General features: G+C 42.5%; 1 pseudogene; it reads right to left on the reverse strand.

Moving 5' to 3' along the window:
* Positions 1-3,403: 3,403 nt before the first annotated feature.
* On the reverse strand, positions 3,404-48,866 carry LOC135557260 (nuclear receptor-binding protein-like; annotated as a pseudogene).
* Positions 48,867-72,089: the final 23,223 nt, after the last annotated feature.

Consider the following 72,089-nt stretch of genomic DNA (forward strand, 5'->3'; position numbering starts at 1 on the left):
GACTAAGATATTTTTGATGGCATACCGACTGACTTTACGTTAACTTTCAAAATAAAGCTCGTAATACTGACTTAAGTGACAACCAAGTAGTTTTTTCTTCTTTTAAAAACAGAAGCAGATGTCTACACATAGCAACATTTAACAGATGTACAAAAAGACAAATCCACCTAGTGGCAGCTATTTCCACCATAAGGTGGTAATACCTGGGTCTACTTAATGTTAGATCCCTCACTTCAAAGGCAGTTATAGTCAATGAACTAATCATTGATCATAACCTTGATGTGATTGGCCTGAAACATGGCTTAAGCCTGATGAATTTACTGTGTTGAATGAGGCCTCACCTCCTGGTTACACTAGTGACCATATCCCCCGTGCATCCCGCAAAGGCGGAGGTGTTGCTACCATTTACGATAGCAATTTTCAATTTACAAAACAACGTTTTTGTCTTTTGAGCTTCTAGTCATGAAATCTATGCAGCCTACTCAATCACTTTTTATAGCTACTGTTTACAGGCCTCCTGGGCCATATACAGCGTTCCTCAGAGTTCCCTGAATTCCTATCGGACCTTGTAGTCATTGCAGATAATATTTTAATTTTTGGTGATTTTAATATTCACATGGAAAAGTCCACAGACCCACTCCAAAGGGCTTTCGGAGCCATCATTGACTCAGTGGATTTTGTCCAACATGTCTCCGGACCTACTTACTGCCACAGTCATTCTCTAGAGGGACCTCGTTTTGTCCCATGGAATAAATGTTGTGGATCTTAATGTTTTTCCTCATAATCCTGGACTATCGGACCACCATTTTATTACGTTTGCAATCGCAACAAATAATCTGCTCAGACCCCAACCAAGGAGCATCAAAAGTCATGCTATAAATTCTCAGACAACCCAAAGGTTCCTTGATGCCCTTCCAGACTCTCTCTGCCTACCAAATGATGTCAGAGGACAAAAATCAGTTAACCACCTAACTGAGGAACTCAATTTTATCTTGCGCAATACCCTAGAGGCAGTTGCACCCTTAAAAAGTAAAAACATTTGTCATGAGAAACTAGCCCCCTGGTATACAGAAAATACCCGAGCTCTGAAGCAAGCTTCCAGAAGATTGGAACGGAAACGGCGCCACACCAAACTGGAAGTCTTCCGACTAGCTTGGAAAGACAGTACCGTGCAGTATCGAAGAGCCCTCACTGCTGCTCGATCATCCTATTTTTCCAACTTAATTGAGGAAAATAAGAACAATCCGAAATTTATATTTGATACTGTCGCAAAGCTAACTTTTTAAAAAGCAGCATTCCCCAAGAGAGGATGGCTTTTGCTTCAGCAGTAATAAATTCATGAACTTCTTTGAGGAAAAGATCATGATCATTAGAAAGCAAATTACGGACTCCTCTTTAAATCTGCGTATTTCTCCAAAGCTCAGTTGTCCTGAGTCTGCACAACTCTGCCAGGACCTAGGATCAAGAGAGTCAAGTGTTTTAGTACTATATCTCTTGACACCAATGAAAATGAAAAAAATCATGGTCTCTAAACCTTTAAGCTGCATACTGGACCCTATTCCAACTAAACTACTGAAGGGGCTGCTTCCTCTGCTTGGCCCTCCTATGTTGAACATAATAAACGGCTCTCTATCCACCGGATGTGTACCAAACTCATTAAAAGTGGTAGTAATAAAGCCTCTCTTGAAAAAGCCAAACCTTGACCCAGAAAATATTTTATATCGAATCTTCCATTCCTCTTAGAACATTTTGAGAAAGCTATTGCACAGAAACTCACTGCCTTCCTGAAGACAAACAATGTATACGAAATGCTTCAGTCTGGTTTTAGACCCTATCATAGTACTGAGACTGCACTTGTGAAGGTGGTAAATGACATTTTAATGGCGTCAGACTGAGGCTCTGCATCTGTCCTCGTGCTCCTAGACCTTAGTGCTGCTTTTGATACCATCGATCACCACATTCTTTTGGAGAGATTGGAAACGCAAATTGGTCTACACGGACAAGTTGGCTTGGTTTAGATCTTATCTGTCAAAAAGATATCAGTTTGTCTCTGTGAAAGGCTTGTCCTCTGACAAATCAACTGTAAATTTTGGTGTTCCTCAAGGTTCCGTTTTAGGACCGCTATTGTTTTCACTATATATTTTACCTCTTGGGGATGTCATTCGAAAACATAATGTTAACTTTCACTGCTATGCGGATGACACACAGCTGTATATTTCAATGAAACATTGTGAAGCCCCAAAATTGCCTTCGCTAGAAGCCTGTGTTTCAGACATAAGGAAGTGGATGGCTGCAAATTTTCTACTTTTAAACTCGGAAAAAACAGAGATGCTTGTTCTAGGTCCCAAGAAACAAAGAGATCTTCTGTTGAATCTGACAATTAATCTTGATGGTTGTACAGTCGTCTCAAATAAAACTGAAGTACCTCGGCGTTACTGTGGACCCTGATCTCTTCTGACGAACATATCAAGACTGTTTCAAGGACAGCTTACCTAGAAAGCATTACATGGGCTTGCTCCTACCTATCTTTCCGATTTGGTTATGCCGTACATACCTACACGTACGCTACGGTCACAAGACGCAGGCCTCCTAATTGTCCCTAGAATTTCTAAGCAAACAGCTGGAGGCAGGATTTTCTCCTATAGAGCTCCATTTTTATGGAATGGTCTGCCTACCCATGTGAGAGACGCATACTCTGTCTCAACCTTTAAGTCTTACTGAAGACTCATCTCTTCAGTAGGTCATATGATTGAGTGTAGTCTGGCCCAGGAGTGTGAAGGTGAACGGAAAGGCTCTGGAGCAACGAACCGCCCTTGCTGTCTCTGCCTGGCCGGTTCTCCTCTCTCCACTGGGATTCTCTGCCTCTAACCCTATTACAGGGGCTGAGTCACTGGCTTACTGGTGCTCTACCATGCCGTCCCGAGGAGGGGTGCGTGGGTTGAGTCACTGACGTGATCTTCAATTGGATTGTGCCGTGGCGGAGATCTTTGTGGGTCTGTCCCAGACCTGCTGTTTTCAACATTCTAGAGACCGCAGGAGCGGTAGAGATGATCGGCTATGAAAAGCCAATTGACATTTACTCCTGAGGTGCTGACTTGCTGCACCCTCGACAACTACTGTGATTATTATTATATGACCACGCTGGTCATTTATAAACATATTGGCCATGTTCTGTTATGGGGTTTTAGGTTGGGTTCTGTACAGCTGATGTAAGAAGGGCTATATAAATACATTTCATATGAAGAGAGGCTGTGGGAAGATTTTTATTTGGGGGGGCAGGCAAAGGCTTCCCCTATCTGTCCCTGCAAAGCTTTCCCACAAAACTTTGGGGTGAGCGACAGTGAAGTCCTGTTGGAGAGGATGAGGGCGGGTGAGGGAGGGGAGGGTTAATGAGGCTCCTCTGTTATGAAGAGACAGTGACCGGATTCAGGAAGCCATTCCGGTTGTAAAACTTGGAGAAGGCCTCCTCCAGAACCGAAGCTAGTCGTGGCTGGTCACCCTGGACGAGAAAAAAAGAATTCAGGAGCCCATTTGAAAGGCAAGCAATCAGCAAATCGTCAGAATGCTTCATGTACTGCTATCCACTACATAGAACATCCCAACTAGTCATTGTGCATGTGAACTGGTCAAACGTATAGTAGCTTTGCCCTCTTCAGCCTGCTGGAGTGTTTCGAGCTTGGGGCTGCAGGTGTGCTATGAGGTCACAGGGGTCGTGACCCCTTGTCTTACCTCGCTGATGAATCCCAGCTGAACAAGCTCCACGGCCAGCTCCTGCACATTCTCATCTGTACACAAAACACACAGGTCAGTCAAAAAGCATACAGAAAGTAGAACATCCCTGTGACCTGACTGGTCTAGTGGTAATGAAGCAGCCTCCGGCACACATCTAGTGTCGGCATAAGTTTGAATCCAGCTTACTTTCTCTTTCCACAGAACCTCTATCGTTCCCCACTGTCAGTCTTCTTCTACCCATTCAATAAAATCAGAAAATACCTTAAAAGTACAACAGCCCTTTCTACATTTATATAAACACAGCATGCAAAATATAGCTCTGTATACCACTAAAATCAACTTTAGTGTGTGGATACTTACTTGCTAACAAATCACAACTTAAGTGCCTATTAAACTTGTCCTCAAGTTTCAGCAATAGTGTAAGCTGGAAAAGTCAGAATGCATTTAAAAAAAAACAGGTTTGGGATGTTTGTCAGAAATCAGTGCTCTTAACCAAACACAGACAGGCCTCATCATCTCTTACCCCTGGTCATATTCACAAAGCATCTCAAGAGGGCTGATCTAGGATCAGTTTAGCCTAATAATGAATTACATTACCCTCCTACTCTGAGACTCTTTGTGAATAAGGGCCATTGAGAGCAGAGCCACGTTTTCCAAACAATCAGTGCAAAACAATCAGATTTTATGGTGGGCTATAATATAAAAGGTCCTTGCCCAGACTGCAAAAAGTTGACATGAGACTTACGTGATGTTTGGCCCCCTTGTCAACAGGCTCAATGTTGCACTGTATCTGTAGGACCTGATCAGAAATTAGAGATTTGTTGTCCAAAGCTAGCAAACTAAAAACAGTAAGTAAACAACATACATGGAGTACACAAAACATTTCCATGCTCTCCATGGCATAGACTGACCAGGTGTATCCAGTTGAAAGCTGTCCCTTTAAGGTATCCCTTTAAGCCTTGAGACAACTAAGACATAGATTGTGTATGTGTGCCATTACGAGGTTGAATGGGCAAGGAAATATTTAGGTGCCTTTTAACACAGTATAGTAGCAGCAGTTTGTGTCAAGGACTGCAACGCCGATAGGTTTCTCACACTCAACAGTTTCCTGTGTGTATCAAGAATGGTCCACCACCCAAAGGACATCCAGCATTAGAGTCAACATAGGCCAGCATCCCTGTGGAACGCTTGACACCTTGTAGGGATCCTGCCCCGACGACAAATTGAGGCTGTTTTGAGAACCATGTTCCTAATGTTTGGTATACTCAGTATTTGGACACAAATATTTATTTAGCCTCACCCATTGATCCATGTCTTTAAAATGTACCAAGTTGTATTTACTGTACCTCGACAATAGACCATTTTTTATTGTAAATCTCTCGCTCTCGCATTAAATACAATGCAATGACTATGCAATGACATGCAATGACTATGGCGTTCAGCCTGTATTGACTGCTAAGTGGATATCAATAATACTTTAAACTCATCCATTAATCCTTGTCCGCTTGTCCAGTAAAAAAAAATAAAAAGTACACTTTTTAGGATAAGTAGAATATCGATAAAAAAACCTATTTCAAACAATTACTCCGACCAAAGTTGAATCAAAGCATCAGTGTCTCCTACATGCGATGTGTTGTGCACAATCGCTGCACAGCGCATCGGAGTACAATTGTGTATTGTATTGACAGGCACTGCTTTGATCAGTGAAAAGAATATTAGGTTATTCTGTAGTCTATATAATTGTTTAAAAAACAGATGCATTGCCAAAGCTGTTAATGAGCTATGTATGCTACTTTATTCATAACACACACATTGCCTACTTTGCGCATAATATCAACTGTCGGGTGGCAAGAGGTTGCAACTCCTCATACAGCTGATTTGTGTGGAAAGAACAGTGCCTTCGTAAAGTATTCAGACTCCTTGACATTGTCCACATTTTCTTGCGTTCCAGTCTTATTCTCAAATGTATTACATTGTTTTTTTCCCTTCAATCTACACACATTACCCCATAATGATGAAGCAAAAACAGGTTTAACATTTTTGCAAATTTATAAAAACTGAAATATCACATTTACATACAGTACCAGTCAAATGTTGACACACCTACTCATTCCAGGGTTCTTTATTTTTTACTATTTTCTACATTGTAGAATAATAGTGAAGAAATAAAACCATTAAATAACATATGGGACCATGTAGTAACCAAAAGTGTTAAACAAATCAAATTAGATTTTATGTTTGAGATTCTTCAAAGCTGCTACCCTTTGTCTTGATGACAGATTTGCACACTCCTGGCATTCTCTCAACCAGCTTCATGAGATAGTCACCTGGAATGCATTTCAATTAACAGGTGTGCCTTGTTAAAAGTTCATTTGTGGAACTTCTTTCCTTCTTAATGAATTTGAGCCAATCAGTTGTGTTGTGACATGGTTGGGGTGGTATACTGAAGATAACCCTATTTGGTAAATTACCAAGTCCATATTATGGCAAGAACAGCTCAAATAAGCAAAGAGAAACAATAGTCCATCATTACTTTCAGACATGAAGGCCAGGCAATATGGAAAATGTCAAGAACTTTGAAAGTTTCTTCAAGTGCAGTCGCAAAAACAATCAAGTGCTATGATGAAACTGGCTCTCATGAGGACCGCCACAGGAAAGGAAGACTCAGAGTTACCTCTGCTGCAGAAGATACGTTCATTAGAGTTAACTACACCTAGATTGTAGCCTAAATAAATGCTTCACAGAGTTCAAGTAACAGACACATCAACTGTTCAGAGGAGACTGTGAAAATCTGGCATTCATGGTCAATTTGCTGCAAAGAAACCACTACTAAAGGACACCAATAATAATAAGAGACTTGCTTGGGCCAAGAAACACGAGCAATGGATATTAGACTGGTGGAAATCTGTCCTTTGGTCTGATGAGTCCAAATTTGCAATTTTTGGTTCCAACTGCTGTGACTTTGTGAGACTTGTCATTCATTCCAGTGCATAAACAATAGACCTATATTCACTGTAAAAATCACAAAATTAAACTATTTATAAATACACACAACCACATGATTTTATTAGTGCCAGTGGGAGTTTTTAGAACATTAAACAAGCTCATATTTAGAGTCTGATCTAGCTAATGATGAGCCCATTGGGGTAAACAATACAGATGCGCAACCCCATGCTTCAGCCATGTAGCCACTATGCTGCATCAGGCGATAATACTGATTGCTAAAATAGCACACCTGCCTGATAATATGGACCATGTATCAATGTTATTGGGCTAATTTATGGAGGAGTATATTACCTTTTAAACTTTCATATGTTAATTAGGGTACACATCATTGAGATGGGGGACGGATATATTTTTGTTTTCCAAATAAAATCTGGTTATGGTTGGCTATAACATAAAATGGTACTTGCGCAGAGTACAAATGAAATTTGAAATTACCCACGATTGAAATTCTGCGTGCATAACTCACTGTCCTGTAATCTGTCCCGAATACGAAAAGGACTGGCCCCGGCCAAGTAGTTTTGACTTGGTACTATCCTGGTGTGCCACTGGAAAATGTACCTGAATGGTATGCTGTCAATAGATATCCCCTGAAACCTGAATATTTTAGCCATAAAAGGTTAAAAGATGAACATGTCTTAGTTACCGTAGCTGGTTGACAAGTGACATGAGCTTTCGGACATGTATAAAAAACAATAATAAAATCCTACAAGTGGCTAAAAAAAAGTTAATGTCAAGTCCTGTCCTCAATTCCTACATCCATTCCCTATTTTTCCTTGTCCAGTGTTCCTTAAAATCCATCCCTTTACACCTCCCTCCCATCCCCTCCCCTCCTCCTGTAGGTCTTACCGTCCTGGTCTCCAGCTCACCAGGCTCAGGGGTGGGGGTTTTGACTGGGGGAGGTACAATGGGGGACTTCACTGCTTCCTGCTCGGGCTGCTTGGGTCCAGGCACCCCAAATGCTGTCAGAGGGTAGATCCCATTCCTGACACATCAGAGAGGGGGCTGAGCTAGACTTCTCTCTCACACACACACACACACAAACACACCTCTACAGATACACCCACACAAATGAGCACTGACTGCTTACGTGAGCACCAGGGTTTCCTTTAGGAAAATGTCTCACACCGGACATTTGACCGGCAGCATTTTAATTTACAGGACTTTGAAGGCTTATGCACTGGTTGAGTAACCTGATTAGGGGCGGCAGGATAGCCTAGTGGTTAGAGTGTTGGACTAGTAACAGGAAGGTTGCAAGTTCAAATCCCCAAGCTGACAAGGTACAAATCTGTCGTTCTGCCCCTGAACAGGCAGTTAACCCACTGTTCCTAGGCCGTCATTGAAAATAAGAATTTGTTCTTAACTGACTTGCCTAGTAAAATAAAGGTAAAAAAGGGCGTCCACACACGGTTTTCAGATTGACAGAAAGCACATTTAGTTTGTCATTCATCTTAATTGAACATGCAACTCTGATGCAATGGTGTGTGTCATTCTTACCAAATTCCAATGAGCAATTTGAATAGACCACATAGGTGCCTCCTCCATAAGGTTAGGGAAAACTTTCCTTAAATGAAATAGCCTAATTCGCTTAGTACTGTCTATAAAGAAATACAATTCAAATAATAAATAAATAATTGTCTACTATACCAGAAAGCATGATTTGGCCACAGAGGATCATAAGCTTAAAAAAATTATAAAGCTGTAGATCGTTTTAAAAATCGCATAGCCTATAGTCAGAATGGCCCACAATTAAGGCATAGCACATGGCAAATTCCAAATCGATGATTGTTGAGTTGCTACTGCAAGTAAAAAGCAGACCCAGCTATGGATAAGGCAATATTTAAAAATAGAAATTGCACAAAAACAATTTTGAAAAAAAATGGCTATTTCTGTAAAGAGAAGACAATGAAAAGACTCCAATCTGTCTTTTAATTATCCAAATTCTCAATTTAAAAGAGCGAAAAGTAGCCTCTCTTATTGGCACCAGCGGAGAATGTTGGCTTTATCCCAGGTGAGTGTGCATATTCACTGTCTTTATCATTGGGTCAGTGCCATTTTTGTTTGTTTTTGGACAATAAATTCCTCCTCCAGGTTAGATGGACGTCATATTGTATTTATGTCTCCCTTTTTCGTAGGCCTAATATATAGATCAGCTGTTTTTATTGATCTGTATGTCAGTGTCGGCAGAGTAAGCAAACTATCCTGTAATTTTTGTTTTATTAAAAAGATAGAATCTAAAGTATTCAATGAAATTTAAACATACGTTAATCAATTATAGCGTCAACGTTACAAAGGGCTAAAATAGAGGTCAGTTCTATTCGTGACACAGATCGCGCTGCAAGTCCTGCCTCTCCCATCTCCTCATCCACCCTACCTGACACCCTAGACCCACTCCAATTAGCTTATCGCCCCAATAGGTCCACAGATGACGCAATCGCAACCACACTGCCCTAACCATCTGGACAAGAGGAATACCTATGTGAGAATGCTGTTCATCGACTAAAGCTCAGCATTTAACACCATAGTACCCTCCAAACTCATCAAGCTCGAGACCCTCGGTCTCGACCCCGCCCTGTGCAACTGGGTACTGGACTTCCTGTCGGGCCGCACCCAAGTGGTGAAGGTAGGTAACAACATCTCCACCCTACTGATCCTCAACACTGGGGCCCCACAAGGGTGTGTTCTGAGCCCTCTCCTGTACTCCCTGTTCACACCAAACCTGTGTGGCCATGCACACATCCAACTCAATAATCAAGTTTGTAGACAACACTACAGTGGTAGGCTTGATTACCAACAATGACGAGACTGCCTACAGGGAGGAGGTGAGGGCCCTCGGAGTGTGGTGTGAGGAAAATAACCTCACACTCAACAACAACAAAACAAAGGAGATGATTGTGAACTTCAGGAAACAGCAGAGGGAGCACCCCCCTATCCACATCGACGGGACAGTAGTGGAGAAGGTAGTAAGTTAAGTTCATCGGCGTACACATCACAGACAAACTGAATTGGTCCACCCACACAGACAGTGTGGTGAAGAAGGCGCAGCAGCGCCTCTTCAACCTCAGGAGGCTGAAGAAATTCGGCTGGTCATCAAAAGCACTCAAACTTTTACAGCTGCACAATCGAGAGCATCCTGTCGGGCTATATCACCACCTGGTACGGCAACTGCTCCGCTAACAACCGTAAGGCTCTCCAGAGGGTAGTGAGGTCTGCACAATGCATCACCGGGGGCAAACTACCTGCCCTCCAGGACACCTACACTACCCGATGTCACAGGAAGGCCATAAAGATCATCAAGGACAACAACCACCCGAGCCACTGCCTGTTCACACCGCTATCATCTAGAAGTCTATCTCAAGGCCATCAGACTGTTAAACAGCCACCACTAACATTGAGTGTCTGCTGCCAACATACTGACTCAACTCCAGCCACGTTAATATTGGAAAAATGGATGTAAAAATGTATCACTAGCCACTTTAAACAATTCAACTTTATATAATGTTTACATACCCTACATTACTCATCTCATATGTATAAACTGTACTACAGTGGGGCAAAAAAGTATTTAGTCAGCCACCAATAGTGCAAATTCTCCCACTTAAAAAGATGAGAGAGGCCTGCAATTTTCATCATAGGCACACTTCAACTATGACAGACAAAATGAGAAGAAAAAAAATCCAGAAAATCATATTGTAGGATTTTTAATTTATTTATTTGCAAATTATGGTGGAAAATAAGTATTTGGTAACCTACAAACAAGCTAGATTGCTGGCTCTCACAGACCTGTAACTTCTTCTTTAAGAGGCTCCTCTGTCCCCCACTCGTTACCTGTATTAATGGCACCTGTTTGAACTTGTTATCAGTATAAAAGACACCTGTCCACAACCTCAAACAATCACACTCCAAACTCCACTATGGCCAAGACCAAAGAGCTGTCAAAGGACACCAAAAACAAAATTGTAGACCTGCACCAGGCTGGGAAGACTGAATCTGCAATAGGTAAGCAGCTTGGTTTAAAGAAATCAACTGTGGGAGCAATTATTAGGAAATGGAAGACATACAAGACCACTGATAATCTCCCTCAATCTGGGGCTCCACGCAAGATCCCATCCCGTGGGGTCAAAATGATCACTAGAACGGTGAGCAAAAATCCCAGAATCACACGGGGGGACCTAGTGAATGACCTGCAGAGAGCTGGGACCAAAGTAACAAAGCCTACCATCAGTAGCACATTACGCCGCCAGGGACTCAAATCCTGCAGTGCCAGACGTGTCCCCCTGCTTAAGCCAGTACATGTCCAGGCCCGTCTGAAGTTTGCTAGAGAGCATTTGGATGATCCAGAAGAAGATTGTAAGAATGTCATATGGTCAGATGAAACCAAAATATATACTTTTTGGTAAAAACTCAACTCGTCGTGTTTGGAGGACAAAGAAGGCTGTGAAGCATGGGGGGTGGAAACATCATGCTTTTGGGCTGTTTTTCTGCAAAAGGACCAGGACGACTGATCCGTGTAAAGGAAAGAATGAATGGGGCCATGTATCGTGAGATTTTGAGTGAAAACCTACTTCCATCAGCAAGGGCATTGAAGATGAATCATGGCTGGGTCTTTCAGCATGACAATGATCCCAAACACACTGCCTGGGTAACGAAGTAGTGGCTTCGTAAGAAGCATTTCAAGGTCCTGGAGTGGCCAGCCAGTCTCCAGATCTCAACCCCATAGAACATCTTTGGAGGGAGTTGAAAGTCCATGTTGTCCAGCAACAGCCCCAAAACATCACTGCTCTAGAGGAGATCTGCATGGAGGAATGGGCCAAAATACCAGCAACAGTGTGTGAAAACCTTGTGAAGACTTACAGAAAATGTTTGACCTTTGTCATTGCCAACAAAGGGTATATAACAAAGTATTGAGATAAACTTTTGTTATTGACCAAATACTTATTTTCCACCATCATTTGCAAATAAAATCATTAAAAAAATCCTACAATGTGATTTTCTGGATTTGTTTACTCATTTTGTCTGTCATAGTTGAAGTGTACCTATGATGAAAATGACAGGCCTCTCTCATATTTTTAAGTGGGAGAACTTGCACAATTGGTGGCTGACTAAATACTTTTTTGCCCACTGTATATACCATCTACTGCATCTCGTTCTGTACCATCACTCATTCATATATTTTATGTACATATTATTCATCCCTTTACACTTGTGTGTGTATAAGGTAGTTGTTGTGGAATTGTTAGCTTCGATTACTCGTTGGTTATTACTACATTGTCGGAACTAGAAGCACAAGCATTTCACTATACTTGCATTAACATCTGCTAATCATGTGTATGTGACAAATAAAATTTGTCAGCTTGGAAGATTCCAGAAAATTATGTCATGGCTTTAGAAGCTTCTGATTGAATCATATTATGTCAATTAGCCTATTGGAGGTGTACCTGTGGATGTATTTCAAGGCCTACCTTCAAACTCAGTGCCTCTTTGCTTGACATCATGGGAAAATCAAAAGAAAATCAGCCAAGACGTCAGAATTGTTTTTTGTAGACCTCTACAAGTCTGGTTCATCCTTGGGATCAATTTCCAAACGCCTGGTGGTACCACGTTCATCTGTACAAACAATAGTACACAAGTATAAACACCATGTGACCACTCAGCTGTCATACCACTGAGGAGACACGTTCTGTCTTCTAGAGATGAATGTACTTTGGTGCGAAAAGTGCAAATCAATCCCAGAACAACAGCAAAGGACCTTGTGAAGATGTTGGAGGAAACCGGTACAAAAGTATCTATATCCACACTATGACGAGTCCGCACAGCAAGGAAGAAGCCACTGCTCCAAAACCACCATAAAAAAAGCCATACTACAGTTTGCAACTGCACATGGGGACAAATACCATACTTTTTGGAGAAATGTCCTCTGGTCTGATGAAACAAAAATGGAACTCTTTGGCCATAATGACCATCGTTATGTTTGGAGGAACAAGGGGGAGGCTTGCAAGCCGAAGAACACCATCCCAACCGTGAGGCAGTATCATGTTGTGGGATGCTTTGGTGCAGGAGGGACTGGTGCGCTTCACAAAATAGATGGCATTATGAGGAAAGAACATTTTGTGGATATATTGAAGCAACAACTCAAGATGTCAGGAAGTTAAAGCTTGGTAGCAAATGAGTCTTCCAAATGTTCAATGAACCCAAGCATACTTCCAAAGTTGTGGCAAAATGGCTTATGGGCAACAAAGTCAAGGTATTGGCATGGCCATCACAAAGCCCTGACCTCAATCCTATAGAACATTTGTAGGCAGAACTGAAAAAGCAAGTGCGAGCAAGGAGGCCTACAAACCTTGTTAGCTAGATTATTTGTTGGTTATTACTGCATTATCGGAACTAGAAGCACAAGAATTTCGCTACACTCGCATTAACATCTGCTAACCATGTGTATGTGACAAATAAAATTTGATTTGATTTGATTTGACCTGACTCAGTTACACCAGCTCTGTCAGGAGGAATGGGCCAAAACTCACCCAAGTTATTGTGGGAAGCTTGTGGAATGTTACCCGAAACGTTTGATCCAAGTTAAACAAATGAAAGGCAATGCTACCAAATACTAATTGAGTGTATGTACACTTCTGACCCACTGGGAATGTGATGAAGGAAATAAAAGCTGAAATAAATCATTCGCTCTACTATTATTCTGACATTCTGACAATAAATCCTGTGTGGCTCAGTCGGTAGAGCATGGCGCTTGCAACGCCAAGCGTCGTGGGTTCGATTCCCGCTGGGGCCACCCATATGTAAAAAAGTAGTGGCCCCAGCCGACTTGTAAGTCGCTTTGGACAAAAGCGTCTGCTAAATGGGATATATTATTATTATATTATATTACATTTCACATTCTTAATATAAAGTGGTGATCCAAACTGACCTAAGACAGGGGATTTTTACTAGGATTAAATGTCAGGAATTGTGAAAAACTGAGTTTAAATGTGTTTGTTTAAGGTGTATGTAAACTTCCGACTTCAACTGTACATTCACTGCTCGCGTGCGCCAACGAGCATCTGTGTTGCCAAGGGCTAAAATAGAAGTCAGTTCTATTTGTGACGCCGATTGCGGTACAAGTCCTGCCTCTCCCATCTCCTCATTGGTTTATTAGAAGCATATACCCACGTGCCATCTCCTCATTGGTTATACCCACGTGGGTGATTGAAAGACGAAGGTGGTCAGCCGTCGTCATGGTAATACTATTAGATGCAAATCGCCATATAAAGTCCGAAAAAGAAAAGCCTGGAAGGAGGCAAGATGACTAGAAACGAGTCGGTTGACCGTTTTGTATGTGGATTGATTGTTGGAGTAGAAGACCTTGTGCATTTCAGGTAAAATAACTCAATGTTTATATCCCAGGACAAATTAGCTATTAACAGCAAGCTATCTTAATAGGGCAAATTAGCTAGGAACTGTAAACTAGCTTGCTAAATTGCCATAAATGTTTAATGCTTTTCAACTTGTCCCAAAATGAATATAATTGGTTCAGAGTTTGTTTGGATATTTCAACCTGCGTGTCGTGCTCGTGTTTGGTGTGGGGAGACAAAATCAATTTGCACACGATGGCGCGCGTGACCAGTTTGAGTACGGTGTAAGCAACTACGTGCTGCACTGAACAGTATTTTTTGCAAACAGTGATTGAGTTACATTATTAGCCCAAATTATGACTATCCAATCATCATATTAGAAACAGAAGACTCTCTTATGCAAGTTTGCAAATGCGAGGATGCATGGAATGCTTTATTATAAAGGTGCATTTTTAGGGCGAAGATTAGCTTCCCCAAACTGGAAAAACCACTCGGTGCCTATGTTAGAATTACTGCCCACATTTACTTTCTCAGCCAAGAGTAACGAACAGAAAAATCACTAGCCTATGTCAATCTGCAATGAACAAAAATAAACAAAACATGTAAAGTGTTTGTCCCATGTTTCATGAGCAGAAATAAAATATCCCAGAAATGTTCTATATGCACAAAAAGCTCATTTATAAAATGTTGATAAACTATTATTTCTTCATAGAAGCACAGCAATGCAAATAAGACAGTAGGCTACGTGCAAATGTTTGTTCAATAAGGCAAATAGCGGAAAAACACCACTGTGAGCAGTTTCATGTGACAGAAATTTTGAAAGAGGGAAAATCTAAAGACTAGCATTGCATTGCTAATATGACTATTGTGCCTTTGACTACTGGACAATGAAAGTTGATTTGAAAACCAATAGAACACGAGAGAAAAAGGCTACTGGTTTCAATAGCATATGGAAGTCTTTCTAAAATAATTGCCTGCACTTTTGGTTGAATTTTGGCTATACTCCTTTGAAGCAAATAAGACATGCCTCAATATGTAGTCAAATGTTCAGCTTTCAAACAATTATTTATATATATATTTATATTTATCCAAAGCTGGCTGTCAAACTCATTCCATGGAGTGCCTAGTGTCTTGCTGGTTTATAGTTTTTCCTTTCAATTAAGACCGGGTTTTCCAAACTCGGACCTCGGGACCCCAAGGGGCGCACTTTTTGGTTTTTGCCCTTGTAACACACAGCTGATTCAAATAATTAACTAACTAATCACCAAGCTTTGATAATTTGAATCATCTGTGTAGTGTTTGGAGAAAAAACGAAAATGTGCACCCCTTGCGATACCGAGGACTGAATATGGGAAACGCTGAATTAAGACCTAGACAACCAGTTGAAGGGAGTTCCTTACTAATCAGTGGCTTTAATTAATCAATCAAGTCCAAGGGAGGAGCAAAAACCTGCAGGCACTCGGCTCTCCGTGGAATGAGATTGACACATGGGCTAACGGAAACCCTGGTGGGCACCTGCGCTTACACACATCCACATTCCCTTACCTCACATCTTCCAGGAACTTGTCCAGCTCAAGAGCAGGGAACTGGGAAAGCCTGTGGACATCAACAGATAGTTCACACACTGTCAAAACACTTCAACATCAAGTGTCTAAACAAAAGACTAAACAGCAGTTGGGGAGCATGAGTTGCTTCCCTTCTCAGTTATGTGCTAGTGGAGATGGCTGAACATCAGAGGATTTTAACAGGATAATTTCAACCATTTTTTGACTCCAAGAGATCAAATAGAGAGGTGGATCTATGACTCACTTCATCTGAACGCCATCCTTGAACACCACAATCACCAGGTTGGGGTCAATGTTCTTTGTCATCTCCTCAAGAGCATTTTCTGGAATCATGTCTACATGACAGACGGGGATAATCTCAATTCCATACTCCTCACATCCCCTCTCCTTCTCAAAACCGATTGGAGGAGAAGGTCAGACGGGAGGGATTTTGAGAAGACACGAGAGAGAGAGATTAAAGTAGACGGCACGCGTCAAAGTAATTGATTTATGACCCTACGTCATGATGACGTGTGCATGTCCAAATATGGGCCTCCGGCCCCGTCCAGCCTGTTCCTGTGGTCACGTGTTAGAGGGTGTGTGTTATTTTATATCTATATGGCATCCTTTGAAGTAGTCATGGTGATTTATGTCTAGGGGCCTGGTTGAACTGGGGGGGTTGAATGTTTGAACTGATGAAGCAGGAATGTCCTGGGGTATTGGCTGTGGCATATGCATTCTAAATATCCAGAACAAGTCCTGCGATTTTTAAAAATAAAGGCCAGAATATTAAACATAGAAAATATGTCTCCTAGGCCAATTCTCGGGGTACTCTGCAGCTCATGTCATGAATCCAATGACAAAAGCCTGGAGGATGTTTTGCGTGAGGCTCCTGAATGTTTTAAAGGATAATTGTGTACGAGTGAGGGGCATATTTTTTACCTATTCCGACCTGAGGAATCTACGGTTAAGATATTCACAGACAGCTTGTCCAAACCCTTTTATAGGGCAGAACCCAAGAGTTTTTCTCCAGCGCTAAGGATGAGAGAATGGCTTAAAATAAGACTCGCGCTGTGTCAAATTGAACAGGCGCTGAGTGCTTCAAGTCTACCCGGATATGCGTTGGAAGAACAGGTCTGCGGACGAAATGATCTGATGGCCCTAAGAGTCGCTTCAAATGCGTATACCCAGGAACGTGTATGGCTCCACCCAGTTGTATACCCCGGAATGTGTATGGCCCACCCACCCTCCCAGTTTTACTGCCCTTAGGGTTGTTATCTGATGAAGCAGGAATGTCCGGGGGTATTGGCTGTGGCATGCGCACTATAAATGTCCAGAACAAGGCGTGCGAACCCAGAACAGTCAACACGATTTTTAAACATGGATTTTGCGATCAGTGGCAAAGCTGTGATGACTGTAACAATGGAAGCAGGACCGCGGCTACAACATAGAGAAAGGGCAAAGTATACTGCCGCAATATACGATGCTCCAAAAAAGCGGTTTCTAAGTGTGTATAGAATCCAGATACTGCCCGCAACGGCGCTGAAAGATGAAGTGCTGATGTCTAATGGACAGCACTGGGGGTATCTGTTTGATTACTTGGCCTGTAGAGTGAAACTCTATACGGTAGCCGAAGGAGAAGAATATACCGACCAGCATTAGGAGTGGACTATGGGGTTGAAGACTGGACGGTTTTTCGCCAGGTTTTGTGTCCCGAACTGGGACGTATCACCAAGGGGTACAGCTTGTTCACAGGCTACGAGACCCGTTGGGAAGGTACCCCTGACTCCCCAGGAAGAGTATTTCACCGGGTTAAAATACAGAGAAAGAATGGACTTCCCTGTGGCTGCGTGGAGTTCTATATCAGCACCGAGGAAATCCGCAACCAAAACATCCGGAGGGCGTTTTGGTCGGTGATTTTAGGCTGCGCATGCTTATCCCATTTAAAAGTTGGGAATTAATGGAATTGAAAATGTTGGAGTTGTTGGACGCTCTGTTTGTACAGAGCCAACAGCGCCAGAGCATTGTTTGGCTAAAGAAGTGTATAATATATACGAATCCTGAGGATTATGATTCAAAGGAGCCCCAAGAAGGTACATCGTCAGAAGGGCCAACCCATGGAGAAAACTAAGTACGCGGCTGCGTTAACCACGCCCAGATACCCCGAGGGCTGGTTCAACAATAAAAGGAGGGTCCTTAAAACCTACAGTTCTTCACTTACGCATTAAGCATGGATATTCCTACCAAATACCTGAACTCCGAAACGTCATGGGGGCCCGACACTAAGGACTGTATGCCTCGCAGCCCAACATTCTACTCCCCCCTGGCAAGACCCGCGACACCCCCTACAGGTACACAGCCCGAGGACGTGTTTGATGGTGTGGTCAGTACTATTTTTGTGGACACAATCAAGGCCTCTGTAGCCACGCTTTTAGACGTGGTGATTGGAGAATATATACGAAAAAAATGCATCGGTTGTGAGATTAATCATCCCAGCCAGCGCAGGAATCCATGCCTATACGACCCCCCAAGATACTACTTCTTCAACAATTTTGAGGCGCTGATGAAAAGACTTTGGTCCGGCAGGTTTATACCATCGCTGGTCAGAGCCCTGGAGTCTATGGGCCTTGTGCCGTCTATCCCCAGAGTTTACAGGGTAACCGAGGCTTTCCTACATGAACTGAAGGAGGCAATCTACATCCACGAGAAACTCAAAGAAATCCGACACACCCTGGTGGACGATGACAAATAAAGGGAGGCTGTGGTGGCTGATGTGATGACTTTCTGGCTCAATAAACCCCAAGAGACCGAGTGACATTTTTGTTATTTAGATGTAAAGCAATGAGTAACTATGTGTATACGATGTTAGAGAGAATAAATACATTTTGTCTTTTGAGAGAACTTACAAATGTTATGCATCAAATTATTGAAAATAAAGTGAACAATGTATCGTTCTCCACAACCCACAATTCCAGGACTAATGTAGAGCGTGTGTTGAAAATGGATCAAATCATGAATCATGTACGACATGCGGGCGAGTGTCTACAATGGACACAAATGGTAACCCGGCTTGGTGTTGATTCTGAAGAACTAGAAACAACCTTGTCTAAGATTTTACTTCATTTGTTTGAAACACCATTTAATTGTAACATGTATCATATTTGTTGTTTATATACTTTTATAGCGGATGTGTGTGTTGTAAAAATTCAGCGAAACAAACCTGTTAATCTAAACCAAATATACAGGGTTTTGCATGATGCGATCATTGAGAAAACGGGGACATGTATCCTGCAACGAATTCTGAATTGTCTGTATACGTAATACATAATGTTTTCTTGAAAATAAAAATCTCAAAAATGAAAATGAAATGTTGTCGTTATTTGAAAGTGGCTCATTAACATTATTGTACCTCAGAGAGGCAAGAAGGATGGCAGAGCAGATGTTGAAAAGTATTTATTATAATCCCTCTATTCCGGGGTCTTATGGGGGCAAAGGAACGTTTACAAAGAGCTATAGCCGAAGAAACAGGTAGCCGGTTAAGGGATGCTAAAGTGAATGAGTTGCTATTAGAGCAGGATGCGCACACTCTACATAAACCGGTAAGAAGACAATTTCCCCGAAACAGAGTTTTTTTCTACCCAACCAATGTCCCAATTTCAGGCGGATCTATGTGACATGCAGGCCCTTGCAGATAAAAATGATGGAAATCGCTCCATGCTAACGGTTATAGATATTTTCTCTAAAATAGAATTGTCAGGGTCTTCAAAAATAAGAGTGGGGCAGAGGTGACCCGGGCCTTTGACTCTATCTTGAAGGAAGGAGGTGCCCCCAAGAAAGTGCAGACTGATGGCGGAAAATAATTTTTTAATAATACTTTTCAGAAACTCATGAAGAAGCACAATATAGTACATTTTGCTACAGGCTCGGATTTGAAAGCTTCAGTTGTTGAACGCTTTACAGAACTCTGAAAGAGCGGATGTGGCGCTATTTTACAGCTCACAACATGCATAGATATGTCGATATAGTTCAAGATTTAGTAATTGGGTATAACAATAGTTATCATAAGAGTATAAGGATGAAACCCTCAGAGGTCTCTTCTGAAAACTCTTTTCAAGTCTTTAAAAATCTCTATGGTTTGCTCCCCCTTCGCCGTAAGAAAAAATACATTTTAAATTCATTGTGGGGGACTTGGTTCGTATATCCAAGTTGAGGGGTGTTTTCGACAAAAAATATGAGCAAGGATACAGTGATGAGCTATTCACGGTTACAGAATGTCTGGTCCGATGGAAAAACTGGCCACATAAGTTCAACAGTTGGGTATTAGAGCAGGACGTGGTGGAGGCATCGGGGGTTAATTGAAACCCCCATGCATGATAAAATACATCATCATTTGTGTGTACACCAGAGTGCATAATCGAACACAGAGGTTTCTACCTGACTCTCCCCAGTAATGCGTCCGCACATATATATCGTAATAATCAGAGTTCAAATTATGCAACCAAATTTTCTAAACCTATAGAGTTATCAGAGGCCTGGGAAGTAGGTCTCAGCGAGATTACATACCCCCATAGCTGGTATAATATCAAAGATAAGGACCGTGATTTTTATTGCAAAAAGTTATCGGAACCTGCGAAACTTATTAAGGTTAAAAAAGGGTTCTATAGAACCGTCGACAGGATCGTCTCCGAGCTGAATGAACGCCTATCACAGAACAGTATGGAAATATTCCTGATGTACAACCCTATACATAAACGTGTACAAATCTCAGGAGATGCTCCCGGGGGGATAAAGACCGGCGGTAATTTAGCATACATGTTGGGGATGGGTCCTAATAAATGGACGTATGTGAAAGATAAATTAATCCCATTCCCCGCGGATATACATGCAGGATTTTACAACATATTTGTGTATTCCGACATCATATCCTATCAAAGGGTCGGAGACAGCTGTGTGCCACTCCTGAGAACGGTACATATAAACGGAAAGGATGGGGACATAGTCACTGTCACCTACGACAAGCCACACTACGTACATGTAAGCAAGAAATATATTGAAAACATTCTTGTTGAGCTTAAAACGGATCAGAACAAAAACATCGAATTTACTTATGGTAAAACGATTGTAAAAATCCACTTTAGACCCACCAAAACCTCTCTACATATATAATATTAGTATTATATATTTTATATACATAATACATCTAAATTACAAAGGGTTATGGAACACAGACATCTCGACCCTAACCGGTATGTCTCATACTATGTTGATCAAGTGGGTAATGGGTTACCCGGATATTATGGTTCCCCCACCATGTATGGTTCGGGGATAGGAGGTATATTTCGTAACCTCTTTAGGATGGTTTGACCGTTTATGAAGAGGGGCCTCAGCATAGCCAAACCGCATTTAAAATCAGCAGCAAAAAATATAGTAAGTGAGGTTGTAGCCAATGCTATGACCAGAAGGGCGTCACCAGATGTCGAGCGTCAAGAAGGCTCAGGGTTGATGATGTTGTCTCGAAGACCAAAAAAGAGACCTCCGGGTATAAGACGCAAGCTTGCGCCTAAAAAACGGAGGTTAACGGTTAAAAGAAACTCAGTTAGTCAAAGACGGGGTAAAGTGAGGAGGTCTGGAACAAAAACGGTAAAAAGAATACTCTGAAGTATTTTCTAAAAAGAACAAGCACCATGGCTCTTTTACACTGCATGTCCTCTGAAGCTATAAAGACAGAGCTCGATCTTTTCACGGCCCCCTTGACACAACATTCAGTAGAGAGGTCCAGTTATGTGGAGATAGCCCCCCTCTCTGCCATTACAGACAACGGTCCCATAGAGTTTTTCATAACCAGGCCACGGTGACAACTATCTGGACCTCAACAACACCTTGGTGCATTTGCGGCTAAAAGTGAGCAAAAGAGATGGTACTGATATTGCAAACGATGCCAAAGTGAGTCTCATTAATTACCCAGTGGCCACCATCTTCTCCCAAGTGGATGTGACTTTGGGGGAACGTCTAATCAGTCAAAGCAGTGCCACATACCCATTACCGGGCCATCATGGAGTGTTTACTCAACTACTCTGAAGACACTCTCAAGACCCAATTCAGCGCAGGGCTGTTTAGCAAGGATACTGCAGGAGGCTCTATGGAATCGACAGACCCATCCACCGGTGCAAACAAAGGACTGGAGGCACGCGCTCGCTACTGTGCAGAATCTCGAGAGTTTCATCTGCTAGGCCCTATATACTCTGACATTTTCTTTCAAGAACGTTTACTCTTAAATGCTGTTGATTTAAGACTAAAATTAACCAGGGCCAAGGATGAGTTTTGCCTAATGTCTGCCCAGGAGGGGACTTTAGTTTAAAAGTGTTGGGGGCCACGCTTTTTATTAAAAAAGTGCCTGTATCTCCGGCAGTTCGTCTGGGTCACTCACAGGCTTTGATGAAAGGAAATGCCCTTTACCCTCTCCAAAGAATAATCATGAAAACCTTTAGCATACCTGTGGGCAGCAGAATCTGCAGTCAAGAAAACCTATTTCTAGGCCCTTTACCGAGATATGTGGTTATAGGTTTGGTTGATCACGCCTTCAATACGGGCAGCTTAAATAAAAACCCATTTAATTTTCAACACTTCAATGCAGAGTATGTAGCTCTGTGTCAGGACGGACGTCAGGTCCCTGCTAACGCTTTCCAACCGCAATTTAATAACAACATATCTGTGCGAGAATTTTACAATCTATTCCTGGCTACCGGGAGGCATCTAACAGATCTCTCTTTACCTATTGACAGAAATGATTTTGCAGAGGGTTACACAATGTATGCTTTCAATTTATCCCCTGATGATGACACCTCAGGAAATCTTTCGGTGGTGTCCCAAGGTAACCTCAGGCTGGAAATGCGTTTCCGTACACCTTTAGCCTGTACCGTTAGCATGATTGTTTATGCATGCTCTGATTCAGTCTTGGAGGTGAATAGCCGAAGACAGGTTTTAGTAGATTATTATTAAGGATCGTTGAGCAAAGACATGAATACCCAAGAGTTGGAAAAGGGCTCATGAGCCGACTGATTGGAAAACAATTTTGTGGAGTGTTGGCTTGTGATGAATTACCTATGGAGAAATGGATGGGGCGGCCGGCCATGTTTATTGTCAATACCCATCCTAAACACATGCCGGGTGAACATTGGCTAGCTGTGACATTAGAAGAGGAAGGAGGAAGAAAAATCTCAACTTTTTTTGATTCCTATGGCTTTCCCCCCCGGTTTTTCACATTTCCCCAAATCTATTAAAGAATTTCTGACCAAAAACTGCTCAAAGATATACTACAACATCAAACAGGTGCAAGATGACCTTTCCACTACATGCGGTCAACACTGTGTATTCTAAATAAGCCAAAGAGCCCGGGGAGTTTCTTTTGAAGATGTTATGTCTCTTTATAAGGATGATTTAAGAAGTAATGATAACGCTGTAGCTTGTTTTGTTAGAAAATATCAAAAGTGTTCAAATGTGTATCCTTTAAGAATGTGTAATCAAGGCCTATGCTCACGCCAAATGTTTCAAGAATGCCACAAATGTTAAATTGCTTATTTTTTCAAATAAAATTTATTGAATTTAATCATAGTCATTCAAAAGTCATTCAAAAGTCTAACCACCCAGAGAGATCGGGATTAGGGAAAGGTGCTGAGGCGTTCAGGGGTGTAAATGGGTTATCGTCATTCATTTCATAAGGATGCGGGGGTTTTGGGGCATCTTTAGGGGTGCTGTATCTCGTTGAAGGTTTGTGTTTTAAAGAATGAATCTGTTGATGAAGCTTATAGTTGGGTACACCCGAGAGGGGAATGTTGAGGATGGCTAGGGCCTTAAGAAACTGAAGCGACCCTGGAGGTCTTCTGTCATCAGCAACCTTGTGGGCAGATGTGGTACTTTTAAGCAAGTCAAGCATATGGGAACCCTTGACAACAGAGCCCTGAAGGATAAACTCTCCTTTGTCGTTCCAAGTAGCTGCCCCATTTGAGTATTTTATCTTGTTCATAATGTAGCTAACGTTTTTCCTGTTACGTGCCGGAACATGGGTTAACAAGTCATGCATAACTTTATCTTCAACAGGCATTTGATCTTCAGACGGTAAGCTCACAGGTACAGGCATTACAGGGGCTTTGCTCTCGCTAGGCTCGTCATCTTTTAAAGGGTCCTGTAGGGAAATAGTTAAATGGCCTGTCTCTCTCTCCCCTTGTTTCACCAAGGACAAATACTTTTGCAAGAGGTTTGTGTATTTTTGGACCTTAACATAGGGGTTCAATCCTTTTTGATTCAAAATATCCTTCATGGCCGTATCCAAATCATTTTCCACTGTTTGTCTGATATTTTCAGGACCCTGCACTTGTTTTTTAAGTCTATCCAACTCTTGTTGTGGCACCAGATACATTTTATTGGCCATCACCCTATGTGTTCAACCCCCACGTCTGGCAGCAATAAGGCTGGTGATGACGGGCACGGCTATACTTAGTAAAGGTAGAATAAAACCGCCAGACTGTTGTATGCTATGTCGTTTCTTATGAAGACTGACCCATTTATTGGCAAAGAGTTTGATCGCAGTCTCTTTAATTTTTTCAATTGTGTCAGGGTGAGTGGAATGCTTCCTTTGAGAAGATTCAAAGCAATCTCACATAGGGATAATATGAGATCTGAAGAACAGTGACCCAAGATGGCCTTCCGTTCATTAGATGTAGCCCCAACTAGGCTTCTCAAGAGGGGCAGGTTTCTTTTTAAACGCAGAGACATAGCGGTTACTTTTTAGGAATGTACGCAGCCGGCCACTCCCACGGGAACAGACCTGTTCGTAGCCTTAGGTGTTCTGGAGTATTTGCTTTTAAATCCACGATTAACCTCTTGGAACTCTAGGGACAGTATTTCATTTTTGGATTAAAAAACGTTCCCGTTTTAAACAAGATATTTTGTCACGAAAAGATGCTCGACTATGCATGTAATTGACAGCTTTGGAAAGAAAACACTGACGTTTCCAAAAGTGCAAAGATATTATCTGTGAGTGCCACAGAACTGATGCTACAGGCGAAACCAAGATGAAACTTCAAACAGGAAATGAGCAACATTTTTGAAGCTCTGTTTTCCAATGTCTCCTTATATGGCTGTGAATGCGCCCTGAACGAGCCTACAATTTCTGCCGTTACCCCAAGGTGTCTGCAGCATTGTGACGTATTTGTAGGCATATCATTGGAAGATTGACCATAAGAGTCCACATTTACCAGGTGTCCGCCCGGTGTCCTGCGTCGAAATTGGTGCGTAAACTTCAGCTGCAAGTATTTTTCCCTGTGATTCAGAGGAGAAAGCAGACTTCCACGAACGATATATCAATAGATTTGAGATATGTGAAAAACACCTTGAGGATTGATTCTAAACAACGTTTGCCATGTTTCAGTCGATATTATGGAGTTAATTTGGAAAAAAGTTTGGCGTTTTGATGACTGAATTTCCGTTTTTTTTTGGTAGCCAAACGTGATGTACAAAACGGAGCGATTTCTCCTACACAAAGAATCTTTCAGGAAAAACTGAACATTTGCTATCTAACTGAGAGTCTCCTCATTGAAAACATCTGTTTTCAAAGGTAAATGATTTTATTCGAATGCTTTTCTGGTATTTCTGAAAATGTTGCCCGCTAAATGCTACGCTAGCTATCAATACTCTTACACAAATGCTTGTTTTTCTATGGTTGAAAAGCATATTTTGAAAATCTGAGATGACAGTGTTGTTAAGAAAAGGCTAAGCTTGAGAGCTAGCATATTTATTTTATTTAATTTGCGATTTTTATGAATAGTTAACGTTGCATTATGCTAATGAACTTGAGGCTATAACTGGATACAGTTTTTTTTCGTAGCCAAACGTGATGAACAAAACGGAGCGATTTGTCCTACACAAATAATATTTTTTGAAAAACTGAACATTTGCTATCTAACTGAGAGTCTCCTCATTGAAAACATCTGAAGTTCTTCAAAGGTAAATTATTTTATTTGAATGCTTTTCTTGTTTTTGTGAAAATGTTGCCGGCTGAATTCTAGGCTTATAGCTATGCTAGCTATCAATACTCATACACAAATGCTTGTTTAGTTATAGTTCAATAGCATATTTTGAAAATCTGAGATGACAGTGTTGTTAACAAAAGTCTAAGCTTGAGAGCAAATATATTTATTTCATTTCATTTGCGATTTTCATGAATAGTTAACGTTGCGTTATGCTAATGAGCTTGAGGCTATAAATAGGATCCCGGATACGGGATTGCTCGTCGCATGAAGTTAAATAAGAAAATGGCGCTTTGGTAGCGTCCTCGTAGCTTTCCATGAAGTAGGATTTCCTTCCCGGGTACATCTGCTGAGCTAGAGTGTTAATTTGTAGTTTGTCTCTAGGATTTTTGAACAAAACCATGTAATTGGCGTTCAAACTGATGGTGCGACTATTTTTACCTTGGTGAAACACATTCTGCACCAAGTAAAGCACGGACATGTTTCTATGATGAGTATATTGGGTAAACGCTCGGGCAATTTCGGGATGTTCGCTACCTGCAAATAGCATATCGTCCAAAACCAGCAGATTGTTTTTATGAGGAGGTAAAAGTTCATCATCAGACAGGGAATCAGGTATTCCTTCAACAAACTTGATTTTTATTGTCTTCAGCAATTCATCATACAGAGGTTGATAACAAGAATAACACCACACAACATTATCAGGCTTTTGAGATAGCACATGTTCAGAATTCTCTAAAATACTTTTTACAAAACAAGTTTTACCACTATTCGAAGGCCCTGCGATTAAGGCCGAAAATGGTAGTTGCAACCGGGTGTCAAAACCTTCTACAGCAGTCATTATATCTTAAGCTTTAAGACACCCTGTAGCTTGTAGCATAAGTCAGTAGCCAAAGGGACAATGTGGTCCAGACAGGCAAAAGCAGTCTCTTGTCATAGACACCCCTAAATCTTTTAGTAAGTGGGGCCTTCCTCAGATGGAAGCCCTTTTTTATCCCTAACAATCTTTTTTTGTAGGAGCCCAAAATCTCCAAGTCACTATTCATGTCATTTAGAAACCCCTTATCCAAGCGTGTGATGCGCCATGTAGCGCCATGTAGCATATGTCAGTAGCCAAAGGGCAATGTGGTCCCGTCAGGCAAAAGCATTCTCTTGTTGTAGACTACCCGGAATCTTTTAGTGAGTGGGGCATTCCTCAGATGGAAGCCCTTTTTATCCCTCACAATCTGTTTGTAGGAGCTCAAAATCTCCAAGTCACTATTCCTGTCATTTAGGAACCCCTCGACCAAGCGTGTGATTGATTCCAAGTTTACACGCTGGGCATTTTCGTTGTTTTGAGTCACGCCTTTGGTTTTCAACACCACGTGATTCTTTTTAGTCCTAAATGCATAGCTTTTGGGACCACAGGAGGACCATTCTGTGATATGGTCACCCTCTGCGAGTTCACTCGTTAAGCCACCCAGATAGTTGCTGAGTGGGGGCTCCAATCCCCCGGTTTGCTTACATAGACCACAGAGTCTGTGTCGTGGTAAAGAACCCGCCTCTGAAGCTGCTCCATGAGCTTGTACAGTTCAAGACGGCCATAGGCCGTGGTAAATGCTGCAAGAAACACATTTACATTACCCGGGGGTAGAACCCACTTCTTGTTACGTCGCCATTGCACCAAGGCAATGTCTTGACTCAAGAATGAAAAATGTGAAATTTCGTATTGTTCCGAAAAAACAAATTCCCAAAATTCTTCAGGGTCTTTAATAATCGACGTTGTTAGCATATTACACCTCTGCGCTTATTTGCCCCAAAGCGAATTTAAGTACAATTTCGACACATTTTGTTTGGTTTTGTTGACCTCTATTCTGTCAGGGTCAAGAAGGATGCTTTCTCTGTCATGATAGTCTTGAATGTACCTGTCTTTGCTCTCTTGATCTGTGACCGATGCAGGATAGCCTGAAGCCATTTGCTTACATCTCAAGAAGGTCTTGATGTACTCTTTAAAAAGAGTGTCTGATTTCTTGGAAAAGTTCCATACTGCAAAGATTTTGGCCACACGATACCCCATCTCTAAAGCCTTAGAGAATTCAACTGTGACCCACACCCCGGTCAGGGCCCTTTCTTGATCGGAGTGATCACATGGGGTTTGTTGTTTCTTTTCACTGCAGGTGCAACAAAGGGGAAAGAAAAGTTTTCCTTGAGGGCCCCTGTAAGGCAACACTGGTATAAACAAACCCCTAGGAGGGTAGACTGTTGCTTTGATCAGACCAAAATAGTTTTGAGGTAAGTCAAAATCACAATGAATAATTTCCGGATGCCCTATAGGATAGCATGAGGAACTCATTACATGAGGATAAAGGGATGTAAAATCTACATAGCCTCTTGTTTCGTTGGGTTGCGCTACATACCGCAATGTCAAAGCATTGGTACGGCCGCCATACAAGGCCTGTCGGGGGTCCAGGGGTTCTGGGGTGTCATAGCTGGAAAGGAAGGCTTGAACATGAGGATCAGACTTTTTGAGGGCGGTCCATTCGTGCTCCCACAAAACCACCACATTTAGACCGTAAGTAGCCTGTAAAGAATACTATTTGTCTTGAAACTCTTGGTACATTTCTCCAAAACTCTTTTGGGTTAGGACACACATGGTCTGGGGCACAAAGCAAGATTTGCAACCATGGAAGAAACAACCATTGTACTCATACACGGTCTCAACCCCGTCAGTCTGGGTGTAGCCATCTACATGGTAAGAGCCAAATGCCTTCTCCCCCCGATTCAAAGCATGTTGAATAAAAATGTCTTTATCCTGGGCCATATACTCCAACCATTGAATGGACCCACTAGAGTATGACTTGAATTGGCGTCGGTAGTTGTCAGAGGCTGTAGGCAGATAGTGTGTACGATAGGTTTTCAAGCATGCCGATGCAATAGTTGTACAACTCCAGGGGTCAATGCCTGCATCTTTGATTACCTCTTCTCTGAATCTGAGGCATCCTTCACGAAGTATAACCACATCATTGTCACAGTATGATTCCATCTTTTTATGGAAATCAAAGGTGCCATGTCTTACTGTCTCATACCACATCATGAATCGCTCATGCTCTTTGGGAGACATTTGATCACACCCATACATTTCTGGGCTGGGATATGATCCGACATAATGTAGATTCTCCTCAGATTTGAAGAAGTGGGGGAACCAGCCTTTCACAGAGTTTTCAAAACCCAAGGCCTCTGGCATTTGAGCCAATCGCATGGGTAAAAAGCTTAAGCTGTCAATGTATCTCTGGTTGAAGGCTGGGTCTACAAAACACAAGATTTTACTACCTTGAGCTATGACCCTGGGTGCCACGCCTTGCTGTATCAATGGATTCAGAAGCAGGTAAGAATCGTAGGCTCTTGCATTGTGGGCTATAAACGTGAAGTTTCTGTACTGTGGCTTTCTAAAATGTTTTAGAAAGAGTAGTGCACAATTGGATCCTTCTGTAGACCACTTTTCCCCCTTGAATGTCATGGTAGATACAAAAATAGGCAAATGATCGCCCGATTGCTGATTAGTCTCAAAATCATAGAACACATATTTCTCTGAATGTTCATCTTCAGCCAAGGGCTGAATATAACACTCGTGTGGCAGTTCTTGAACCACTTCAGCGTCTCTGCTTTTCAAAGGCCCTTTACAGATTGGACAATGTATGATTCCACACACATGCGGTTTAGGGCTATCTATTTTAAGGTTGTAATTGCAATGACATTTTGGGCATTTCTTGTTAATGGCACAAATGCTTACAGATTTACATGCCTTGGGGTGCCATGTTTCAATTTTGTGTTTTTCATAACAGTAGGTCGAACGACATGTGCGGTGGCAATCCTCACAGGGTGTCAAATTTAAGGGTTGCATTGGGCAATCTACATCCTGACATACTGAACAGTTATAACGGCACGAGTGCCCCCATTTCGGGTGTAGCCGGTATGGCAGGATGGACACACATAGGGGGCGCCTAAGAACGCTGTGATGTTGGTAACGGCGTAGTAGTGTTCGTTTTGCACATAAAAGTACAGAATCTGAGGGTGCGGTTGGGGGGTGTTTTGGAACTTCAAGAGAGCTGCATTAGCTCTACTGTGGTACAAAACCACAATCTTGATATTCAGAAAGTTTTCAAATTTGACTATGTCCGAGAATGCCACCGCCTCCTGTATACCGAGACCCACCACCATTTGGATCTCTCTAGCCTTTTGCAATGCCGTCAGATCAGTACATCCAGGGTTAAGTAAATGCGCTAGGCCTATTGCAAAACATAGCTTATTATCGGGATTGTGAACGTTTATGAGGTATGCCCTTTTATTGCTTATGATTTCTGACTGCATTAGGCTATGACTGCATTAGCTTCCTTCTCTGCCCACCACCCCCACGGGGTTGACGTATTATCTGCACTACAAGCTCGAGGGTCCGATCTGCTATGATGACTAAATTTGACTGAACAAGGCGGTCTAGCAGCGCGGTAAATTGTTCAAGATCTGCTTCGCCATTGGGTAAAATAAGAGATACTGTGTTATCAATACCATCTCCCTCCAGATTTATTAGACAATTTTCCAATTCCCCAAAAACATCTTGTGGCGTTTCAGACTCTACGGACCTGGGCGTTACTGGTTGGTCTATCGCTGTTGGGCTGGCAGGGGCCGAAAATGTCTGACTCTCGTTCAACCTATTAATTAAGGTTATGAGGGCTTCGGGAATCCGTGATAACAGGTTTTCATCGGGCGTCCCCGACTCATTCATACGATTAATAATTTCTAGGAGTTCGGCTGGAATCTGGGTTAATATGCTTTCATCGGACGTCCCTGACTCGTTCAAACATTTAATCATTTCTAGGAGTTCTGGCGGTATCTGTGCTAAGAGGCTTTCAACTGTCTCACCTTGTTCCTGTAGTTCTGCCATTTGAATAATTAAGGATGTGCGTTTTGGGGTATTTCTGGAATGATAGGTGTTACATGTATGATTTTAGCGTCTGTATTTGCATTTTTTAATCAGTTTGCTGTTTAACATGCGTGGAATTGTTCTATGCCAGAATAACACATCGTCTCTGTACTGTCTCTCAATTAAAACACCCAGTCGTTTGTATTGCAAAACATTCCTCGATTTCAAAGCCCTGGAAAATAATGTGAAAAAACTTTCTTGTGCTATTGCAGGTACTGATCTTGATGCCGTAGAATTGACGGGGTCGATAAGGTTGGCCGCATCACAGAATAACTGGTCGTCAACATCTGAAATGTCATTAAAAACAGGGCTATCCTCCGCTTTGGTTGTTTCATCGGGAATGTTCGGTGAGCTGGAATCCCCCAGCTCTAGATGTATGTGTCCTTCTGGGCCGTTTTTCGCCGGGTAGGAGTCTGAAAGAAAATAATACATACAAAATAGGTTATTAAATATAAAAATATGTTAGATACATAAAATGTCAAATACATTTCAGGTATAATACTATATATTAACAATACATCGTTAAAATACCTCGGCTTTTTTGGCGCTGGCTGTTCTGACGAATCGCCGAAACCGGGGGTGTGTGACTTTATTCATCTATCGTTCCCGATTCTGCATGGCCTGTCTCCTGGCAGTCTGAAAAAACATTATTTGTCCTTGTTTTAACATATTCTATCAAAAGAGGTATAACTAATAAAAAGACGTATAACTAATAACAAAATGTATAATGGTGTCCCTGGAGCGCCGCTCGTGAAGCCGCAAGATCCCTGCCCAACAGTATTTGTCGGGTGGCGTTGAATCTGAGCAATGTACTTGGGCCACAGTTGCTCGTTGCCTGTTGGGGTCTGGAATATGTCGTGAGGGGGTGGAGGTTCCCGGGGAGTTTGAAAGAATTGCGTCCAAGTCACCCGATGTGTCAGATGTCCATAACGAATCCTTTATCACTCTTGGCTGTATGTCGGCTGTAAATACATAAAATAGCTTTTAAAATAGTACACACTATGTTTTTTTATATATAAATATGGTTGTGTATGTGTTTAATTATAAGCACTTACAGCGAAAAAATGATGGTGATTGACTGCCGGGTTTTTGAGACTGAGAATCCCCCTCAAACCGCGTAAAAGCTGCGTAAATGTTTGGGATCCTAACAAACGTTAGACAATATTAACCGTTATACGCTATATATACACTTTTTTTAACATATATTGGCATTTGGCCTGAAATACACAAATAACTCGGGTTTAATATTACAATAATATCCCGATAATATTCAAACAAATCTTAAAATATATTTTTCACTTACTCACCTCCAGAAATATCCATTAGGAGCGATTCTCTTATTCAGAATATATTTTTTAATCTGTCCGGGCAGCTAAATATTCGGGCCTGTGGGTTTGCGCTAAAGATGTGCTAACAGTGTTAAAAATAGATGCTCCACGTTCTGTACCTAAAAAGTACGGAATGAGTTTTGAGTTTTGAGAGATATCCTGTATGCAACCCCCCTGTATGTTTGGTTTAGAGAACCATGGCGGTGAATTCAAAGAGCCATTCTGTCTACAACAGGGTTTGTGGGGTACCGGGCGTTGATTAGATATCAGTGTTTAACCCCGGGCGTCGGCAGATATCTGGACATGCCATATGCCTGATAGTGCAAACCTTGGTTTCAAACGGCTCCATGCTTGGGCCCCCCTGTTGAACACACACACTTTTGTTTCTGTAACGCACACACACACAAACTCCTGCTGCTCCGTCACACGCACACTCATGCACGCCCCCGGATTTTACATGTCTTTTTCCTTCGCGACAGAGCTTGGTGATGATGTGAAATACATTTTACCATCGTTAAGGGGTGAGATACAGTTTTTAAATTCCTTTTATTGAATTCCAAAATAGTTCGTACAACCTTTAAGTAACGTTTGAATTAATTAACATATTTGAATAATATTTAAACATGCATCACGAGTGTTTTATGTAAAAAACCTTGGAGGCCTGCAGTTGTACATTATTACAAACTTTAATAACCCGTAATGTTCATAACATACCATTGTAGGAAAAGACTATGAAATAATACATGTTTTTTCAGATATTACAGTTGTCTGCGACAGACCCTAGCGTGAGATAAAAGACCGCTTCCGCTTTCGTTAAATGGTGAGAGCCCTTTTCAAAAACAATGATTTAATTCTGAATATTTAATACATTCATTTTAACACACGTTATAATTCAGCATTTTTTTTACTATTTCTTACAGATAAAGGGTCCGGTTAGCCCTGACCTTTATCCGTTTCCAATTCCCCATCGCAAAGTCTTTTGCCCGCTCCATCGAAGCTCCGGACGTTTTCACTCCAGGGAAAGATCCCGCCTTCGGCCTTGTGGGTCCTGGGTATGTTTCAACGATAACCTCGGCCATCGCCGTAATTGTTCACGATTTTCGAAAAGACTGTCCAGCTTATTCATCAGTGTTCGGAAAATATGGTAATCGCGCCATTTAAAACTAAACATTGGTATAAAGAAGTTTACATCCTTGCATGCTTTGGAAGATACATATGAACTGACCGTTTTCGCCGCATTTGCACTATCATATTGTTCACATGCTAAAATTGTCACTCGGGAGTCCGGGGTATATGCCATTGAAGCGACTCTTAGGGCCATCAGATCATTTCGTCCGCAGACCTGTTCTTCCAACGCATATCCAGGTAGACTTGAAGCACTCAGCGCCTGTTCAATTTGACACAGCGCGAGTCTTATTTTAAGCCATTCTCTCATCCTTAGCGCTGGAGAAAAACTCTTGGGTTCTGCCCTATAAAAGGGTTTGGACAAGCTGTCTGTGAATATCTTAACCGTAGATTCCTCAGGTCGGAATAGGTAAGAAATATGCCCCTCACTCGTACACAAAAATCCTTTAAAACATTCTGGAGCCTCACGCAAAACATCCTCCAGGCTTTTGTCATTGGATTCATGACATGAGCTGCAGAGTACCCCGAGAATTGGCCTAGGAGACATATTTTCTATGTTTAATATTCTGGCCTTTATTTAAAAAAATCACAGGCCTTGTTCTGGATATTTAGAATGCATATGCCACAGCCAATACCCCAGGACATTCCTGCTTCATCAGATAACAAACATAAGGGCAATAAAACTGGGGGTGGGGGACATACACGTTCCAAAAGTTCAAACACTCAACCCCCCCAGTTCAACCAGGCCCCTAGACTACTTCAAAGGATGCCATATAGATATAAAATAACACACACCCTCTAACACGTGACCACAGGAACAGGCTGGACGGGGCCGGAGGCCCATATTTGGACATGCACACGTCATCATGACGTAGGGTAATAAATCAATTACTTTGACGCGTGCCGTCTACTTTAATCTCTCTCACAAGGAGTATATAATTGAGACCTTCCCAGGGATAGCCCAATGAGAGCACACACACACTTGTTTTTTTGTGTCAGTGTCAATTCGTGTGGGTCTTGTTACTCACGCTGGTGGCTGACAGCAACTTCAGTAAGGGCACCTCGAACAGGGCCTGGTGGAACAGCAGTTCTTTGGCCGTGGGGCGCCTCCTGGGGTCCTGCTCTAAACACTTCTGGATGAACTCCTGCCACAGGCAAACATCACCGGTATTAAAAGAGACTGTTCACTCCTGGACAACACGTATTAAAAATACTGTTCACTCCTAGAAATCTATTAAAGACATGCTCCGGAACTTTGGCAACTACTAAGTATTTTTTAAACCTCCCACTTTGGGCTGGATGTAACAATGTGTAGTTCATACATTCATAATCTATCAGCAGAATTACGGTCTTACCTCAATTATCCACAAAATCCCTAGTTTGAACGATTTTCTGGAAGATGTGCTGTGCCATTTTCCCCCACGTGGGCTAGCCCCTAGCAATTTGACTTCTAGCCAACGAACTTCAGCCTCGTTATTTGAGTGACAGCTAGCAAGACGTACACACAGAGCGCAAGAGAGAGAGTATTGACATGGTACACGTGATGTAGTACACTATTTTTGGGCCCCACTTTTGGCTTGTGAGCACTACTTTCATAACTAATGGCTAAAAAGTAGACAAAATAACCAGAAAATTTCTTTAAAGAGACTGTTTACTCCTGGATGAACTCATGCTAAGCTACAGGACTGTTTTGCTAGCACAGACAGGAATATGTTCCGGGGTTCATCTGATGGCACTGAGTACACCACATCAGTCACTGGCTTCATCGATGACGTCGTCCCCACAGTAACCATACGTACATACCCCAACCAGAAGCCATGGATTACAAGCAACAACGCACTGAGCTAAAGGGTAGAGCTGCCACTGTCAAGGAGCGGGACTCTAACCCAGGAGCTTATAAGAAATCCTGCTATGCCCTGCTAACCATCAAACAGGCAAAGCATCAATACAGGACTAAGACTGAATCGTACTACACCAGCTCCGACGCTCATGGGATGAAGAAGTGCTTGCAAACTATTACAGACTACAAACGGAAGCACAGTCACGAGCTGCCTAGTGACACAAACCAACCAGACTTATTACTTCTATGCTTGTTTCGAGGTAAGTAACACAGAAACATGCATAAGAGAACCAGCTGTTCCGGACGACTGCGTGATCACGTACTCCACAACCGATGTGAGAAAGACCTTGAAATCAACAGGTCAAAATTCACAAGGCTGCTGGGTCAGACGGATTACATAGGACGCGTACTCCGAACATGCCCTGACCAACTGGCAAGTGTCTTCACTGACATTTTCAACCTGTCCGTGACTGAGTGTGTAATACAAACATGTTTCAAGCAGACCATCATAGTCCCTGTGCCCAAAAACACAAAGGTAAGTTGCCCAAATGACTACCGACCCGTAGCACTCATGTCTGTAGCCACGAAGTGCTTTGAAAGGCTGGTCATGGCTCACAACACCATTATCCCAGAAACCAACGACCCACTCCAATTTGCAACAGATGATGCAATCTCTATTGCACTCCACACAGCCCTTTCCCACCTGGACAAACGGAACACCTATGTGAGAATGCTATTCACTGACTACAGCTCAGCATTAAACACCATAGTGCCCTCAAAGCTCATCACTAAGCTAAGGACTAAACAACTCCCTCTGCAATTGGGTCCTGGACTTCCTGACAGGCCGCCCCCTCACTTGTTATTTTACTGCTGCCGTTTAATGATTTGTTACTTTTTATTTTTGATTATCTATTTTTTACTTAACACTTTTTTTCTTAAAGCATTGTTGGTTAAGGGCTTGTAAGTAAGCAGGTGTAGAATTATAAGTCCTACACCTGTTATATTCAGCGTATGTGACAAATAACATTAGATTTGATGCCACAAGCAAAAATACATACATGTGTTAAGAGAAGCAGTTAACACAAAACAAATGAATTGATGTTTTGTTCTGAACGGTAGTTGAGCCATAAACTATGGACTATAGTTATCTTAAAGGGATAGTTCTCTCCTAAGTCCAAGTTGGTCAAAATGTTTTCAGAGTTCAAATTTTCAAGTAACATTTGAGGGAGTTGGATTTGAATGAACTATCCCTTTAAGATACAAAGTTACTCCCGAGTGGTGCAGCGGTCTAAGGCACTGCATCTCAGTGCTAGGGGCATTACTACAGACCCTGGTTTGATTCCAGGCTGTATCACAACCGGACGTGATTGGGAGTCACATAGGGCGGCGCACAATTAACCCAGCGTCATCTGGGTTAGGGTTTGGCGGGGGTAGGCCGTCATTGTAAATAAGAATTTGTTCTTAACGGACTTAACTAGTTAAATAAAGGTTAAATAAAAATAAAACTCAACTCTTACCCCACGAGGTCCAGAGCTTGCTGGTTCTCTGTTCTACCTGAATTAATTGCACACACCTGATGTCCCTAAATGATTAGAGGGGAACAATGAAAACATGCAGTGGAACTGGTTTCGAGGTCCAGAGTTGAGTTAGAGGCTATAGTTAGAGGCTATAGTTATGTTCAGGCTGGACTGGGATTGGCTTATCCCGTTCAGGACAACCCCGGAAAATTCAGTATTTCCATGCAACTCATCTCTTGGTTGCAGTGTGTATGTAGAGTCTAAGGAATCACCAAGACAAACAAAACAGTTGGATGTGTACTGCTAGGCCAGGACCCTGATTCACCCTCTGCAGCGGGTCCTCCAAGGACTGAATGGTACTGTTGATAGCTTCTTGGGACACGTACGACGACTCGCCATTACTCTGTATCTCCAGGACAACCATCTGAGGAGGTGTGGGGAATAGAAGATCAGAAACAGGACCAGAAAAAACAGTGTTGGACTCTAAACTTCGTCAAGTTGCCATGGAGCAAGACTACAGTCATCCACTTCCATTACAGAACATGATAATTTAGTCACCCTCAAACACTCCTCACTCACCTCTAAGACGCACATTCCAAATGAATAAATATCTACGGCAGTGGTGACATCCGCAACAGCTGTGAGAAGAAAAATACCCATGTCAATCAACATTTCTACAGACCAAAAAACAACTCCATTACATGGTTTCTCAAAAGGTCAAAAAGGTTACCTACCTCCATACTCGGGAGCAAAGAAGTGCAGGCTCTTCTGCTCCTCCCGACAGGTTTTGACATGGTTGTTGATAGTGTCTGGGGCCACTATAATAGACATGGGGTTGCAAAGGGAGGGTATATTACTGGAAACGTTTCTAGTGGCTTGTTCTGGGTACTTCAGATTATCACAGGTGTCTAATTATCCCTGGCTCTCTGTAGCATTATCACGTGTAAAATATATCAAATAATCAAATAAGAGGATTTTAATATATGAGATAGAATGACAAAGCTGTAAAACATTACCCTAAATATAAATCAATTTAGGGTTTCAGCATGAAAAATATTTGATATTGTTCTTACACTTTTATTTATTTGACTATGTAGGGTTGTGACAGACTCAGTAAGGTTCTCACAGCACAAAGACTCAAAAACTCTCAATGTTGCTTCAGCTGATCACTTTGTGATGCTGTAGTTTGTCCGCCATGAACTGGAGATTGGCCTGGGTTTTGCAGAGACATATGTCCCTATCCTGGACGGTTAGCTTGACAACCCCAAAAAACATGTCTTTTGCAGAATTCACAGTAGGAAATTTGAATATTCCCTCAAACTTCTGATAAAGGTTCTGAATTGTGCCATTCAAGAAGTGCTTCTGCTTTTTCTTATTGTTCCTCGTTAGTGTCCTTTTTCCCTGTTGTTGCTCTGCTGTTGTCATCACGTTCATATAATCTAGTGATTTTCTCTTCTGTGGCAGTGCTAATTCTGTTACACTGATTTTTTCCTGGAGTATTGAAGACCTGATGGCCTGTTCTCATTTGCCCTCATTGCTTTTGCTGAAAATCCAAATTCTCTGTTTCCGGCTTTGACCAGGCCATACTTTCTCAGGATGTTGCCTCTGAGCATTTTTGAAGCCACTTGTTTGGCACCAGACATATTTTTATACTTTTGTTTTAACTCTGCAATGATGGAATTTTGAAACAAAATCCTTCAAGTTATTCGGAGTTCCCTTCATTTGCTGTTTTGTCTTTGGGGAATCTTGTCTCTTCATGTTGTTCATCAGTCGATCATACCTTTTTTTGTATTTCTCAGCTTTCCATAAAGCATGATCAAGTTTGACATTTGTCATACTAAGATCTCTGTATGCTTTTGAGCGACTTCTTCCAACCTTTTTCCTTCCAGCAAGTATTCGACTTCTCATTCTTGTTGCAGACGATGAGAAAGGGGTACCAGGGTGTGCATCAGGGGCAGGTAAGTTAGGGGCAGGTATATTAGCCTCATTTTCTGGCTGCAAGTCATCTGGTGAGCGAGGTGGTGTGTTGCCTGATAGGTAGGTCTCCATTGCAACTGTTCTCTTTAAAGTCTGTCTTCTATTCCGTTGGTTACATTTCCATCTCTTGTTTCTTTGTTCTCGCTTTGTAAGCTCAGAGATAGATTTCACTTCTCCCTTCTCTTTTTCCTTCCAGTATCTCTCCCTGTCTTTTTGCAGATGTTCCTGGTATCGTATAAGACCATTTTTTAATGTTGTTTCTATATGTCTGTGACCCCATGTGCTGTTTCATCTTCTAAAAATAAAGACAAATACTACTTAGTTTTCAACTTGTGCACACCTTGGAGCATTTTCTAGATTAAATTAATTTAAAACATGATTAAATAAGCCTAAAGTAAAAAGTAAAAAATAAAAAAAGTAAAGTAAAAACGAATAAGATAATAGATTTGTGTCATTTCCACCACACTTAAGTTTGTGATGGAAATTACATTTCTACAGTTTCTGGAGAAAATTGACAGACAGCTTAGCATGCTTTGAATAGTATTACAGCGTGTTTACATTAAATACATAAAATATTTTAAAAATTCAAAAGTTCTACCACAAATTAAAGAAATTATAGCTTGTTTGGAAATGACTGACAATTAAAATATTCTCTACACAAGCCAATATTTACCTCGAGACATCACATCTGGAACAACTGTCCACTGCAGCCATGTGCTTCAGTGTCACAATATATTTCCATGGTAACTAAATTAACTTTCTCTCGAAAAAACTTTATTAATAAGGAATTGTTCCTGTGGTGGAAATGACACCACTCCCAAAGGACAAGTATATTTTGTGTATAAAAAAAAAAACTACATAAAGGGCATACTCACAATACATATTGATATAGATTTTATTTATTTGACTCTTTCTGTAGTACATAACATTATATAATGTGTAATTCATGTTCTCTCATAGAAAAACATTGTAGAAGCTTAAGTCTGGGTCAGGGTCAAGGGCAAAATTGAGGTATAAAATGCATCTGAAAAGTAGCTCAAATACTTGATAGAGAGGTGTTTAAAAAAGTATTGGGTGATTCCAGTGTGAACATCACATAAAAATAAAACAAATACAAATATTTGTTTTTTAAATCCCCAAAATTGAACCGAGGACATGGAAGTGCCCGTAGTTGCAGAATCACCCAAATATACAAATCAGGGCTCTACCTAGGAATTTCTGACAAGGTAGTGCTGATGTAGGCCTGAGGTTGGGTAGTGGGAAGATACAAATAAACCTGCAACAGCAATTTCCTGAACCCTAGAGGGCTCTAATTGAACAAACCTAACACAATGTTAAATCTAAGCACAGGCGGTAGAGCTAAAAAAGGTTCAGGGGGTGTCAGAAATATTTTTGATATTTTCACAATCATCGGCACACTTCCTGGCGCTGGCAGTGGTTTTGATAAATAAACAAGTTGTGGGTGTGAGGCGTAGCCTTTCTCTGGCCAATCAGAACATGCTCCATGGCGAAATAATGTGGTTGCTTCAAGATGTGTATTTATGGTATTTTATGTATTGCTTTGGAATCAACTCCAATTCCAATGTTAGTCCGTTACAGTTTGTTAAGTGGCTTACAGAAACTAAATACAGTGTAGACCTAATTTTGCTAAATATTTTTTGAACCCATTTGCAGTCCATATTGTTCTAAGTATTGCATAGCTTCAATAGCATTCTCACTGATATAGGGGCTAGGGCCTACTGTAAATTACATTATGGCTGAGCATGGACATGCCAAACATTGTCAATAAAGCAAGATTCAATTAAAATTATTGAAAAGGCCCAAAAAAAGATAAATAATTATCAAAACTACTTGTTTTAAAATAGGCTATGCCACACTTACAGGTACCACAGTTTCTCCCCGTGGACATGTAATATTAAAACACCGCAGACTGGAGGGTTTTATGCACATCCAAATGTTTCACAGTAGCTGGACAAAGAATGTAAATCGAAAAGGGAGAATGTCCACTCACTGTTACACTACTCCCAAATAGGCCTGTGTTTTATGAACATAATCAGAACCATCTCCAGATGTTGCATTGCAAGTGCGCCATGGACATTGTCATCAGAAAACCAGGAAGGTGAATCATTCAGGTTCTAATGTTAGGTTACATGTTAGGTTAATAATTTATTTTTAAACAATAAATACATGTAAAATGTCATAAAAAATTACAAGCATTGCGGTTGAACCAGCTTTCGTATATTAGGCCTAAGGGAGGGCTTGTGTTTTGAACATATGAAAAGGAAAACAAGCCATTTTTACAGGTTACAGATAACTTCGAACTTCACCGATATTCGCCGAGGTAATCATCTCTCGTTTCACGATAGGCACGGACATGTAGCCTACATCATGAAGGGGGTTTTACATATGTCCAAAACAGGACCTGCAAGGCTAAAAATAATTTGGGCCTGCCTACAATGCATAGACAAAATGTGTATGTCAGCTCACTGTTTTACACCTCTCAAACTTGATATTTTAATAAAGCATTGGTGATTACGATTTATTTCCTGGCGGTTTCAAGAGCCAAACCCTTTATCAACCATCTTTGCGATTGCATTGGGCAGTCAATTTTTTAAATTTATTTTTAAGCCTTTGAGGAGGGGAGGCTATGCTTGGTTTTTAAGCAAACAAAAAACATTTCTAAATACAACATATACAGGCACCAAAAGCACATTAGGCTACTCTTGTTCCATGCGCATTTGGGCATTGTACGAAACGGCTGGCGTTTACGCTATCAAAATTCATGCTTAAACCAGCTTTTGGTTTGTCTTAAATATCCCTATTAGTGCAGTCTGAAATTAGCACTAGGAATCATGTTATGGACACACCTCAAATATTTCCACCCTGCCCATCTGACCGCAAGCGAGCTGATAGACCGGTGAATTGCAGAATCTGGCGTTAGGGCTGGAAAATGCCAGTGTGACAGTTTTTACATGATGAAATTGGAAACTAGCGCCGCCTTAACGGCAGCTGAAAATCGAGCCCAGTCTCTTAAAATATATCAAACAATGTAGCCAACATAGAGGTATTGTTTAATTATTTTAAGTGGTCTTAATGACATTCACATTTTTCTCAGTTAAATTTAGGGGTAATGATTATTCTAATTAATATGTGTTTTTAAGTGGATAGCCTTGTGAAAATGTAACTGGCTTCTTAATTTTGTTTAGTGAGAAAATTCTGAGTAAATCAATTACTGGATGCAATGTAGTAGTCTAGTAGACTATTTGGAATATGAAACAACTAGGCCTATTTGAGCTACTGTTGACATACAGCTACACCAAGAAGACAGATCAAGAACTGATCAATTGACATAGTCCTGTTAATCTTTAACAGTCTAACATACATTTCTGTGAAGGACGGTAATTAGCAGAACAGCTCTCCCTACCATGTCTGTTTCAACCGGGCATGGTCTAGTTGATTTTGTCCATCCACACCAGAGGCGGTCAGGACACGCATGTTGAACTACCAAAACTAACCCTGGACCAACTATATTCAGTTGGGGACAGGTCGAAATGCATGACACTCATTGCCATTTAGCTAGCTTGCTGTTGTTAGCTAATTTGTCCTGGGATATAAACATTGGGTTGTTATTTTACTTGAAATGCACAAGGTCCTCTACTCTGATAATTAATCCACAGATAAAAGAGTAAACCTCTGTAGTTTCTAGTAATCTTGCCTGCTTCAGACTTTATATGGTGGTTGGCAACTAACTTTAAGGTGCATTACCACCCCCAACTTGGACTGGAGTGTGGGCCTCAGTTAACCTTTCAATCACCCTCATGGGTATATGCTCCTAAAAACCAATGAGGAGATGGGAGAAGCGGGACTTGCAGCCGTCAAGCTTCAAACATAGAACCAAGTTTTAGTTTAGAGCCTGGCTACGCAGACGCTTGTTTGGATGAAATGATTGAAAAACATGAATGTGTGAATTTATTTTGCAACATGAGCAGTGTGGTCAGCATGTTACTGCATGTTTACTTGCTCTTCAATGTGCTCGCGCCTATTAGCGTTGAGGAGATGAAGGCATATGCGGGAAAGGAAGTTGTTCTCGATTAGGAGCCAACTACATAAGTGGTAATGTGCTAGACAAACACATAGAATTCTGGAAAATATATTTGGTAAACATTTTCCCTCCCCTTTTTCCTTAAACATCAGTGGTATCAAATGGATGAAGTAGAGCGCGGCAATCCAGCTCAGGGTAAGAAAACAGTGCCATAGATGGAAGAGGATGCGAGACACCCCACTTAGTTCCTTGAACAAGAAAAAGACTAAGTAGACCCGACCCAGCTGCTTTCACACTGGTATTTATGGGAGAGCCAACCCCCTTCAGTGGACTGGAACCGACTATTTTTTTTTCAATAGTAAAGGGCCTGAGTGAATTGTCTTTATTTATCCACCATCATTGATAGTACTATGCAAATGGGGGGCTGGCCGGGGAGGAGAGCTAAATATTTTTTTATTTTTCCCCAAGTCCTCTGATTGGCTCAGGTCCAACTTCAGACAATTGAGTCAAAAACCATAATGTGCCAATTATAAGCCTGTGTTATGTTAGTTCTTCATACCAGCATACTTTGACCCCAAGTTGCGAGTACAAGTCAAAATGTGTGCAGGTTGGCAGGTCTGCAACTACTCAGAATATGATCAGGCCTTGCCCTTGCAAGCAAAAGCAAAGGTTAGTTCAGCATCTCTGCAAGTCATGCTTTGTCTCTGATTTTTGATCCAGCTTTGTCCTCAACAATTGCTAAGCACATGTTAGCTCAGCATTTCTGCTCTCTCGCTTTTTAAAAAGGAGAAAAAAAAGCTATTCTAACTAGAGCTCATCCTACACAAAGCTCAGATGTCGACACAGCACGTTAACACAAAGAACAGAAGTCAGACTACACGGTCTGAGCCAGCACACTGGCACAAGCTCCAAACAAACTGCTCAGTGCTTCGAGACAGTCACAGGGCGAAACACAGCCAAGAACAAGGTCTTTTTCAGGTGGGACCACCACCTGTTGTCCAGTAAGAAATGCAACATTTTGTTTCCTGTCTGGTAGTTGTTTTCTGTAGTGTGCCCTTATGAACGACACAGTCCTCAGAAAAGGGTTTCAACACCTAGGCTTCCACGGTAAATGTAAGCATTGGCAGGAGTGCTATAGGTCCAGGGGTGTGTCAAAAATATTTCTGATATTTTCATAGTTGTAATTATGAGCTGTCACGAAAGGGCGGTTTTAAAAAAAATGGAATAAACAGGTTGTAGGTGTGACGAGGTCTTTGCCACTTACTGGCCAATCAACGCGTTCCATGGCTTAATACAGCAGGTCTCAAGTTCTGTAGGTTATTGAATTGTCATCAACTCCAATTTTGGCAACGAGCCTCGCCTACACATCTTTATTTCTTTGAGCCAGCAGCATACCACCCTGCATCCCACTGCTGGCTTTCCTCTGAAGCTAAGCAAGGTTGGTCCTGGTCGGTCCCTGGATGGGAGACCAGATGCTGCTGGAAGTGGTGTTGGAGGGCCAGTAGGAAGCAATCTTTCCTCTGTGCTCCAGGGCAGAGATTTAGGACATTACCCTGTGCAGTGTGCCGTCTTTTGGATGGGACGTTAAAACGGGTGTCCTGACTCTCTGTGGTTACTAAAGATCGCCTCACACTTATCGTAAGAGTAGGGGTGTTAACCACGGTGTCCTGGCTAAATCCCCAATCTTCCAATGGCTCATTCATCCCTCCTCTCCCTTGTAACTATTCCCCAGGTCATTGCTGTCAATGAGAATGTTCGCAGGCAACTTAATTGGTAAAATAAGGATTAAATAAAAATACAATTCATAAAATGTACTCATCACACTTCTCCTAAAATCTAAAATACTAAGCTCCCGTAAATTGTATTGAGGCACGTTCTTTTTTATACATGCTAAAGCTGCATTATGCGACTAATAGATGCATGAAAGGCATGAGCATTTATTTGCGCAGGCTGCACACCCTTCAGTCTCTCATTCACAATTTGACAAGCAATTGATAATGCCTCAAATTTCCCAGGGCGGTTGTAATGCCCCATATAAAAATCCATGCCTTTTGCGGCCAGTGTCGTTGTGCCCTCGGGCTGAATATAATAATTAAAAATTCCCTTCTCTGGCTGCATGCTCCGAAGCACCTATCACTCACATATAGGGTTGCAAAGGGTCGGAAACCTTCCGGTAAATTTCTTGAATTTTCCACGGGAAGTTAATTCCCGGGAATTTTGCATAAATTCATCAAAAAAAGTTAGCTTATAACGGTGAACCTTTTTTTCTGTGGGACACACAAGGCAATTCTAGGTCTTGTGGAACATTTTGGTTAAACTATCCCCAATTCAATGGAATTGCAACACTCTGCATACACAGTGCATTCTTCCATCACATATGCAGCTGATTCTCAAGATTTTGACACAAATGAGATGCTATTGAGCCCACACGACTACAATGTCTGAGCCAAGGACGACATCCTTTCTGGTAAGTTTTAATTACAATACTGGGTGGGGTGAATATATTTTATATGACATACATTATTTTTTGTTAACTAGAAATAGTAGCCTACAGCAAAGTGTGTTTTAATTTTTAACAATTTCTGCTAGGTAGTTTTTGCGACCATGTGGGTTTAAGCTTGCTTGAGCCTGCTAACTGAGGAGTGTTAATTCACCTGTTTCCATACATGTTTAATTTGAAAACAAATAGATTACAAAGGAGTTGCTTAACTATTTATCTGTACATGGAATTGTATTTTTTATATATTTTGTTAACATTTTACCCATTTTTTCTGATCTTTACAGGAAAATGCCACGGGCACTATCTGATGTGTGGAGACATTTCACTGCAGCTAATGTAGAAGAAAAAGCTGTGTACATTTGCGAATACTACACCAAATCATGTGTGAAGAATGCAACAAAGATGCAGAATCATCTGGCAAGTTCCCTCAGCACTCACAACAAGCAACCTCTGACAAAAGTCCCTCTACTATTCGGGGTGATAATTATGAATCAGACACCTTATCGATAGCAACAGCTCATGGTCCTCCTGGAATCAGAAGTTCTTTTGACTCAATGGAGGAACGTAGTCAGAAATGCTGATGAATGTCTTGCTCGAGCTGCGTATGCAACTAGTTCACCCCTGATGCTCACAGGTAATGTGTATTGGAAGAGATTTCTGAATGTTCTTCGCCCAGCACACACCTCTCCAACCAGACATGTTTAATCTACTCATTTGCTGGATGCAGAGTTCAACAGAGTTAAATCCTTCCAATAGAAATAGAAAAACAATTTAGTTACAAATTGAACTTTAATTATTTGAGTTGACTCTTCACATGGGATGATTTCACTTAACAAAAAGGGAATATTGAATGATCCCCAATGATCCATCGCCTCTCCCAAATCTGTACAATGATAGTCTAGAAACTAAAGCTTTGGTTGTCTTCGTCTCAAGCTTCCATGTCTTTTCCCTGGACCTCCTCAATAGCCACTCTGAAGCCTCAACTTCACTGTCACTTTCCAACCTTATTGAGGATGGCTTGTTATCAGGCTCAAAAAGTCTCAAATTTGCCCGGATCGGTCAGCCCTTTTGCATGTTTTGCGTGTGTTTTCCCAAAAGAGGACCAGTTGCTGATGGTGGCTGATGTTGGCTGATGTTGGTGGGATTTGGAGGATGATGGCGGCAACAGGGGAAAGAGCCTCAGATTCACTCTCTTGTTTAGTGTATCCATTGTTTTCAGTGCCATGATGTCCTTGAGGAGTAGATTCAATGCATGAGCAGCACAGCCAATGGGTCTGATGTGAGGGTAGGACTCCACTTTAGACCAAGCAGCTTTCTTGTTCACAGCATCGTCTGTCACCAGTGCAAATACCTTCTGTGGTCCAAGGTCATTGATGACTGCCTTCAGCTCATCTGCAATGTAGAGACCGGTGTGTCTGTTGTCCCGTGTCTGTGCTTTTGTAGAATACTGGTTGAGGGGTGGAGATTATATAGTTAATTATTCCTTGCCCACGAACATTCGACCACCCATCAGAGAGGATTGCAACACAGTCTACTTTCTTTATGATTTGCTTGACCTTCACTTTAATCATTTGCAATTATGTCTACTTATGATAAGGTAAAAGGTTTATGTTTCTGTCTCCATATGGCTTAGTAAATATATCCAATGCAAAAAAACATCTATATTTAAATGGTATTAATATTAATTTGCATATATTTCCATTAATTCACATATATTCCTGTTAATTCCCACAGAACGTTTCCACCTGAATCTGTACATGGAATTGTATATTTCCCAAAATGTGCAACCCTACTCAAATAGCTCTCTCAGATGTCAATTCTTATTAGCCAATGCCCATCATGTGATCGGGTCCTCACTGGCTACAAGTGATGACAGACATGTTGGGGACACAACCGTGCGTGTCCTTATCGAATTCCGAGCCACATACGGAAGATGTTGGAAGAACTATCCACATTTACTTTTTGTCAGCAAACAAGATGAGTAAGCCTAACAAACAGCAAAAGCACTAGCTATGTCAATTTTTTAAAATTTAACCTGGCAAGTCAGTTCTTATTTACAATGACGGCCTACCCCGGACGACACTAGGCCAATTGTGCGCCGCCCTATGGGACTCCCAATCACGGCCGGATGTGAAGCAGCCTAGATTCAAACCAGGCCGCTGTGCCACTCGGGATAAAGGTTAAATAAATTTAAAAAAATAGGGAATGGAGGAAGCTATTCCTATGGTTCATTTTCATGCCAGCCAGGTAGCCTATACTCCTTTTATAAAGAGAAGCAATGTGCTTAATATTAGGAAAGTTAATAAATAGTAAGCCTAGTCTATAGAAGGTTGATGGGATCCTCTTTTAAGTAGAGGCCATAACTCGGATCTCTCACGCAATTGAATAGCCTATAGAAATGTTGCGCAACATGAGCTCATGGGCTCTCATTAAGTGTGATTAGATTTTCAAACATTTGCATAGATGTCAAAGTGATCAGAGGGACAACGGATTGCTGAGTACCAGGCAGTTAGCAAGTTTGGTAGGCTACCAATGACCATCAGCAGCATCAGAGCTAGAAGTAGCCTAATTACCTGACTAAACAGTCACATGGAATTTGACTGCAGTCATGACTTGTGACAGACGGTGTGGCGGTAATACGGTCACCATAACAGCCCTAGTCAGAAGCATGGTATTATAAATTGATTATCTTGTTCCATGGCACCGTGTACATACGTAGGCTTAATTGTGTTTACGCATAACATTCGCATTCGTTAAAATGCATCATTGCCTAGGTGGGAGGCAAATTCTCCCATAAATCTGCTGTTGATATGGCATTATAGGATGATTTAATAGTTTGGAGGAACAGGTCTCTGGTAATCTGGGGCACAATATTTCTTATGTTTCTAAATACAAGTTTCACAGGCGCATCTGTCGTTCAATGGGAACTATTAGTTATAGGCTGGATAGGCTGCGTTTCCACACTCAATCCATGGCATTATCAACTGCATTACCGTTAATACCTTTTTGTCATTCTTAAAACATCCCATTAGCTCTGCATGAGTCACTTTTGCGCGTGTTTTTAAGGACACATATTGCCACTCTTCTCAACTTAGTGCAAGCGAGCAGATGATAGAAAGGTAAATTGCCAAACCTGGTGTTAGGGCTGGAAAATGCCAGTGTCAGTTTTTACATAGCAATCTATCATAATGGCCTGTAATTATACATCACACAATGCCTACCATTGTGAGCTGTCAAACTGTGATGACTGATCATTATGAGATCACAAAGAGCATAATTTCCATTGTGAGCCGTTAAGCTGTGATGATCGATCATTATGTAATCACAAACAGCATCCTTTCCATTGTGAGCTGTCAATGTGTCCATTGTGAGGTGTCAAGGAGTCTAACTGATTATTATGACATCACAAGGTGCTGTCGTAGCTCAGCCCTGGCTGAGAACCCAACCCACCTCCTGCAGTTTCAAGTTCTTCCGCTCTGAGAACATGACCTCATTCCACACCACCTCCACGCCCTCCTCAGTGTCCATGGCCAAGTAGGCATTGTCAATTCCAGGGACCTTACGCTGGTTCACCTAAAACGAGAAAGAAAGTGTCAAATTAAACAAATAATCTCCATCGGATTCAAAATACTTAGATATGTAAAACAACAAGTAAAATATTTTTGGGCCAGTAAAGCCATTTTCCTGTCTCCAGCTCATGTTCATTGCATACCTCTTCTCTCCGTTTCTGCCAGCGCCGGCATGGGCTCTCCTCCAGAATCTCAGACTCATCTTCGCTCTCCTCTTCCTCATCCTCTGTTGGTGTTGTGGCAGGGGGGGTGTCACAGTTGATACTGGAGGGGACACACTCTGCTCGTTGGAGGCAGAGACCATAGACTCTGATTTCCTCTCCTGGACAGGGTTCAATGCCTGCTTCCCCGCTCCCTCTGACATCATGTCAGACTTTGCTGCCTGCTACAAAGACAGACAAATTGTAGACTCAAAGGCTTCATGCATTATTGGCAGGTGACTAAAATGTATTGTACATGTAACAGATGTGAAACGGCTAGCTAGTTAGCGGGGTGCGCACTAATAGCATTACAATCGGTGACGTCACTCACTCTGAGACCTTGAAGTAGTTGTTCCCCTTGCTCTGCAAGGGCCACGGCTTTTGTGGCGCGATGAGTAACGATGCTTCGAGGGTGGCTGTTGTCTGTGTGCAGAGGGTCCCTGGGGCGAGGAGAGGGACGGAAGCTATACTGTTACATACACACAACACAGCATTTCATTGCCACCATGGATATTTTTATATTTCAATGACAAGTTGAATTTAGCTAGCTATGTTGCTTCAACAAGGCTGAAACTGATATGGCTCACACATTTGATAGGACTTGCAACCTGACCACTTATTTTAGACATTCATTCAGAATAAACTAGATAATTAGTGCTCCTTTCCAGGCAGAGCTAGTGTACCAAGGCCCAATCATTGGTTTATAATTTAGCCAAAGACGGAAGAGGAAGCGAGACACCCCACTCGCTGTTTTTTTCTGGTTCAATGAAAGTCAATAAACTGGTAGACCAGACCCCGCTGCTGTTGAATTAGTGTATGGGAGACACGCCCAGTAAAGTAGACCGGAACTGACAATTGTTAAAATACCTGATTCAATTATCATTTATCCACTATCTTTGATTTAGTTTGCCATCTAAAATGGCTATCATAGTTAGATAACGCTACCTAGTTAACTTGACTGATGTTGCCAGCTCCGTATTAGTAGACTTCTTTAGAATCCTTGTGGAAATACGACTTGCTAGCAAGCACTGCACTTCAACAGACGCAGATCCCTGGCTCCCACTCCCAGCTAGCTAACGCATCTAGCTTGCTAACATGGCTCGTTTAGTTCACGTTATATTCGCTGTGTAGCTACCGGTTAGCTATTGTCAGGATCTGCCGGATTAAGTCCTACATTGAACAAAAGCATAATCCACATGAAATAGTTTTTTTACATCACAATTATACAGCAATAGGTTAATATGAACCGACGTCTACACGGTTGATAAAATAATGACAACATACACGCACCCACTCACAGCCACTACAAAAATAATCAAAACGAGACGGCTGTAGGCGTGTATTGCCTAGCACGTTGTCTTATTCGATGAGAGTCTAGGTTGACATTTCATAGGACGAATCATGGTACCAATCATAAATATATTCTACTTGATTGGCCAGAGATAACGTTGTTGTTCTAGTAGACCACTCTTACGTTCGGAGACGAAACAAAATATTGGCCATACATGCATTCTTTTTCATCTCCAAGAGAGGTAAGATTAGTGCACATTGTGGGTGAGGCCAGACTCAGATAAGTGGTCCAGTGGTTGAAGTATGTGACATTTCGTTAGTAGGCAAACAGAAGAGTGTGCTCCACTCCTCGACAGGCACCTTTCACCGAGGACACGCATGTGTAACCTACCGTGGAAGAGTTTTGAATTCAAAACTGTAGGAGCAGTCAAAACATTGCTTCTCAACCGGAACCCTGGTCCCTTGGTTCACTCTCGTCGCCGACCCTCCTCGATTACCTTTAACCTTTTTCAAAAGGAGGCGAGCAAATCTAATTGATAAAAGGCTAATGATGTGCTGGAATATAGTGCTGCTGTGGCTCAGGGGAGTTGCGCTCCCTCTTTTTTTCTCTTTTTTTTAAATTTCAGAATACATTGGACTCCCGAGCGGCGTAGTGGTCTTTAAGACACTGCATCTCAGTGCAAGACTGCAGTGCCTGGTTTGAATCCAGGCCGCATCACATCTGGCTGTGATTGGGAGTCCCATAGGACGGCGCACAGCGTAGTCCGAGTTTGGCGGTCATTGTAAATAAGAATTAGTCTTAAACCTCTTGCGACGAGCAATCCCGTATCCGGAATCGTGATTATGGCCTCAAGCTCATTACCATAACGCAACGTTAACTATTCATGAAAATCGCAAATGAAATGAAATAAATATATTTGCTCTCAAGCTTAGCCTTTTGTTAACAACACTGTCATCTCAGATTTTCAAAATATGCTTTTGAACCATAGCTAAACAAGCATTTGTGTAAGAGTATTGATAGCTAGCATAGCATTAAGCCTAGAATTCAGCAGGCAACATTTTCACAAAAACAAGAAAAGCATTCAAATAAAATAATTTACCTTTGAAGAACTTCAGATGTTTTCAATGAGGAGACTCTCAGTTAGATAGCAAATGTTCAGTTTTTCCAAAAAGATTATTTGTGTAGGAAGAAATCTCTGTTTTGTTCATCACGTTTGGCTAAAAAAAAGCCTGAAAATTCAGTCATTACCACAAACTTTTTTCCAAATTAACTTCATAATATCGACAGAAACATGGCAAACGTTGTTTAGAATCAATCCTCAAGGTGTTTTTCACATATCTATCGATGAAAAATCATTCGTGGCAGTTGACTTTCTCTTCTGAATCAAATGGAAACGCGCATGCAGCTGGAGATTACTCAATAATTTCGACGGAGGACACCAGGCGGGCACCTGGTAAATGTAGTCTCTTATGGTCAATCTTACAATGATATGCCTACAAATATGTCACAATGCTGCAGACACCTTGGGGAAACGACAGAAAGTGTAGGCTCATTCCTGGCGCATTCACAACCATATAAGGAGACATTGGAACACAGCGCATTCAAAATCTGGGCCATTTCCTGTATGAAATTTAATCTTGGTTTCACCTGTAGCATTAGTTCTGGGGCACTCACAGATAATATCTTTGTAGTTTTGGAAACGCCAGAGTGTTTTCTTTCCAAAGCTGTCAATTATATGCATAGTCGAGCATGTTTTCGTGACTAAATATCTTGTTTAAAACGGGAACGTTTTTCATCCAAAAATGAAATACTGCCCCCAGAGTTTCAAGAGGCTGACTTTTCTCGCTAAATAAAAAAAAATATTAAACATGTAGCTGGTATTCTCAAATTGATCAATTCTAAATAAATTGTATTTATTTACCACTATAATTCAATGAAAACAATAGAATAACACATTAAATAAATATGTAGGCTATAACAGCCTATAGGTAGGTAAATTGTGGTTTGAAATCAAATCAAACTGTATTTGTCACATGCGCCGAATATCACAGGTGTAAACCTTACAGGGAAATGCTTACTTACAAGCCCATAACCAACAATGCAGTTTTAAGAAAATAAGTGTTAAATAAAAACAAATAATTAAAGAGCAGCTGTAAAATAACAATAGCGAGGCTATATAGCTATATACAGGGGGTTAGTCGAGGTAATTGAGGTAATATGTACATAGGTAGAGTCAAAGTGACCGCATAGATAATAAAAGACCGCATAGAGTAGCAGCAGTGTAAAAGGGGGGGTGCAATGCAAATAGTCTTGATAGTCATTTGATCAGCTGTTCAGGAGTCTTATGGCTTGGGGGTAGAAGCTTTTAAGAAGTCCTTTGGACCTTGACTTGGCGCTCCTGTACTGATTGCCATGCTGTAGCAGAGAGAACAGTCTATGACTAGGGTGGCTGGAGTCTTTGACAATTCTTAGGGCCTTCTTCTGACACAGTCTGGTATAAAGGTCTTGGGTGGCAGGAAGCTTGGCCTCAGTGATGTACTGCAAGTACATGTACCCTCTGTAGTGCCTTGCAAACAGTTGCCATACCAGGCAGTGATGCAACCATACCAGGCAGTGATGCTCTCGATGGTGCAGCTGTACTGCACCATCTTCCCTCCCTTCCCACTTCTCTTTCTCTGGCGGTAGCAACTAACTGTAGGTGTGTACAGAAGCCCAAGGGTCAGAGGCTTGACCACTTTGAGCGGGCCAAATCCGGCATAGTAAGAACTGCCACTGTCCTCAAATGCTTAGCTTACAGAAAACGCATACCACCCCTATTGCGTATGCAGACAAACTGATCCACCGCATGAACCTTATCATCACACCAACGAGATCTAGGATGCAAATTCACTGTGTGTCTGCCTTGATGTTCATAAAACTCCACGGACCCCTTCTTGCACAGTGGAACTCAGAACGTTAGCCTATATGACCACTTGTTTACAGTGCTGTCCTGTCTGTTTAAAATAACCCTCATTATCAAGATTGGTTGCCTATGCCTAATTGTCCTAACAGCTGCACAACTTTCCCTGGGAACATTCTGAAATTGCATTTTTGTCCCCCCAGTGATACAAACTAACTGTGTGCTCAAGGACCATGCGGACGCCTCCGAGTGGTCGGGTAGGCTGTTTGGAGTGTTTATCCACCTGGATAAATATATATATATATATATTATGTCCCCCCCACTTCTAAAACCAAAGTTGTGCCCCTGAGTCCTACTCATCACTTATTATTACAATTATTTTTTTTACAAATACAAGAATATCCCTTCTCACCATGGTGCTCGTTTAGTAAAGTTTGATCAAAGCTTAATCAATGTCTTGCAAGATCACATAACTATTCATTTGTATTTTACATAACAGAACTGAATACAGTATATGCTATACCATAAAAGGACAATAATATGTTATGTCTTGCGCAGCAAGAGCTTAGAAATTCAACATACTTCTTCTTATTATTATTGTGGGACTTGCGCAGCAAGAGCCCCAGCTTAGATATCCAACATACTTCTTATTATTATTGTGGGGCTTGCGCAGCAAGAGCCCCAGTGTCACGCCCTGGTCGAAATATATTATGTTTATTCTTCATTTATTCGGTCAGGCCAGGGTGTGACATGGGTTATTGTGGTGTGTTTTTGTCTTGGGGTTTTGTGGGATGTCTAGTGTAGTCTATGGCTGCCTGAGGCGGTTCTCAATCAGAATCAGGTGATTATTGTTGTCTCTGATTGGGAACCATATTTAGGCAGCCATATTCTTTGAGTGTCTCGTGGGTGATTGTTCCTGTCTTTGTGTTTGTGGCACCAGATAGGACTGTTTTGGTTTTTGCACGTTTCTTGTTTTGTAGATTGTCGTACTTTCATCTTTATTAAAGATGCACAAAATTAACCACGCTGCATTTTGGTCCTCCTCTCTTTCCCCACAAGAAAACCATTACACCCAGTTTAGATATCCAACATCATTTATATTATTATTATTGTGGGGCTTGCGCCGCAAGAGCCCCAGTTTAGATATCTGTGGCAAAGAAGGGGGTCGAGTGGTAAATGGCAGATATGTGAGAGCAGAACTAATAAACGGGCTCTGCCCGATCACTAAAATGGCCACCCCTGTCAGAACTACAGATCACAAAATGGCTGACCACCAAAACTACAAGTCCCAGAAGCAAGGGGAACCCTCAGAAGGTGGAGCCAACCCACAGATAAAGGGTCAAGAAAAACCAGGAAGAGAAGAAGAGAGTGCTGGAAGGATCTATGAACAATAGAGAAAGAGACAATAGAGATTGGCTGGATTTACCGTGTATGAGCTGGACTGTTTTGGACTTACCTGTTGGCGTTTGGACCTGGACCTACCGAGAACCCGATTCGTGTACCGAACCCTGCTATCCTTGACCTCGCCTACGGCCTGGGTGGACCAGGACGGAGAAACAAACACACAGGTACTGTCCTGTTCGAAAGAACTCTCATTCTTGGGTGATTTGGTGACAGTTTACCACTTAGTTTGTGACAAACGCTCCTAACCTTGAAGAGGTTTGCCACACGTGGTGGAGGATGCGGGCATTGACTAACCATACCACTGGTTAGGTAGAAGAAAAAGAAAAATGTTCAGTTAGCACTCCAAAGGGGAGTCAGGTTTTTTTTGTGGCTTTGTTTGGTTAGGACAGTTTCTCGGGAAAATGAGTATGGAGGGAGCCATACAGGCCCTGTTACAAGCGGCGGCCGCCCAACAAGAGACAACTAGAGCTCAACAAATAGCTCATCAGGATGCAATGCGAATGTATCAGGACACGTTACAGGTCCAGCACCGCACCAACCAGCTGCTCAGAGAAGAGCAAGAGAGAAACACCCGGGAGTTAAGAGTAGGCCTAAAGGGTCTAGCGGACCAAATTGGGGCTCAATTACCAGCTGCAAATACCCAGAGGAGGGCCAATCATTTTCTTCAAAAAATGACAGCGCAGGATGATGTGGAAGCATATCTTACCACCTTCGAAAGGACGGCAGAGAGGGAGAAGTGGCCAAAAGAAGAATGGGCAGGGCTTCTGGCACCATACCTGGCAGGGGACGCTCAAAAAGCGTATTTCGACCTGGAGTTGAAAGATGCACAGTATTACGATAAACTAAAGGGAGAGATCCTGACTAGACTGGGAGTGACCAATACCGTGAGGGCACACCGCTTCCACCAGTTGTCCTACCGACCGGGACAACCCCCACGAACACAGATGTTCGACTTGATTCACCCGCCGAGATCGTCGAGACCATCGTACTCAACCAGTTTCAGCGAGGTCTACCCCAAGAAGTGAGACGATGGGTTGTCCAGAACGAGGTACTTTCCGCCGACCATCTCGTGGGCCTGGTTGAACAGTATTGTATGGCAGGAACAGTTGAGCAGGCACAGGAGGAAAGATTCCCGTTCCCCAGGCATGGGCAAACCAGCGGACAGGGTAAGGCTGTCCCAGCATATAGAGGGGGAAGAGAGCAGCGTGGGGCCATGAGGAAAGAATCAGAATCAGGCCGAGACACTAAGGGAAAAAACGAAAACCGGGACTGGGTGTCGAGGGGGTCTCCCCCCCGAACCCCTATTATCTGTTACAATTGTAATCAACCAGGACATATTGCAGCCTACTGCCCTATTAAAGAAGAGCCAATGCAATGTAACCTCGGTGAAAATGAAGATGATATACGGTATGCATGTCCTGTTGGAACCACTGTACTTGAAAGATCAAGAAACAAACATATGTGCAGGGTGAAGGTTGAAGGGAAAGAGGTTGAAGCACTGCTGGATTCCGGCAGTATGCTAACCCTGGTCGTTGCAAGCCCAGTGCCGAATCATAAACTGGATACAAGACAGGATATCAGTGTTACATGCATTCATGGGGATACCCGTCTGTACCCCACGGCCTTAGTGAGCATACAAACAGAGGACGGTCTGCTGGATTATGAGGTCGGTGTGGTCCCAAAGATGCCATATGATGTAATATTAGGTAGAGACTTTCCTAACTTTGCGAAGTTAAGCCACAAGAATGGCATATTTGAGAAGCCAACAACCCTGACCAAGCAGGAAGAAGCATGGGGCCTTCAACCAAAGCCAGGAAAAGAGGTCTCCCAGGGGACAACATCACAAGTGCTAGTAGGGGAGGAGGAGGATGAAGTGGCAAACCTCGCTGATAACGAACAGCCCGGTACTAGTGGGGCTGGGGTCGGTCTGAATCCAGAGGACGACGATCTAGAACCTGCAGACCTGGCAGGTTCCTTGACTAATTTTGGGACGGCCCAAAACCAGGATCCAACCCTGCAGCAAGCCAGAGCAGATGTGCAGGTCGTAGATGGTACTCCCATAAATGTTGGTATGATGCCTAATAGTTTTCCCCACTTCATCATGAAAAAGGGTTTGGTGTACAGAGTCTCGAAAATAGGGGTTGATGTGGTGGAACAGTTGTTGGTTCCCACTCGGTACCGGAGGACAGTACTGGATCTAGCTCATGGGCACATTCTGGGTGGACACCTTGGGATCGATAAAACCCGAGACCGGATTGTAAGGAGGTTTTACTGGCCAGGAATTCAAGCTGAAGTGGCTCGGCATTGTGGAGAGTGCCCGGAGTGCCAGTTAACAGCTCCCCGACCAGCTGTTAGAAGCCCGTTAGTGCCACTCCCCATAATCGAAACACCATTTGAGAGGATAGTGATGGATTTAGTGGGCCCACTACCCAAATCCGCCAGAGGGCACCAATACATTCTGGTCATTCTAGATTATGCCACTCGCTACCCAGAAGCCATTTCCCTTCGGACGATGACTTCCAAGAATATTGCAAAGGAATTAGTGCTCTTGTTCACCAGGGTAGGGGTTCCAAAGGAGATCCTTACCGACCAGGGGACCCCCTTTATGTCCCGAATTATGGCGGACCTTTGTAAACTGTGGCAGGTGAAACAGTTGAGGACATCGGTTTACCATCCTCAAACGGACGGGCTGGTCGAGAGATTCAACCGGACCCTGAAGTCAATGCTCAGGAAGGTAATCGATAAGGATGGGAAGAACTGGGATTGCATGTTGCCGTATCTGATGTTTGCCATTAGAGAGGTTCCTCAAGCCTCGCTGGGGTTTTCTCCCTTTGAGCTGGTATATGGGAGGCATCCCCGGGGAATCTTAGACATCGCCCGGGAAACCTGGGAGCACCAATCCACCCCGTATATTAGTGTCATAGAGCACGTCACGGCAATGCAAGACAGGATAGCCACAGTCATGCCCATCGTCAGAGAGCACATGAGACAAGCACAGGAGCACCAGCGGCACACTTATAACCGGCAGGCTACCCTGAGGGAATTTCAACCGGGAGATAAGGTGTTAGTGCTGATCCCCACGGTAGAGTGTAAACTACTGGCCACATGGAAAGGACCATATGAAGTACTGGAGAGAATAGGAGAAGTCAATTATCGGATCCGACAGCCAGGTCGACGGCCCCAGGAACAGATTTATCACATAAATCTGTTAAAATCGTGGAGAGAGAGAGAAACACTAATGGTCACATACCCCACACACACTCAGGAGACAGCCGAAGTAAATATCTCACCCACTCTGTCCCCAGCACAAGTACAGGAAGTAAAGACCCTGATCCAGAAGAACAGAGATGTGTTTTCAGAGGTACCTGGCCGAACTGAGGTTACGGCTCATGATATCGTTTCCCTACCAGGGAGAAAAGTGAGTATGAGGCCATATCGGGTACCCGAGGCTCGACGGGCCGCGATTAGAGCAGAGGCGGAGAAAATGTTGACAGCTGGAGTGATCGAAGAGTCACATAGTGAGTGGTCTAGCCCAATTGTGATGGTCTCCAAGCCCGATGGGTCTTTGCGGTTCTGTAACGACTTTCGGAAGGTAAATAATAATATATCCCATTTAGCAGACGCTTTTGTCCAAAGCGACTTACAAGTCGGCTGGGGCCACTACTTTACATATGGGTGGTCCCAGCGGGAATCGAACCCACGACGCTTGGCGTTGCAAGCGCCATGCTCTACCGACTGAGCCACACAGGAAATCTCCAAGTTTGATGCCTACCCCATGCCCCGAGTAGATGAACTACTGGAGAAAATTGGTAATGCTCGGTACATTACGACTCTTGATCTGACAAAAGGGTACTGGCAAATTCCTCTGACCCCCAGGGCCAAAGAAAAGACAGCCTTTGCAACACCTGACGGTTTATTTCAATACACCGTCATGCCATTCGGCTTACACGGGGCCCCAGCCACCTTTCAACGGCTCATGGACAAAGTCCTAAAACCGCACAAAGCATATGCCGCAGCTTATTTAGATGACGTGGGGATCTACAGCCCAGATTGGGAATCCCACTTACCCCGGGTACAGGCAGTGTTAGACGCCCTTAGAAAGGCAGGGCTCACGGCAAACCCTGCCAAGTGTTATGCGGGGTTAGAGGAAACAGAGTATCTGGGATACACTGTGGGAAGAGGGTTAATCAAACCCCAACATAAGAAGGTGAAGGCAATTAGAGAATGGCCGAAACCAGTAAATAAGAAGCAGGTTCGAGCCTTCCTAGGGCTGACGGGTTACTACCGGAAGTTCATCCCAAGTTATGCCACAGTGGCCGCCCCACTTACCGACATGACTAGAGCCAGAGGGCCAAACATGGTCAAATGGGATGAAAGGGCCACCAAAGAATTTAGGACATTACAGGAGGCTCTCTGCTGTAATCCAGTACTGGTGGTACCAGACTTTGAGAGAGAGTTTATGGTTCAGACGGATGCCTCAGAGGTCGGCTTGGGAGCAGTGCTATCCCAAGAGGTAGAAGGGGTGGAACACCCCATCCTGTTTTTAAGCAGGAAGCTGGAACCACGGGAAACCAACTACTCAGTCGTTGAGAAAGAGGCGCTGGCAGTAAAGTGGGCTCTAGAAAGCCTGAAATACTACCTGCTGGGGCGCCACTTCACCCTCATCAGTGACCATGCCCCACTCACCTGGATGCATAGGGCTAAAGAGAAGAACGCTCGGGTGATGCGGTGGTTTTGAGTCTCCAACCGTTTCATTTTGACTTGAAACACAGAGCAGGGAAGGAAATGGGAAACGTGGATGGGTTATCCCGCATGCACGCATATTTTGCTGCGGTAGCCCGACCTAGGGGGTCGGATCTAGGGGGAGAGATGTGTGGCAAAGAAGGGGGTCGAGTGGTAAATGGCAGATATGTGAGAGCAGAACTAATAAACGGGCTCTGCCCGATCACTAAAATGGCCGCCCCTGTCAGAACTACAGATCACAAAATGGCCGACCACCAAAACTACAAGTCCCAGAAGCAAGGGGAACCCTCAGAAGGTGGCGCCAACCCACAGATAAAGGGTCAAGAAAAACCAGGAAGAGAAGAAGAGAGTGCTGGAAGGATCTATGAACAATAGAGAAAGAGACAATAGAGATTGGCTGGATTTACCGTGTTTGAGCTGGACTGTTTTGGACTTACCTGTTGGCGTTTGGACCTGGACTTACCGAGAACCCAATTCGTGTACCAAACCCTGCTATCCTTGACCTCGCCTACGGCCTGGGTGGACCAGGACGGAGAAACAAACACACAGGTACTGTCCTGTTCGAAAGAACTCTCATTCTTGGGTGATTTGGTGACAGTTTACCACTTAGTTTGTGACAAACACTCCTAACCTTGAAGAGGTTTGCCACATATCCAACATACTTCTTATTATTATTGCGGGGATTGCACAGCAAGAGCCCCAGCTTAGATATCCAACATACTTATTATTATTGCTGGGCTTTCGCAGCAAGAGCCCCAGCTTAGATATCCAACATACTTCTTCTTATTATTGTGGGGCTTGCGCCGCAAGAGCCCCAGTTTAGATATCCAACATACTTCTTCTTATTATTCCAGAGCTTGCGCAGCAAGAGCCCCAGCTTAGATATCCAACATACTTCTTATTATTATTGTGGGGCTTGCGCGGCAAGAGGCCCAGCTTAGATATCCAACATACAGTGCCTTGCGAAAGTATTCGGCCCCCTTGAACTTTGCGACCTTTTGCCACATTTCAGGCTTCAAATCAACAACAAGTGTGACACAATCATGAAGTGGAACGACATTTATTGGATATTTCAAAAATCTATTATAATCCAGATATGGGTGGAATAAATCATGTTTATCTTGAATGTAAATGACACAAGGTTTTCATCACTATAGATGTTTATTGCTTTGAACTGAACAAATTGGAAGAACACATTTTTACATACAGTATTTTATGGAAATGATGAATGATCCCCATTGAACCAGTCTATTAAGGCCAGTCTACACACCACATGAGGGACAGAGTTTTACTGTGTGTGTGTTGCAAATGTATTTCTTGCACTTGAAGCATGTGTACTGTGTCTTCCTGTCCTTCTTGTGTTCACACACATCACAGTGCTTCTTCTTGTTGCTACCGGCTATAATCTAGAATGATGAAAACACTTAGTTCAGGAATTTTAATAACATATCACTCCCTCACATATACAGTTACAGCAGGCCAAGGAAGGGGAGTCTCACACACACACACACACACACACACACACACCATCACTCACACTTACTTCTGGTATTGGAGTTGTTGGTTCTGTGGGTCAGGCGGAGGAGATACCAGCATCCTCCTCCTGAATCCTCCTCATAATGGTTGCAGAGGCTGGGGTCCTTGGGATATGTTGCCTCCTCTGGATTTTAGGTCTTACCAATGCCTTGCTCAGCTCCTCGAGAATTTTCTTTTGCCTTTCTTTGGCACATAGGACACCAGGGATGTGTCGGCCTTGAACACAAACTTAGAGGAATTGAAAGGCCTGTTCCGTGTATTCAACAGCTGAGGTGGGAGCTCTGGCTTGTTTTTTTGTACTGTTTCTACCATTCTCAGCTTCCTCTTGAGGAGCTCCTGTCCCAGCTTGTGCGCAGTAAAAAAGTTATTGCAGTTGATGTTGTGGCCACGGACTCCCTGTATCACTTCCAGGAAAACCCGCATCCCTTGGTTCTTCTCAGGGGCTCCTCCATCTACATTTGCAAGTTCCACACATATGAAGAAGCACCATCACAGGCAGCCCAGATCTTGATTCCATATTTTGTAGGTTTAGACATTATGTACTGCCTGAAGGGGCAGCGGCCCCTAAATGGCATAAGCTGCTCATCAACAGTAAAGTTGGGCCCAAGGTTGTAAAACGGGAAGGCGGTCCACTTATTTTATATACTAATTTTCCACCATAATTTGCAAATAAATAAATTAAAAATCCTACAATGTGATATTCTGGATTTTTTTTCTCATTTTGTCTGTCATAGTTGAAGTGTACCTATGATGAAAATTACAGGCCTCTCATCTTTTTAAGTGGGAGAACTTGCACAATTGGTGGCTGACTAAATACTTTTTTTACCCACTGTATCTGCAAACCATTATGGACAGCACGCTTTCATTTAATGCTAACACTCAGTGGATCAATAAAAAATGCCAACAACGACTATACCGCCTGCGCAGACTGAAACTACTGAATGTCAAAATCTGGATACTCTCCAACTACCACAACTGCCCTATAGAGGGTGTATTCACTTTCTGTTTCCTGGCCTGGTACGGTGGGCTGTCAGTGGCTAATAAGGGTGTATTCAGGTGGACTGTGAACCTTGGGTCCAAGCTCTGCAGGCTGTAGTGCAGGGGGTTACAGGGCCTCTGATAAACACGCAAGGGACAAGGCCAAGCATTTCATAGACGACCCCCCACACACACTATTGCCCAATGTTTTGAGCTGCTGCCATTCGGAAGGAGATTAAGGCTCCCAATGTTCAGCAAGAATAGGAGCAAGGCAAGTTTCATTCCATCAGCCATCAGGTTTCTGAACAGTGGAACATAGAAAAGATTCAGATCCCAATACACGGTCAGACAGTAGGCTGCAGAGACTTTAAATAGTGAAAATGTAAATGTGTGACTTGCGTACCAACTTTCTACTTTTCCGAACTGGATGTAATATATTGTGTCGTATTTGTATGCTGACGACACAAAATGGACAATAAAGTATATTGTATCATATTGTATCATTGCCAACCAATAATCAGTCTTGTCAGGTAGTGTGCTGTTACAAAACCTGTGTATTCTAGACTTCGCAGTCTTGGTATTCATGTAAGCCAATTATATGTGAATCTTATATTGCTGTCGTCACCCGGTTCTCATTCCAAGATGAAAATAATGATAGAATAACACTTAAAGCCTGGAGGTAAAATGCATTATAAGGCAGTTATAATGCATAAGACTTGTCACATAAGCATGCATACCAGCCATTTTGAGTCAGCTGAAAATGTCCTACATAGAGAGGCATGTCATAAGCCTTATAATACGACATTGTGAAGGCTCATACATGGGTGTGTTTAGGGACAGCAGGGACTTTAAATAGTGAAAAGAGACTGAAAAACAGCTTCTATCTCAAGGCCATCAGACTGTTAAATAGCCATCACTAGTCGGGTACTCATGTGTATACTGCATTCTATTCTACTGTATTTAGTCAATGCCACTCCGACATTGCTCGTCCTAATATTTATATATTTCTTAATTCCATTCTTTTACTTTTAGATTTGTATATTGTTGCGAATTGTTAGAAGCTACTCCACTTCACCCGCTATAACATCTGCTAAATATTGTATGTGACCAACTCAACTCATTAGGAGTCCAAATAACTACGTTGTGGTGCAATCTTCATCCCTGTGACACAGAGATGGCTGAGACTTAGAAGGGAGACGTCCACAGGGATGACCAAATACATTAACCCTTGGTGGGAAAACTCTAGGTGTTGATCTGTGACAGAGGCTTTTATGGCCAAGTTCATCATTCATTAGGTTGCATGTCTTATTCTTGGTTGTAACTAGTATTCTTCAATCAAGCCAAAGAATGAGAGCAACCAACCAGATTCTGACAAAACCCCAGGGGTTAAGTCAAATTCCCAGGGGTCGATTCAAATTTTCTGGAAATATTTTTTTTTTTTGTGAAAAAATAAAAACATAGTTTGCACAGAATAACTTGTGCAGGTTTTTCTTTTATCTAATAATTCCTATATTGAATACTGTTTTGAAGTGACTTTGCAAGCAAACCTACAGTATGTTCATATTGTTTTGAAGAGTTTGCATACCTAATATTACTAATATCATTGTAACAAAAGGCACGTTTATTGTTACACTAGACCTTTACATTACAGAGTTGAATAATAATTCAAGCTCACCACACACAGTTCAGAGTAGCAGCCAGTCGTCCTCACTAGGAGCCCTATGCCTCAGCACTGTATTCCTTTACTGCATTCCTGAACTGCATCTCTGGGCTCCCGAGTGGCACAGCGGTCTAAGGCACGGCTTCTCAGTGCAAGAGGCGTCACTACAGTTCCTGGATCGAATACAGGCCGCGATCACATCCGGCCGCGATTGGGAGTCCCTTGGGCGGCGCACAGTTTGCCCAGTATTGTCCAGGTTTGGCCGGGGTAGGCCGTCATTGTAAATAAGAATTTGTTCTTAACTGACTTGCCTAGTTAAATAATCTATAAAAATCCAATTTAAAAAATCTAATCTAATAAAAAATCTCCCATTCCTCTCAAGCTTCAAGTGACTCTTCAATTGAAGTGTTCAAAAGATCAGGAACTAGCAGCCAGGAAAATCAAAAAAGCTGGTACAGTGTCCAGATTAGGGTTTCAACGGGTCAGAAACTTTCCGGTAAATTTTCTGAATTCTTCCGGATATTTTCCATGTTAAATTAAGCCCTGGAATTTGGGGAATTTTGCTTCAATTCATCAAAAAAAGTTAGCTTATAACAGTGAATCTTTTTTTTGTGGGACACACAAGGCAATTCTAGGTCCTGTGGCATATTCTGGTTAAACTATCACCAATTCACTTGAATTGCAACTCTCTGCATGCACAGTGCATTCTTCCATCACATGTACAGCTGATTCCCATGATCTTGCACACTAATTAGATGCTATTGAATCAACAATACTACACTGTCTGAGCCAAGGACGACATGCTTTCTGGTAAGTTTTGATTACAATACTGGGTGGGGTGAATATATTTTATATGACACACATTATTTTTTTGTTAACTAATAAATTGTAGGCTACAGCAAAGTGTGTTTTTAAATAATTTATAACATATTAACAATTTCTGCTAGTTAGGTAAGACTACAGAATGCTCTTGGTGAACATTTTCAAGTAGCAACATCTGCACACAGCACACTAATGTACACAAGTCCAAGTAGACAGTGAGGATTCAGCAGGTCATAACAGGCCTGAATGTGAAAATATCAAATTTAGACAGGTGTTATCTAGCAGCATCCATATCATTCGCTTACTAGCAGTCCTGTCCAAACTGACACCATAGTATCATAGAACACTGGCACTGTGAAAAGCAAAGGCAAAATATAGTCTGAGAGGCAGACAGCTGGGAATGCAATCAAGGAGCTTTCATGTTGGAAGAGAGAGTGAGGAGGGAAAGATGGTGTGAGAGTTTAAGCCACGTGAGACGGAAATCTGGATGGAGGAGCAAATTACTGGCCCCGTAGTTACCGCACTCCTCCCTGTAAAAGACAGACATCTGCGGCAGAGTATGTGTGTGTCTGCGTGGTGTGCATGTGCGTTTGTGTGCTGTGTAAGAGAAACACCTTTCCCACAACATCTGCTAAATGCCTGCCTGAGAACTGGGGCTGTTGGGCCAAGCTACACCAGCCCATGTTTGTAACACAGTTCATAAAAACATAAGCCAGTGTAAGGGATTCAAATCAAATTGTATTGGTCGCATACACATTTTTAGCAGATGTTATTGTGGGTGTAGCGAAACGCTGGTGTTCCTAGCTCCAACAGTGCAGCACTATTTAACAATACACAGAACTCTAAAAGTAAAATAATGGAATTAAGAAACATAGAAATATTAGGATGAGCAATGTTTGAGTACAGAGTATAAATATATAGTATAATATACTATTCTGTCCTACGTATTCTTCAGATATACTACATATTCTATCCACATGCTGTCCATAATGTTTATACATCCCACCACATATATATGTGTGTGTGTGTGTGTGTGTGTGTGTGTGTGTACATATAGCGGAACAGGATGTCCTTGTATTATACATATAATTTTAGTAAAACAGCATGTAAACATTACTAAAGTGACCAGTGATTCAATGTTTATGTACATAGGGCAGCAGCCTCTAAGGTTCAGAGTTGAGTAACCGGGTGGTAGTCAGCTGGTGACAGTGACTAAGTTCAGGGCAGGGTACTGGGTGGAGGCCGGCTAGTGATGGCTATTTAACAGTCTGATGGCCTTGAGATAGAAGCTGTTTTTCAGTCTCTCGGTCCCAGCTTTGATGCACCTGTACTGACCTTGCCTTCTGGATGATAGCGGGGTGAACAGGCCGTAGCTTGGGTGGCTGGTGTCCTTGATGATCTTTTAGGCCTTCCTGTGACATCGCGTGCTGTAGATGTCCTGGAGGACAGGCAGTATGCCCCCAGTGATGTGTTGGGCAGACTGCACCACCCTCTGAAGAGCCCTGCGGTTGAAGACGTTGCAGTTGCCGTACAAGGCAGTGATACAGCCCGACAGGATGCTCTCAATGGTGGGCAGAGACTACCTGAACTTGTCCATTAATAAAATTATTATTTTCCTTTTCAGAGGCAAAAAGTTTTGCTACAGTGTGCCCTATTGATGGCAACGCAGTTATGCCCTTTGTAGTAGCGATTTTAGCATGACATCTTGGTGGGGCAAACAAACAAGTAAAGCAACTGCACAGCACAAGACTAAACAATACATTAATTGCACTATAACAGTGACAAACGGTGCCCACAATCTGTTGGCGCCTACATAAAGTAGTCCCAACAGCAGTCCCAAAACCATACCACTGTTATAGCTGGCCTTGTCTGGCAGCGAAACAGTTCATTCATCCTCATTTACTGCCTTGAGATGACAACTGAGATGTACAAACTATGGCATAAGAGGACATTCAGCACTTTTGAAATGTACAGCGACAGAATTCAGAAAATGGGCAGTTCTTACAGTATTCTCCCTGTACACCAAGTCAGAACAGTATGATAAATAATGGGGGCATATACGCAGACAATGAAAGCTCTTGCAATATTTGATTATGACATTTCTCTGAAACAGGCTATAGACTACATGTGCACCACCAAGTCTGAACAGTCGGCTAAAAGGGACCAAATTATTAGGGTGAGGCACATGGGCTACTAACAGCATACTACACAACATACACTTAATATTACTTTCTTAGCTACAGTATACATATCTTATTTGCATATTACATCATTTATGCAGCAGAAAACAAATGTTTGGACTCACCTTGTTGTGCTGCGCTTACTTGAACAGGAAGGTGGCGTGGTGGTCCTTCGTGGGCAAATTTTGTCATCAAAGTCTGGCATTCTCTGGATTTGTGGTGCTTTCAAGACAACTGAGAACTCTGAAAAAAACAAGGTCGATTCATGACGTCCGTGATCTTCAGGTCGAAGATCTAAAAAGGTCTGTTGAGACTGTTAGGTTCTAAATATCAGAGTATTTAATTTTTAATTTCACCTTTATTTAACCAGGTAGGCTAGTTGAGAACAAGCTCTCATTTACAACTGCGACCTGGCCAAGATAAAGGAAAGCAGTTTGACACAGACAACAACACAGAGTTACACATGAAGTAAACAATACACAAACAATGACACAGTAGAAAAAAAAGTCTTTATACAGTGTGTGCAAAAGGCATGAGGAGGTAGGCAATAAATAGGCCATAGGAGCAAATAATTACAATTTAGCAGATTAACACTGGAGTGATAAATGAGCAGATGATGATGTGCAAGTAGAGATACTGGTGTGCAAAAGAGCAGAAAAGTAAATAAAAACAGTATGGGGATGAGGTAGGTAGATTGGGTGGGCTTTTTACAGATGGACTATGTACAGCAGCAGCAATCGGTTAGCTGCTCAGATAGCAGATGTTTAAAGTTGGTGAGGGAAATAAAAGTCTCCAAATTCAGCGATTTTTGCAATTCGTTCCAGTCACTGGCAGCAGAGAACTGGAATGAAAGGCAGCCAAATGAGGTGTTGGCTTTAGGGATGATCAGTGAGATATACCTGCTGGAACGTGTGTTATCGTGACCAGTGAACTGAGATAAGGTGGAGCTTTACCTAGCATAGACTTATAGATGACCTGGAGCCAGTGGGTCTGGCGACGAATATGTAGCGAGGGCTATCTGACTACAAGCGTACAGGCCGCAGTGGTGGGTGGTATAAGTTGATTTGGTAACAAACGGATGGCACTGTCATAGACTGCTATTTTGTAGATGACACCGTCGAAGATCGGTAGGATAGTCAGTTTTACTAGGGTAAGTTAGGCAGCGTGAGTAAAGGAGGCTTTGTTGCAAAATAGAAATCCAATTCTAGATTTAATTTTTGGATTGGAGATGTTTAATATGGGTCTGGAAGGAGAGTTTACAGTCGAGCCAGACATCGAGGTATTTATAGTTGTCAACATATTCTAGGTCGGAACCGTCTAGGATGGTGATGCTAGTCGTGCGGGCGGGTGCGGGCAGCGAACGGTTGAAAAGCATGCATTTGGTTTTACTAGCATTTAAGAGCAGTTGGAGGCCACGGAAGGAGTGTTGCATGGCATTGAAGCTCGTTTGGAGGTTAGTTAGCAGAGTGTCCAAGGAAGGGCCAGAAGAATACAGAATGGTGTCGTCTGCGTGGAGGTGGATCAGGGAATCGCACGCAGCAAGAGCGACATCATTGATATATACAGAGAAAATAGTCAGCCCGAGAATTGAACGCTGTGGCACCCCCATAGAGACTGCCAGATGATCGGACAACATGCCCTCCGATTTGACACACTGAACTGAAGTCTGCAAAGTAGTTGGTGAACCTAGCGAGGCAGTCATTAGAGAAACCAAGGCTATTGAGTCTGCCGATAAGAATATGGTGATTGACAGAGTCGAAAGCCTTGACCAGGTCGATGAAGACGGCTGCACAGTACTGTATTTTATCGATGGCGGTTATGATATCGTTTAGTACCTTGAGCGTGGCTGAGGTGTACCCGTGACCGGCTCGGAAACCGGATTGCACAGCGGAGAAGGTACGGTGGGATTCTAAATGGTCAGTGATCTGTTTATTAACTTGGCATTCGAAGACTTTAGATAGGCAGGGCAGGATGGATAGGTCTGTAACAGTAAGAAATTGACGGACACTATGAAAGCTCCAACCAAATGTATTATTATTATTATTTATTCACCCAAAGGATCAAACAGCTGGTCAGACAAAGACATATTTCCACCAGTGGTAGTATATACTCCAATTTGGGTGACGTCCTTCTTCTCTAAACATTACATCTCTATGGCAGGAATTATTTTTATTTTTTTACCTTTATTTTACTAGGCAAGTCAGTTAAGAACAAATTCTTATTTACAATGACGGCCTAGGAACAGTGGGTTAACTGCCTGTTCAAATCAAATCAAATTTATTTGTCACATACACATGGTTAGCAGATGTTAATGCGAGTGTAACGAAATGCTTGTGCTTCTAATTCCGACAATGCAGTAATAACCAACAAGTAATCTAGCTAACAATTCCAAAACTACTACCTTATAGACACAAGTGTAAGGGGATAAAGAATATGCACATAAAGATATATGAGTGAGTGATGGTACAGAGCGGCATAGGCAAGATACAGTAGATGGTATCGAGTACAGTATATACATATGAGATGAGTATGTAAACAAAGTGGCATAGTTAAAGTGGCTAGTGTTACATGTATTACATAAAAATGCAGTAGATGATAGAGTACAGTATATACGTATACATATGAGATGAATAATGTAGGGTATGTAAACATTATATTAGGTAGCATTGTTTAAAGTGGCTAGTGATATATTTTATATCATTTCCCATCAATTCCCATTATTAAAGTGGCTGGAGTTGAGTCAGTGTGTTGGCAGCAGCCACTCAATGTTAGTGGTGGCTGTTTAACAGTCTGATGGCCTTGAGATAGAAGCTGTTTTTCAGTCTCTCGGTCCCAGCTTTGATGCACCTGTACTGACCTCGCCTTCTGGATGATAGCGGGGTGAACAGGCAGTGGCTCGGGTGGTTGTTGTCCTTGATGATCTTTATGGCCTTCCTGTGACATCGGGTGGTGTAGGTGTCCTGGAGGGCAGGTAGTTTGCCCCCGGTGATGCGTTGTGCAGACCTCACTACCCTCTGGAGAGCTTTACGGTTGTGGGCGGAGCAGTTGCCGTACCAGGCAGTGATACAGCCCGACAGGATGCTCTCGATTGTGCATCTGTAGAAGTTTGTGAGTGCTTTTGGTGACAAGCTGAATTTCTTCAGCCTCCTGAGGTTGAAGAGGCGCTGCTGCGCCTTCTTCACGATGCTGTCTGTGTGGGTGGACCAATTCAGTTTGTCTGTGATGTGTACGCCGAGGAACTTAAAACTTACTACCCTCTCCACTACTGTTCCATTGATGTGGATAGGGGGGTGTTCCCTCTGCTGTTTCCTGAAGTCCACAATAATCTCCTTAGTTTTGTTGACGTTGAGTGTGAGGTTATTTTCCTGACACCACACTCCGAGGGCCCTCACCTCCTCCAGGCCGTCTCGTCGTTGTTGGTAATCAAGCCTACCACTGTGGTGTCATCCGCAAACTTGCTGATTGAGTTGGAGGCGTGCGTGGCCACGCAGTCGTGGGTGAACAGGGAGTACAGGAGAGGACTCAGAACGCACCCTTGTGGGGACCGTGTTGAGGATCAGCGGGGTGGAGATGTTGTTGCCTACCCTCACCACCTGGGGGAGGCCCGTCAGGAAGTCCAGTACCCAGTTCCACAGGGCGGGGTCGAGACCCAGGGTCTCGAGCTTGATGACAAGTTTGGAGGGTACTATGGTGTTATATGCCGAGCTGTAGTCGATGAACAGCATTCTCACATATGTAATCCTCTTGTCCAGATGGGTTAGGGCAGTGTGCAGTGTGGTTGAGATTGCATCGTCTGTGGACCTATTTGGGCGGTAAGCAAATTGGAGTGGGTCTAGGGTGTCAGGTAGGGTGGAGGTGATATGGTCCTTGACTAGTCTCTCAAAGCACTTCATGATGACGGAAGTGAGTGCTACGGGGCAGTAGTCGTTTAGCTCAGTTACCGTAGCTTTCTTGGGAACAGGAACAATGGTGGCCCTCTTGAAGCATGTGGGAACAACAGACTGGGATAGGGATTGATTGAATATGTCCGTAAACACACCAAGCAGGGGCAGAATGACAGATTTGTACCTTGTCAGCTCGGGGTTTGAACTTGCAACCTTCCAGTTACTAGTCCAACGCTCTAACCACTAGGCCACCCTGCTGCTCGTGATGAGGGCAATCAACTTAACGTGACCTGACCTCGATCCTCTTCCTCACTAACCCAGAGCTCTCCATCCTTATCAGGATTTTCTCCCTGATTTACAACAGGACGTGAGTTGTTAATCCCCGCTAGTTATTTGCTTCCCCCTCTACGGGTGAGAGGTGGTCTGATTGAAGTTATTCATTGCAAACCTGATCTATTTGGATTCTCGTGGTCAGTCATGACACCATTGAAGGAGTGTAGGACGAGGCAGACCCACCCGTGACTCATAGATGTGCACCAGCTTGTCCAGGCAGGCTGTCACCATGACCTTATCCAAGATGGCCAATGCCGTGACTTCGTTGCTGTGAACCTTATAGATACAGACCAGCTCACCCGTCTATGCATACATGCACACAGACAAAATGAGAGGAAGGGACAGACAGGAAACATATCAACTACATCCACAGTTTAAGTGACCGTTCCTTAATGCAGAAATTAATGTGTTATGATGATGCTGTGGAAAAGGAAAGGAAGGGAGGGTTTGAGTGTTACACTCACGTGGCTGTTGTTGGGCGTGGATAGACATGTCACTGGAGCCGCTAAAGAGTAGGTCATTCACCACCTGACGACAGACAATGAGGAAAGAACAAACGGTCATACCTGGGACAGGCATAGTCAGGAGTGTCCGTTCAAGATCCCCAACAAATTAACATTACGTTACATTAACATGCCAAGTGTTAACTCCATTGCCACAAAAAGAAAGAAATCCCTTTGGGTTTGCATCACATTCAGACAGCTTCAGGGGAACAAACCCCTGAAATCCAAAGTGTCAAAAGAGAAATGTGTTCTTGCTTAAAGGGTCGGGGCATTGTCTTACGTCAGATAGCATGACGGCCGTCTGCGTTAGAAAGACACCATCTAACGGAAGACAATGGGATCGGGGTCAATTCAGGAATTGAAACGAAATTCCAATTTCAGTGGACTTCCTTAATTAGAGATCGGGCTACTTTCTGTTAACATTCTGTTAAAAATCGCGCAGCATTTCAACGTCCTGCTACTCATGCCAGGAATATAGTATATGCATATGATTAGTATGTGTGCATAGAAAACACTCTGAAGTTTCTAGAACTGGTTCAATGGTGTCTGTGACTATAACAGAACGAGTTCCATGGTCAAAATCGCCAGAAAACCTGGTCACTAAATCGACGGAGAAAAAATCAATCCGCCAGTCCATGTATTGTCTATTGGAAGGAAAAATACTTAAGGCTGAGAATACAGTTCCTATAGCTTCCACACGATGTCGCCAGTGTTGTGATTTCGATTCAACTAAATCGTTGGTCATCTGAGTAATAGCCACATCCGGTTGTCAAGTCCACAGCTGTAAACGATGGAACCGGAAAAGTTGACTACGTTTCCCAAACTTGTGCCTATTGAATACAGATCGCTCCGTGATCAATTTGATCGTTTATTAACGTTTAGTAATACCTAAAGTTGGATTACAGAAGTAGTTTGAAGTGTTTGTCAAAGTTTATAGGCAACTTTTTTAATTTAAAAAAATAATGTCGCGTTTAAAAAAATGTTTTTCCTGGATCTGATGGTCTTCATAAATGGACATTTTCGGTACACAAGGACCGATTTAATCTGAAAAAAAAGACCCAATTGTGATATATAGGAGTGCCAACAAAGAATCTCGTCAAAGGTAATGAATGTTTTATATTTTATTTCTGCGTTTTGTGTAGCGCCGGCTACGC

The sequence above is a fragment of the Oncorhynchus masou genome, chromosome 16 (genome assembly GCF_036934945.1).
Source record: "Oncorhynchus masou masou isolate Uvic2021 chromosome 16, UVic_Omas_1.1, whole genome shotgun sequence".
NCBI classification, from domain to species: domain Eukaryota; kingdom Metazoa; phylum Chordata; class Actinopteri; order Salmoniformes; family Salmonidae; genus Oncorhynchus; species Oncorhynchus masou.